The following is a 55,677-nucleotide window of genomic DNA, read 5'->3' as shown; positions in this document are numbered from 1 at the left end:
TTTAGATGAACTCAGCCACCTCATTCAGACCAGTGTGAAGTGAGAGGATGAGAAGAAAAGACAGAAAACCAGAGAAGTTGTTCTTTGTGGCCTTAGTGAATGTCTCATTCATGTGTGTAGCAGAGGTCACGACCCCTGAGCTCCTGTTCTGGTGTGAGTTACGAACATTACAGCCAAACCACTCACCTGAGAGAGAAATACAGACAGAGACACACAAAACAGCAGTTTACTTTAACACTCCGTCCTGAGGAAAATGCTGTTGCCAGGGTGTTGCTATGCAGTTGTGGTGGTTTCTTGCCCAGAAGAGTCCACATTCAAGTCTCAATGATATTGTGCTCAGATGTTATATATGGATCAAGTCTTCAATGTAAATCTGTGGGATTTGTTGCCCGTTTGTCGGGTTGACCACAGTGAAGTAACAGCACTCCTCTCTTCAATAAGACACATGATTTGAGGAATCATTCATGTCTGGAACACAAACACTGCAGTTTGAGTTCAAACTTTGAGGTTTATATTTAGTGTTATGACTAACCCCAAGCATGAGCAATAACAGTGATGCTGCCTTAGAAAGTTTCATTAAGATATACAGCATGGAAGAATTGACTCTCGTTTTGACATTAAAAAAGGATCCATTTCTAACATATGGGAGAAATGGACCGAGTAGCTAAACAATAATCGGTAACACTTTACAATAAGGTTCCTTTATTAAACATTAGTAAATGTATTAACTAACATGAACTAACAATTAGCAATACATTTACTACTGTTTTTGTTAATCTTTGTTAATGTTAGTTAATAAAATAAAGCTGTTCATTGTTTGTTCATGTTAGTTCACAGTGCATTAACTAATGTTAACAAGATTTTAATAAAGCATTAGTAAATGTTGAAATTAACATTAACAAAGATGAACAAATTCTGTATAAGTGCAGTTCATTATAATTAATTTTAACTAACGTAGTTAACTAATGAACCTTATTGTAAAGTGTTATCCAATAATCAATATCTGTATACCTCAAAAACAGAATTTATACCTCTTGTTCTGTTTATTTTCCCTTTTACTATACATATAACGTTTTCTTGAAAATTCAATAATAAAAAGTTAAAAATAAGTAACTAAACGTATAGTAAAAGAATAGTATACAAGTAAAAAGTAAAAAAAAAATGAAATTAATGTACAGTTCTCCTTACACATTTTGTTATAAATTTTCTGCTCGAGTGATAATTAAGTTAGTTACAAAATAAGAGTTAGAATAATAAATCAAGAAGATGGCAAAGTGCTGACATTTGATTTTTATTAAACTTGTATAAAAGCACACTAGAGTTTTAACAGTGTTACAAAAACAGAAATCATTAAAAGTGCAAATCTAATAAAAAAAAATAAAAAAAAACATAAAAACAAGCACATGATACAGTAAAAGCAAAGTTGCCCACTATCCCAGAGCTTGAAATAAATACAATTCCCTTTAATTCACTTTTCCAAATGCATATGATGTTCCTTCTTCTGTGAAACACAAAAGGAGTAGTTTAGAAGAGGCTGTCAAGCTCTGAAAATGACACAGAAAAGCATCATAAAATGAGTCCATATTCTGCCATAAACCCCTTATGTGTTCCACAGAAGAAAGCAAGTGAACATCATGATGTTGATGTTGAGTCAATCATGACTGAATTTACATTTCTGACAGCATTATTCCTTTAAGAACAGAACAGCAGATCATTTCATGAGTTTTCATTTCATTATGTTACTAAACATACTTATCTAACCTCTCAGAAGACATCATCATATTTTGTTCGCAAGCATAAGCCTTTTCATAATATTTTGGCGATAGGGAGCTGCAGGAATGAGTCCTAAAACCCAACACAAGTTGGCAATGTGTACTTCCGGTTCCATCGTCTATAGAAGCCAATGGGTTTTTAGAAAACAAGACAACATCTTTGTTGATCCTGGAACAACATTCCAATCAACCAATCAGATTTGAGGGACAAGTTTAGAGTTTGTCAAGTTTAGGCTTACAAGCAGGGTTAGGTGCTTCTACACCAGTGTTATTCACTATCATTCCCCTCTGATTTTAGGGAAAAGTTATGGGTAGGGTTAAGTTTAGGGCTAGGGATAGGGTTAGCACTAAATTTTCAGACAGGAATGTTGTTCCAAGAACATGTTTTACTTGGAAAAATCATGGTGACCGTAAACTCATCTACACACTAGTCGCTTTCATTCCCTCACTGTGTTTATAATCATGCTCTTGCAAACTATTCTCACTTTACAACTTGTAGATTTCAAATAAAGATTGAAAGAGTTGTTGGAAACTTATGGTGGTGACATTTAAGTAATTCGCCCTTGGTGTAGTTTGTTTAGCATTTGCTTCTGGATTTAGGTTTCAAAATTCATAAAATGTGTTCATTTTGGTCACAGAGCTTATTTTCTGCAATAATAAAATAAATTTAAAATTAAAAAAGAAAGCTGATAGAACAATACTGGCTTTTTGATGAAGGAGGCAAAAGTGATGCGAACTTCTGCGTTAGCCTACAGCCTATACAAAAATACATCATCACAGCAGCACAACATTAGATAAATTAATGTGCATTTACTCTCAAGTATGGTCTCATTCCAATTGTTTTGATCCTTACACTGTAAAAAACAACAAAAAAAAACAAACTTTCAACTAAAAAAAGAAGTGTTCATGCTTCCTTCAAATTTTAAGTTTAGTCAGTCAACTCAAATATCCAAGTTGTCATTTAGTACAACTTCACATTTTAAGTTGACTAAACAATTTTAAAGCAGCACGAACACTTACTTTTTTAAGTTTAAACAACCTTTTTAATGTACAGTGTATTTTATTTATTAATGCACACTTTTCTGTGAAGTGAGAAGATTAAAAGAGAGAGTAAAGAAAGAGAAAAGATAAAGAAAAAACTTCCTCTGATACTTTGATCTGATAAAATAAGAGTTTCAAACACCAGCTTCAAACAGATCATTCTTCATTTCAAACCTCATCAGAACTGCTTTTACTTTGAGTATGTGTCATTTATATTGTTGTAAATATGTTTTCTTTACATTTTTTGCTTTTTTGTTTTTATATTTTGAGAGTCTGAGCGTGTTTCTTGCAAAGCGGCTTGTTCTTTTTGGAGAAGAAGCTCTGGCCCTCCAGACTGACGCTGCAAACCTGAAGAGAACAACAGACACTCGTCACACAACACTCAATGAATACCCTAACACTCACAGACAAACCTGAACACACACGTACTGAGCACACGAAGCAGGTGTCGTGCCAGGTGCCGCCCAGGGCCTCTAGAAACTTGTCTCCTGCTTCTATTGGGAAATCACAGCCACGGCAACCCGTCCCAAACAGACTGTAGTAATCTGAAGACACAATTACAAAACAGTATCAACGACTTTATCTAAAGTGCTCAGAGACACTTTAAATATCAGCTCTGTCTCTGATGTTTCTTCTAAAATTCCTTAGGAGCAATTAAAATGGACATAAAAGAAACTGTTGTTGCCATAAAGTAAGAGAAATTAGCAAGGATGCATTTAAAGTGTCAGTAGAAACTTTTAGAATGTTACAAAAGATTTCTATTTCAAATAAATGCTGCTTTTTTGAGCTTTCTATTCATCAAAGAATCCTGAAAAACTGTATCATTGTTTCAACAAAAATATTAGGCGGCTCAACTGTTTTCAACATTGACGATTATAAGAAATGTTTCTTGATCAGCAAATCATCATATTAGAATGATTTCTGAAGGATCATGTGACACTGAAGACTGGAGGAATGATGCTGAAAATTCAGCTTTGATCACAGGAGTAAATTAAAGCAAGAATCTGACATGGAGTGCCTAAAACACAGGAGTAAATAACAGTTTTCTATTTGAATCTATTTTAAAATGTAATTTTAGGTTACAATAATATTTCGCATTATTACCATTTTTTAATCGAATAAATGCAGCCTTGGTGAGCATAAGAGACCTCTTTCAAAAACATAAAAGGCCCTATCTTACACCCGGCGCAATGCAGCGCCAAGCGGACGCAAGCTAGTTTCAGCCCGACGCAGTTATCATTTTCACGTCTGCGCCACGTTGTTTAAATAGCAAATGCATTTGCGCCCATTTGTGCGCCCATGGGCGTGCTGGTCTGAAAACGAGGTGTGTTCTGGCGCATTGTTGGCGTGTTGCTATTTTGAGGAAGCAGAAATAGACTGAGCCATTGATCAACTGAAACCTGGTCTAAAGTCAATGCCACAATATTTTTTTGTTATTAATAATATTTCAATATTTATAATAATATCGCAATATTTCAATATTGTTATTTAATGAGCACGTTAGTAATGTGCACCTATAGGCTTGTCCACAACGCGTGTACACTCTGCCTATTAAACACACAGGGATGCACAGCAGCACACAAACATGACAAATATTAAAATTTAAAGGATCACAATGTAAAAGATTATTATTGTGTACATAAAGATATGGTGGAATCTGGCTTGTCCCGTAGATGTTCTGCTTGCGCACTTTTACCTCGCGCATGCATGTCTGGAGACGCGTTTGGTCTTTCCACTATCAAATAGCGAATCTGTAATGGCACGAGCGCAACTGGCATTTAAAGGGAATGGGAGATGAGACTCTGATTGGTTTAACGCACATATATCCCAAAACACACCCATTACTCATTAAGAGAATAGGGACAACCCTTTTAGACCAGGCGCCGGGAGCACCGACCATTTTTCCCGTCGTTAAACTAGCAAAAGTGGATTCGGACACGCCCTAAGTGAACTTGCGCCCTGCGCTTTAGACCATGTGCTTAGATCGTTCAAATACGGCCCTAAAACATCTTATAGACTCCAAACTTTGATCGGTAAAGTAGCTCAGATCATTTGGTCTTGGCAGAAATGTTCCCACTGCAATCTCTGCAGACTATGAGATCTTTGCAAATGTGAGGACAATTCAAGACCTTTTTATTATTCTTTTGAAAGCACAAGTCATTACTGGAGTCTTTTTTAGGAGAAACATCTGAGAAGCTGGAGACTTCACAACTGTCTAAGAGAAATAATTGCGATATTAAAAACACATAATTGTGTAAGATCTTCTTATTTTGCTATTATTTTGTTGCTGAAATCTTCTACATTGTGAGGAGCTGTCAACATTCCCCATGAGGAAAAAGGTAAGAAATAAAATAAATAAAAACATACTAAATATTGTCTTAATGTAAATGTATGTCATGTAAACATAACATTAACCACATAACATGTACTAAATCAAAGCTGTATATTACTGCCATATAGACATTACTTTGATACACACATCTCTTACTTCCTAAGACTGAAACAAGCAAATCTGAAACAAATGTTGCTGCTTTGAAACCATACTGTATGTACTGTAAAAAGCGCTATACAAATAAACTTGACTTGAACTGAATTGAATGCAGAAAGGTTTGTATGGGAGTTAGGTGGTCTAAAATACCATTAGCTCAGTATTAAAAAGTAATAGAAGTCTATAGAAAGCAATAGACAAACAAACACCTCTCTCGCAGTATGGCTCTCCATCCTCGAGGTGAAAAGTATCGTTTCTTATCGGTTGCTGGCAGGACGCACAGAGGAAGCAATACACATGCCAGGTCTGCTTGAGTGCATTGATCACTTCCTGTTAAAACACATCAGCATCATCATAGTTACACAATACACATACAGTATACTACCATTCAAAAGTTTTGGGTCGGTACGATTATTTTATGTTATTTAAAAAAGTATCTTATCCTCACCAAGGCTGCATTTATTTGATTTAAAAATATAGAAAATAGAAATATTGTGAAAAATTACTACCATTTAAAATAACGGTTTACATTTTAAAATGCAATTAATTCAATTATTTTCAGCATCATTACTCCATACGTCTTCAGTGTCACATGATCTTTCAGAAATCATTCTAATATGCTGATTTGCTTCTCAACATTTCTTATTTTTATCAACGTTGAAGACAGTTGTGCTGCTTAATGATTCTTTAATGAATGGAAAGTCTGAAACAACAGCATTTATTTGAAATACAAATCTTTTGTCACTTCTGATAAATGTGAAATCAATCAAACATCTTACTGACCCTAAACTTTTGAACGGTAGTGTACATGCACATAAAATGAAGAAAAGAATGTTCAAACAGTCCTAAAAGACATATTAATGTCCCTCTGTGTGTGAATATATTTGTATAACCGAGCCAAAAGCTCAGGCGTTTGACAGGCAGTTGGAGATTGAGTATATTTCATGTTTATGAAACACACAGTCACGGACCCCCAGGATTTTGTGCTGGCAGCGTGAGCATGTCGGAGCGAAGAACTCTTCGTAGCAGTGTTGGCAGTAGACAGAGCCCTGTTCCTCCACAAACCCCAGCTCGCTCAGAGACACGCTGCAGTGAGCGCATGTGAACTCCTCCGGGTGCCAGGATTTACCCATCGCCATCAGGAACGGCCCCCTGGACCACACCGTAAAACACACACTCACATCAAACAGCAATACACATTTGTGCTATTGTACATTGGGTGAATATTATGTTGTGACATGTCCAAATTTTTGGTCCAATTTGCAATTATTCCAATTATTCTGGGAAAGGAAAGCCCACCTAGATGGTAAGAGACTAACAAGCCACCTACCACAGTCTGTTTTGCTTATACAATATTTAAAGACCCCCTGAAATCAAAATTTAAAGGCACACTATGCAAGATTTGTACCTTAATATAACAGCTTCGAAATCATTTCTATGGTAAACAAACTCGTAGTAGGCGCATCATCCCGATAGCAAAGCAGGGGGGGGGGGGGGCGCCACTGGCAAAACCAGCAATGCAGGTTTGAGAGGTGGCGCCCCGACAAATCTCGCGAGAATCACGACTTGCTTTACGGCACGACGTCACATACATCAACAACATATGAAGCAGCCTCTATGGAAGACACTAGCACGCATTTCAGACGTGAATCATGGCAGAGTCGACGAAGAAAGCGCGGTCGGAAGAGTGCAGAGACGGCTCTGCGTGAGTGGTATTTACCACAGTAATGTTAAATACAAGTACTCCACAGCGACTCTAGGGGGCGCTGTTTGAGAAAAACAGAAACTGCATAGTGTGCCTTTACGTTTTTTAGCTCTTAGAATGAATATGTTAGCCTTAATGTTATAATTATTTTTTTGGCCACTATAATATTTTTTGCCACGGAAATTACACACTTCACCTTCACCGATCACTAACAGCTTCAGCAAATATCTGAATATCAGAGGTAATTTAGTGTGCTAGTGAAACTGAGAATAGTGTGTGTGTGTGTGTGTGTGTGTGTGTGTGTGTGTGTGTGTGTGTGTGTGTGTGTGTGTGTGTGTGTGTGTGTGTGTGTGTGAGACAGTCTCGTGTAATGCTTACTCTCATGTAGAATAAATATTCAGGGTTTAATTTGCTAAATGAAGGCTCTGTGAGAAGAGACTGATCCTAATTACTAATAACCACACACACACACACACACACACACACACACAAACACACACACACACAGGTAACTAAGTCTACACTTTCCCATCTCTTTTCCCACCGTGAGTGTGTGGTATCTGGTGTGTGTTACACAGGTGTGTGTTTCTTGTTAGATAAGGTGGTCGCCGTTCGCTCTGTGAAAGTAAGAGGTGAGTTTAGAGTGACTATTGTTATTATATATCGCTCTTAAGCTAATCATCTCATTTTCAAAGTGAAAGAGAGAGACAGCAAGAGGAAAGATGGAGAAACAGAAGCTCCAGTTCAAAACCTAGAGAGTCATTAGCGATTAGAGAGTCAGTCAGTCACAAAAACAACTGATCTATGCAGGAAATGAATGGGATTTAAACTTCTGAAACCCGAGTTGCTCCATTGATTTAAGAGTTTCTTACAGTAGCTTGTCGCTGAGCTAACAACACAATACTTTATAAGCCCATAAAATAGTGGAAGAAATAGTCCATTTATATTTATAGGATTTTTATCTATAGTTTGTTAATGAATTAATTATATTACTATATTTTATTCATAATAATTATAGATATAGTAAGAATTAGTCTATGCCTAAATAAAAAAAATGTATATATACTTTGTTAAAGAATTAAATATAATAATTATAAGAATAATTAGACAGATATTGGAAGAAAATGTCTGTTTATGTTTATATGAATTATTTCTATAAATACTCTGTAACTAAATGTATTTTATTAATATATTACTAATAATAATTAATATACAAATATTAGAAGAAATAGTCAATTTATGTTTATATGAATTATTTTTATAAATACTCTGTAACTAAATGTATTTTATTAATATATTACTAATAATAATTCATATACAAATATTAGAAGAAATATTCCATTTAAGTTTATATTATTTTTTTTTTTTACTAAATTCATTTGATTAATTTATTAATGATAATTAATAAATTACATTACATAATAAATGTTAATAAAAAAGGATAGAAATGCAGCCATGATGCCTTATAATGCTGCCTGCATATGTTCACTATGTATTAGAAGAGAATCAGAAGAGCTGCAGATTTGAGGGTGAGAAGGGCAAGATCATATGGAGGAAAGCTAATCAGTATGAACATGTGTTAAGTGACATTTTCATGGCGAAACTCTATTAATGACATTGTGATTCTATGAATATGACATCCTGTAATACTGTGCTAAAGGTGCAGAGAAAACCAAATGTCAGTGTCAGTATGTGTTCAATTAAAACTGGAATGACGTTTCTGACTGAAAACAACAATGAAGCAATAGTGCCAGTTGTTGTTAAACATGTTTTTTTATATTGTATATTCATTCCAAAAGCTTGTGAGTTTCCTACCTAGACAGCACTGTAGGGAATCACAGGCATAATCCCAACACAAAGGCTGTTTCAAATGGTAAACAGCATTGTGTAGCCTCATAAGATACCTAATTTTGGACATTTTCTGACTCCCAAAAAATGGACTATTTCATTGAATACTTGTTTGCATACCTGATAACCATGTCGCAGTGAGCACACATAGGAGTGCGTGTGCCAGCAGGGATGTGTTCTGCCATCTGGACCAATGAGGCTTCGTCTTTTGGGTGTGGGCGGGGCATGGGGCGGTCTAAGGCGGGGCCTAAAGGTGTACTGTTGCTCACGACACCAAAAGTGGGAGTAATGAGACCTGCCAAAAGACACAAACCCAAACACTTGTTAGAGCTTTAGCTTGTCTTAAGGTGCGTCGGCTACCTAAGGCCTGCAGCTTAAATATATCTGAAGTATTACAATTAAGTAATATTACTTAATCCTAACCTTCAAACAGAAAAGATACGACAATTTGTCTTCTAGTGGAATAATGGCAGTTAAAGTCATCGTGAAATCAAAACTGACAACTCAGTATTTATCATCAATGATTTATTCGTGCACATAATTCTTTTTTTATTTCCTTTTACCCTGATTATTCTTAATCAAAATAACTTCCCCTCCCTATAGCAGCGGTATCTCTTCTCTTCTCTGATGATGTGTTTACTGGCGTGAGGGCGGGGCAACATGTCAATCACATGAGATCCACCAATAGCAAACCACAACCATCCAATCAATTCCCCATGACAATATATTTTTTGTTTGACAATATCAAAGAAAAAAGCCATTACACTCTGATATATATATATATATATATAAATGCCACAATAGGGAAGAAAAGACTATCACAATGTGTTAAATTTACTAGCAATTTCAAAGTAAATCTTATGCCAAATCTTTTTCAGTGTAGTGTGTCCAAACATTAGATTGGTAAAGTAGAGTATATTAGTGACACACGGATTGCGGTTATATCTGCGGACACCGTGGATAATCCATGGGTCGGGGGGTCAAGTAATAAAAAACAAATTTTCTGATAAATTGTGGGTTGATGAGATAAATCATAAATGATAGAAATATTAACAGCGTTCTCTAAAATGTGAACGTGTTTAAAACTTAATTTTGTTTCATTGAGTTTCATTAAGCTACGCAGTTGAGAGGTCAAGCAATGGAGGCAAAACAGATACGAGAGAAAATTAAAAAAGGACAATTAAAAACAAAACAAAAGGAAAGAAGGAAAAAAAGGTATCATGCGTTTTATTGAAATAGTTCACCAGGACGAATCAAGTGCTGGGTATGTGATATGTAACGTCTGGGAAGCGCTGGATGTATATGACAATAAACTAATAAATCATATCCAGCCTTTGCTCCAGCTGAAGGTATTTAATATGGCCAACACAGTGACATTCCAGTTTATATACCGAGTGCTTATTGGAAGACACTGTGGTCAGTATCTGGAAAGAGAGAGGTTGAACCTTTAGTCATGTGCGGATTACCTGCTGTGTTTCTGACAGGCGTTCCTGGGGCTTTGGTCATGGTCTTAACAGGACAGGTGACATGAGTGTTGGGCTGAGGATCATCCAGCTCCTCGCTGAGAGACAGAGAGAGAGAGAGAGAGAGAGAGAGAGAGAGAGAGAGAGAGAGAGAGAGAGATAGAGAGAGAGAGAGAGAGAGAGAGAGAGAGAGAGAGCATGAGAGAGAGAGAGAGAGAGAGAGAGAGAGAGCATGAGAAAGAGAGAGAGAGAGAGATAATAGAGAGCGAGAGAGAGCGAGAGAGTGAGAGAGAGAGAGAGAGCATGAGAAAGAGAGAGAGAGAGATAATAGAGAGCGAGAGAGAGCGAGAGAGTGAGAGAGAGAGAGAGAGAGAGAGAGAGAGAGAGAGAGAGAGAGAGCATGAGAGAGGGAGAGAGAGAGAGAGAGAGCGCATGAGAAAGAGAGAGAGAGAGAGATAATAGAGAGCGAGAGAGAGCGAGAGAGTGAGAGTGAGAGAGAGAGAGAGAGAGAGAGAGAGAGAGAGAGAGAGAGAGAGAGAGAGAGAGAGAGAGAGAGAGAGAGAGAGAGACATAATTATAAGAGCAAGAAAAGAGTGATAGAGAAAGTCAAATTCCAAACTACCTACTAACTGATTATGTACAGTACTTTATGAAACCAGTAGAAATCTGCCAGATTTTGCGTCAAAATGATTAGTGTAATTTTGATTTATTTTAAATTATGTATTAGTATATATGAAGAGTTCAGATGCAAAAGCCTCTAAGTGCCATCTGAAATTTTCTTCTAGAATGATATTTTTTATCAAGCTCGTATATTTAAGTTCAGTAATTTCACTTAAATGGCAATGAAAATGACCTATTAATTGTCATTTAAGTGAAATTACTGAACTTAAATATAAGAGCTTGATAAAAATGATCATTCTAGAAGAAAATTTCAGATGGCACTTAGAGGCTATCTCTTCATATGTTATAGTTTGGGGTTATTCAAGAGAAGTCTTCTGCTGCATTTTTTTAAAATCAAAAACAGTAAAAAACAGTAATATTGTGAAATATTATTACAATTTAAAATAAAAAATTCCTATTGTAATATATTTTAAAATGTAATTTATATAGCATCATTCAGTGTCACATGATCCTTCAGAAATCATTCTAATATGCTGATTTGCTGGTCAAGAAACAAAAAAACATGATCCGGTATTTTTTCAAAATTTCAAATTTCAAAAGAACAGCATTAATTTGAAATAGAAATCTATTGTAACATTATAAATGTCTTTACTGTCACTTTTGATCAATTTAATGCATGCTTGCTGAAAAAAGTATTTTAAAAAACCATACTGACCCCAAACTTTTGAACGGTAGTGAACTGAATGTAGATAAAAACTACTGAATGTCAGTATTTTTTCTACTGAAATCCTGTACCAAAGTAATACGAATCTATTTAAGGTTTGTTGAGAATAATAAGAACTACAAAAAAAAAGTAAAACGTCTTAATTAATTGTGAAGAAATTCACATGTTTTAGGATCTTAATCCTAACATTGGCTGTATTTTATATGCAGATTAATGTGTTTGTTTCTGAGAAATGAGAACTGGACCTGTTTTTATGAAACTCAGCATCTTGCATTTGCCAACATGTGCAGCATACTGTACAACCAGAGCACACTCGCCGGGGTAATAATGTATCCCACAATGCAATGCATTCATCAATGCATCCCACCATTTTCATTGCATTGTGGAAATAAACCAGAGCAAAGAGTAATAACAACAATTATTTTTCTCATTCTTGACTCAATATTTGATCAGACTGTGAATGTACATTATGTATATTTGTATATAAAAAAATATGATATGATATATAAATATATATGAAAATATGATATGAAAATATGCATTTTTTGACATATATATATATATATATATATATATATATGTCAAAAAATGCACAAATGTCAAAAAAAGACATTCGTACAGTTTTAAATTGTTTAAACTTTAACATTAAAGTTAAAGTTATAAAATAATAAAACAACAGATTTAGGGTTGAATAATTAAGTAAGATTACTGTGTTTGTTTGTGGTTAATGTGATTCTCTACACCTGTGTGAACTTGACAACTTCATACATCAAACAAATATTAAATATTTTTTTAATATAAAAATTAAAATTAATTGAGACTTCAGAAAAATGATAAGAAAAGTGAAGAGAAAAGATCCTGCAGCATTTGAGAAATGACTCTTTATTTGATACTATATATATATATATATATATATATATATATATATATATATATATATATATATATATATATGTAGTATGCAGTAAGCAATATGCTTGGACTCCACTGTAAACAGCTAAAGCCACACGCAGCTCACACACACACACACACACACACACACACACACACACACACACACACACACACACGCACTCACAGCAGATCCAGCTCATTTCTGTCCACACAGACATTCTCTCATTAAATCCTCAGCAGGTCTGGCTGTGTCGTCCAGCAGCTTAAATTTAGTGAGGCACGAAGTGAATGTTGATGGACAGGGAGACAGAAGTTTGGCTCTTGTGTGGCCAACACAAACACACACATTCATACCCACACGTACTGTACCACCCTGATTCTCTGCCACACAACTGCGCTCTGTCAATCTCTCCGGCCGAATTACAAGCCCCCGGAGACAGAGTGTTATGGCAACGGCGGCCATAGAAACCGAAAGGACCACCATTCAGTCCTGAACCTGGATCCTGATGAAATATTCCACACGCAGCTTCACAAACACACACACGGCCACACGCAAGTCAGAAAAGACGTTCGTACAGTTTTAAATAATAAAACAACAGATTTAGGGTTGAATAATTTAGTCAGATGACTTTGTGTTTGTTTGTGGTTAATGTGATTCTCTACACCTGTGTGAACTTGACAACTTCATACATCCAATAACTGTGCATTCAAATGCATTGAGACTTCAGAAAAAATGATTAAGAAAAGTGAAGAGAAACGATCCTGCAGCATTTGAGACAAACAGATACAGACTCTTTATTTGATATTTTGTTATATTATGAGGTGACATTCAGACTTTTTTTGGTGTCAGAATATGTTTGGGTCACTGCATTACCTAAAAACATTATACAGTAGGTATGAGGTCAAGGAATGACACTTTAAAAAAAGAAAGAGTAAAGAAACCTCAATATTTTAGGTGAACCAGTTAATCAAGCTACTGGCAAATGCCTTCTATAAAATGCTAAACATAGTATTTAATAATAATTTACATTTTTAATGAATTAATTAAAATGAATGAGTTATTTTATTGGTGTATTTAACTGCATTTAATTAAAATCAATCATTTAATCATGTAAAGTCCTCATGAAATCAAAATTGACAATTCTTATTATTTATGTAATATTATTTATGATTTATCCATATATATAATTTTTTTTTTGTAATTAATTTAGATTCTTAATCTTTAATCAAAATAACTTCCCCTCCCTCTCACAGCGGTATCTCTTCTCTTGTCTGATGATGTGTTCACTGGCGTGAGGGCGGGGCAACCTGTCACTCACATGAGATCCACCAATAGCAAACCACAACCATCCAATCAGTTCCCCATGGACAATATCAAGTCCCGCCCTACATTTTTTCTCGTTTAAGAAGCAGTTTTACTCAGATATTGATATACATCACAATAGTGAAGAAAAGATGATCACAACTTTAATTTGACTTTAGATGTCTATTCATATTTCAATTTGAAATTCAGTTTGACATTTACTTTAATTTTCTATTTAAAACACCAAACAAACATGTCCTGTTACAGTTCTCTGGTGGTTTCTAACATGTGCAAAGTACCATAAGGGTAGTACATCAGCACTTTTGGTACTTTATTGTTAATGAAATTGATAATCCTTCATATACAGTAAGGAATGAGAGACATCTGTAGACCAATCTTAGCACATTGGTCATTAGCAGAAAAAAGTGTTAGAGGAAGAAGGTGAGAGCAGGGTATAGTAGCGGAGGAGCACACAAACACATGGGAACGACAGAAAACAGACACATCTTCACATGTCCCGTCTCCCTAGTTATAAGACCGATCGTTACGGCTCTCAGCCAATCGGATTCATTACAAAGCAAATAATCCAATCAGACTGGAGCAGCACAGCAGGCTAATCGAATGAGAGAGGAGCGATAACAAAACACACAGGAAGTTTTCCATCACACACATCCATGAGCAAAGGACGGGATGAAATCTGTTTTACTGTAAACATGCACATCGTGATAATCTGAGCCCATTTATCACACATACAATACCGCTCAAAAGTTTGGGGTTGGTAAGATTTTTTATGTTTTTGAAAGAAGTCTCTTTTGCTCACCAAGGCTGCATTCATTGGATCAAAAATACAGAAATATTGTGAAATATTATTACAAATTTACAATGGATTTTAAAAAGGATAGTTCCGGTCCTTGATTCTGATTGGTTGAGCCACATTCAAAAGCCATTGTAAATGACTCTACGAACATACACCTGTGACCTCATTTTAATTATATCAAGTGCTGTGAGAAAAAGCTATAAATCTCCACCTCCAACATCCTCACACGCAATATAGCCTACGAGCCGAGACACCTTCTTTATGTGTACAGATGTGACGTAATGACGCAAAGACATGCTCGAATTTCCCGCGGAAATCCACCAGTACCGCTGGAATTAAAAATATTAATACAAGCTTACCGTTCTGAATCGAGCTACGGCAAGCAGAGAGTTTTGAACACTGACTGGTTATGTACTTGCTCAAACATTTACTTTGGATAATTTTTAACCCAAAAAAGTTACGGACTGCAGCTTTAATAAATGGAGTTTACTTTCTGCATGGTTTTAATATGCAACTATAAAATGTTTTTGCATTAAAACTTCTCTGAAATGTTTGATTATACACTCTCAGAAAAAAAAGGTACAAAAGCTGTCACTGTGGTGGTACCTTTTCAAAAGGTACACCTTTGTACCTAAAGAGTGCATTTAAGTCCCTCAAAGGTACATATTGGTACCAAACGTGTACATATTTGTACCAAACGTGTACATATTAGTACCTAAATGGTACATATTAGAACCCTTTTGAAGGGTACTGTCCCAGGGACAGCTTTTGTACCTTTTTTTCTGAGAGTGTATGCAAATGAGGCATTATCTAATTCAATATGCACTAATTTGCATACATTTCCAGAACAGATATAGCCAGGTTCAAAATTATTCTTTCAATTTGTTGACTTATTAGGTTTTTACACAGGGGATTTTGGAGATCTCTTTTATCACGTCATAGTCCATAAATCAGAACAGAGACAGACAGAAAAAATAAAAAAATATATTTTTTTAAATTATATAAATCATGTGAATGATATATGAACAAACCCTTCAGAATCTTCAGGATATAAAAAGGAGTAAAATAAGTGAACATTTCTGCCTCAGTGCAGGAGAAAAAACTTCTTTTTTTGGGGGGGTCCTGAGACTTCCACAGAAGATATATGTACATGTTTTAATATTTAGACAACCTCTATTTTTGATTTGCTGTCAGGATGTGAAGGTTTCAACCAGTCTAACAAAAAGTGTTTTTTTTTTTTAAATTGCCTCCCCTTTAATGAACAAACATGCAAAGAGAGTGCATTTGAACCGGTGTTCCCAGTGTCAGGGGTAATGTAACATAACACCATTAAAAGAGATGTTAAGACATCACATTGTGTAATAATCTCACCAGTGACGCCTGTGAAGATCCCACTGTCTGCAAACTCTCATATAATCTGCTGAGAAGAGCGAATCAGTGCTGTCCTCTAGTGGGAAAACATGACCACTGCTGAAACATATTCCTCTTACTGTGCACATTTAATCTTTCTCCGTCTCTTAAACCAAAGTCATGTGAATGGGGGAAATACAATAACCAATTATATCATATAATTTCTCATCAAATATGTTGCTTCACAACATTACAGAAGTTAAATGTATGAAGCTGTTGAAACTAACTTTATGACCCATTTGGACACAGAAGTCATAAGCATTACTGGATCTTTGTACTGTGTTCATTTAAAAGTCCCACTTACGTTTTCAATTAATGCCATAACTTATCTGACTAATCAGTTAAATATCATTAACAATATTAATAACATCTGTTGTGCTAAATAATCCAATGGCCTTTACTCATGGATCTTACAGTGAACAGACCTGACTGGGATTGAATTTCAGGATATGATGTATTTTAGTGACTCAACAGAGGGAAAAGCAGAAAGAAATAGATAGAAACACAGACACAAAGGAAATACAGGCCACTTTATTCTAATTTTGCTGTATAAGGAAAACTCATTGAGGAAGGAATTAAATGATTGTACATTTTCAAGCATGAAATAAAATTCAGCAGTGTTTAAAGTAATATTCTGGGTCTAAAACTTTGTTGAAAAGCATCTGTGACATGCTTAAAGCGTAACTGTCGCCAAAATGCAACATAGGGTCTTTTTGTTAATCTACCCGAGGCAAACTTTCGTGTAAAAGCATAATTAGGATGGAAACGCCACTTTTAAGTTTGACCGTATTTTCATTTTCGGACAAATTGTCGATCTCCGAATGCAAATGAACTGACTCTGAATTTTAGTATTGTTTCTTATATGAGGATCCATTTTCAAATACAAGGTCAATATTAATTTTCACTAACGAGAAAACAACAAATTATCCGTGAATTTATATTGAACTAAGCTTTAGGAGCTTTCCATCTTTACTCTCCTCCCTGTTACGTTGCATTCGGAGATCGACTATTTTTGACTGACAAAATGCTGGCGGACGGAAACAACAACAGCTACAGTGAGTTGTTCAAAACCTTTCTTTTTAGTAAACTCTGTGTACACAAACAATGCAAAAAAAAAAAAAAGCACAGTTTCATGTTGTATCGAGTCTTAGTGTTTTAAAAATAGCGATTTTGATGCTATCATAGTCGTGCCCCAAGCACTCCCATTCAAAAGGCAATTTGACCGAAAACGAAAACACGGTCAAACTTAAAAGTGGCGTTTCCATCCTAATTATGCTTTTAAACTAAAGATTCACAAAAAGACCCTAGGTTGCATTTTGGCGACAGTTATCCTTTAACAGAAAATTAAATTGTATTTTCTAAAAAAATTAATTATATCTACAGTAATGCACTTACAATAGAATTCAATAGGGCACCAAATAAATATTAAAATAAACAACATTTTGTAAATATAACAACATGCTAACATGAGAGTAGTGTCATAAAATTGCATTCAGAACTTGTGTCATGAGCATGCAATTAAGATACATTCTGTTAAGAATAATAATAATTCTAACCGAAATAATGAAGCAGTAATAAAGAACTAAAACTATTAGGCATTGTCACAAAAATATGAGCTGCACATTTCACCGTAGAACATCTTTCCTTATAGACGTCCATATTTGTTTTAGCTGACGGATGAGGTGAAATTATTTTCAGTGTTAATCAACAGATGTTGTACATGGAGTTTATCCAGTTTGGTGCCCAGAACGTTCCTTCATATATTCACCAAAAGCTGAAACATCACAGAAACTGATCCAAGCCACGCGTGTAATACAGTGCAGCTAATAAACTTCACTAAATCCACAAGAACTGAGTTGGAGATGCATGTTGAATCTTCACACGCTGCCTCAAATCTACACATACACACATTAAAGAGCTCATGTTTTAAAGGTTTTCTGATAAAGCTTCAGTCACAGTCTCTCTGCAGATTAGAAGCATCCCACACAGACCCACTCACACACACACACACACACACACACACACACACACACACACACACACACACACACACGCTCGCACGCACACGCTCGCACGCACACATTTACAACAGGCTGAGGACGTTGAGGGTTCGAGCAGACACTCCATGGTGCCAGTCTCTGAGTTTATGATATTTGGGTCCAATCTCAGCATTAATCTTCAAAACCCTGTTCACAGGGAATGAACAGGAGAGAGAGAAACAGAAACAGGAAGACAGTATGAGCTCTAGAAGTGGATGTCAGCGGCACTCAGATAAACCATACAGACAGAAAACGCCACTGCAAACACATTAAAGTCAACACTAAATCAAAATTGACAAGCACTAACAACCTGTCACTCACATGAGATCCACCAATAGCAAACCACAACCATCCAATCATCCAATCAAACTCCCCATGGACAAAATCAAGCCCCGCCCTCCTTCCATTTCATGCAGACTTCAAACTCACTTCTGTAACTCAGTCCCAAACCTATAATCAGCCTCAATGTCTTACTCTAACAAGCATACAAATACACAGCACACACTGTATTATAACTATAATACTCTCAATATTGCTTATATGTGGAAGTGCAAAATAATAATCTCATGCCAGTTTCTAAATTTTTACACAAATTGTAGGTTTGACTGCATTCAGAGCTCAACCATGAAACCCTGATTTGAATATTTTTAATTGATCTTTAATGAGAACAATTAAAGATCTCTTTAACCATGAGAATATGTTTATTAGTAACTTCAAAAAAAACTTTTTTTTAATTTTTATCTTTATTTATTTTATAAATTGTGTCTATTTAATCTGACACTATAATGCATACTGTATCATATTTGATACACAAATTTCTAAGGTCTCTAAATTATCAACATGATCAAAACTTTTCTGAAAAGCCTGTTGAACACCATGTGCCTTCTGTAGTTTGATTGATAGTTAATACTAAGTAATAGGCCTTTTAGTATAATTGTAAAAACATCTCCCTTCAGCTCGTGGTTCACGTGTCTTTTTACTGTGAAATATTTAAACAAGAATAACTTTTATATTATTATTCATATTTCAATTAATAATATTTCAACACTAACTGGACTAAAGCAACTTAGGTTTACTTGATTATCCATACATCATGTTTTAGAAAAAGCCTTTTAAAATGTGAATATCAAATATGATCCATCAGACTTTTGAGGAACGTTTATTTGTTCCGACCTCTCAATTATCATTGTATTGCATTATATGTTTAAAAACTACTGAGCTTTGGTCATAAAACTAAGCATTTAAAATATCATCTTACCAAGACATATTATTGGGAGATACATAGTGACAACTGATATTTATATTCATTTATGTAAGAAGTAAATATGTTTACTTATAGCATGTTGTATTTATTTTGTTCATATAAATATCAGCAACTGCACCAAATTATATATTTTTGCTCAGTTTGGGCCTCTGATGAAAATTATGGTGTCTTTGAGTATGAGCTCCATATTCTCACTATATCGTACTATATGAGCCATAAAAGCCTATATATCAAATATGGTACGCTACAAAAAATATAAACACATGCAAAAAAAATTTTTTGATTTGTTTCGAAATATAATTTATAAAGATTTAATAAACCGTTCCATTTAAAAAAAAAAAAATCTGACTATTATTTCATCTGTAAAGCTTTGCAGGGTTAAATATTTCATGTTTAATGGTTATTACAACAAAATTCCTAAATCACACAAATAGTCTAGTAAAGGTTGCAAAATTACAAACCGAAACAGGAGATCAATTAAAACAGCTCATGTAGAATTTAGTTTGACCTTCTGAGGTTGAAGATCAACACTTTCTAAAGGACTTTTCGGTGTCGAGAAATAAAGAAAAACAGTATTTTGTGCTCGATTTGTGATCTGCACATGCTGGTTAACTGGAGCCAGAGCTTTAACACAAACACCGGAAAATGGCAAAATCACACAGGTCAATAACAGCACACAAACGGCACAGCAACCCTAAACAAATCAACATCACAAACACGAGCAAACACACTCCTCAAAACAGCTGGCAGGAAGAGGAACTTACTTTGTCGTCTTCTTTGCTGATTCAGCCTCCTGTGAGGAATCTGATACAGATAAACATGACAGAAAACATTCATTTTGACACGCTTTCATGTGATAGATAGAGGTGTGACTAAAGTAAAGACATTCACATTCTCTTACTTCCTCCTGTTCACTGAACTTCTGCCTTATTATGAGGACCGCAATTTTATTTAGGACCAAAATTTATATAATGCATCAATATCAGTTCCAGAATATATAGGCCTATATACAGTGTATGTATATGTGTATATATATATATATATATATATATATATAGCATTTAAACTCTGAGGGCATATTTTTTCTAACATAAAAGTGTGTTGCTGTTTTATATTGGACAATTGAATCAATACATTACTAAATTTTACATCTAAATAATGAAATTAAATAAGTGGACTGGAACAGCATTTTTAAATAAATAAAATAGATGTTGCAAATAAACAACTACAAAAGGAGCAATAAAATAAAATGATATAAATGTCTTTCCACTCTCACCAAGTTCAGATTCAGTGCCGGTGATTTGGGCCAGGATTCGGAAGGATCGGGACTGTGAAGTTCCTGTCCGTGGGCGCCAGTCCTCAGTGTCCTCCATGATGCGTTTCCTGCTGGCATCACCGTGAGTTGGGACATGGTAAAACTCAATGTCTGTCTCTGTGATAGGCTTACGTCTACACACACACACAAAGAGAGATACTGACTGTCAGCCTTGTGTACATGACATCAAATGCACAAATTAAGCAACTGAGTATCTGAGTAACAAGAACACTGCAGCGTATCCCCCCTTTACCTGTAAACTGGAGGTTTTCTGAAGGAGGAAGGAGGCATAAGAAAAGGAATAAGAAAGTTAAAACCTTGTAATCATTCTCTATCAGAGGAGTTTTACACACATGACAGATGTACTCACTTAGACACAGCTGGAGGACCACTATGAAGAATAAAATAAAAAATTGTCATCACATAACGGACAGCTTTTGGAGGCATTTGATTCAAATAGTCAAAAATGTATGATAACCATAGCTTCTGCCAAAATACTGCGTTGTTACAAGTCTACTGTAAAATCACAATTAGTAGAGTCTTAAAAAAACTTTCAAAATGTTCCTGTAATTAATAATATCAAGTACATTTACACAGCTTTACTGTAGTGTAACTGTAGTAATGAACTCAAGTTGAGGATCAGTAGATGGCACTGCTGCACATGGAAAAAAACATGTGCAACAGGCTCATGATTAATATTAAAATGAGTATTAAAATTAAACTTTTAAAATTAATATCGCATATTAATATTAATATCAAGTACAACTATGGTATTTTGGCCAAATGTGTGGTTACCAAAGGTAATCTTTGTAATGTTACTTGAATTTAAAAAGCACTCGTTTAGTTAAAAACTTATTTTAAGACTGAATCAGGTTTAGATCATTTTAAACGGAAATATTAGTTTTTTAGTTTCAAAATCTTCCAAGAAAATGAAACAACTCGACCAGTAGATGCACATGGAAATAAACACATGCAACAGGCTCATAATTAAGTCTTAAAAAGAAACTTTTGCAATAATTCTCCTGTATTTTTTTATATCAAGATCATTTCTACAGTTTTACTGTAGTGTAACTGTTGTAACTATGGTATTTTGACCTGTGTAGTTGCCATAGTAAAACCTGTAAGGTAACTTGAATTCAAAAAGCACTAATTTAGTTCTGGAAAAACTGAAATCAAGTGAACATCATCTTAAACAGAAACATGAGCTTTTGAATTCTAAAATCCTCAAAGAAAATGAAAACTTTGTAGTTGAGGAAATGAAAGTTTAAAAATGCATGAGACCAGAAGATGGCGCTGCTGCACGTGGAATAAATGACATGCAACAGGTTTATGAAGCCTGAGCTTTCAGTGAGACGTCCGAAATCTACAAGCTACGTCAATCCAATCTCTCAAAATACATTTTTACATCAAGTACATACTGATCGTGCCAAAGCCCGTCTGTACTGACACGTACAGCATTCATAAGCTGTCAATAAATCAACGCTGTCAGGCTGTGGACCGTGTGTGTGTGTGACGAAAGAGTGTTGGCAGGTTTCATTGCTCACTCAGTGTGTTTGACAAACTGATATGCGTGTAAAAAAAGCTGACTACCTGAAGACCACCACTGCGATAAAACACATCTCAGCTGGAACATGACATGCATATCATCAAACTCACGTCAACAAGCTCATGCAATGAGAACAGAAACACAATGAAACACAAACCCAGCTTTGCTTTGCTTGAGTGCGCTCTGCATTAAAGGGATAGTTCACCCCAAAATTAAAATTATTAATTAAAAACATTAATTACTCCCCCTCATGTCGTTCTAAACCCATTAGACTTTCGCTCATCTTCTGAACACATAAGAAGATATTTTTAAATGAAATCAGGGATAATTCTGTCCTTCATTGACAGCCTATGCAACTACCACTTTTAACTCTGACCCAGGTTTGAGCTTCAGCAAGAACCAATGAGGTTTATTCTCATGTTACACAGCACGTTTGAACTTCAGCAAGAACCAATGAGGTTCATTCTCGTGTTTTGCAGCATTTGAGCTTCAGCAAGAACCAATGAGGTTTATTCTCATGTTACACAGCACTTTTGAGCTTCAGAAAGAACCAATGAGGTTTATTCTCATGTTACACAGCACGTTTGAACTTCTGCAAGAACCAATGAGGTTCATTCTCGTGTTACGCAGCACGTTTGAGCTTCTGCAAGAACCAATGAGGTTCATTCTCGTGTTTCGCAGCACGTTTGAGCCTCAGCAAGAACCAATGAGGTTCATTCTCGTGTTATGCAGCACGTTTGAACTTCAGCAAGAACCAATGAGGCTCATTCTCGTGTTACGCAGCACTTTTGAGCTTCAGAAAGAACCAATGAGGTTTATTCTCATGTTACACAGCACGTTTGAACTTCTGCAAGAACCAATGAGGTTCATTCTCGTGTTTTGCAGCATTTGAGCTTCAGCAAGAACCAATGAGGTTCAACCAAGTTCAGTTGAGCTTCCTTTTATGTTCCCTGATCAATGTTTATATGTGAAGAAAAGTCTTAATCAAATCTGTTCAGTCTGTTCTGTTCAAATCTGTTCTGTTGGACTAAACTGCTCAATTCATATGGATTAGTTTTACGATCTCTTAATGAACTTTTTGAAGCGTCAAATTGGTAGTTGTGTAGCTGCCAATGGAGGCACAGAATTATCTTTCGGGTTTGGAAAGACAGGAGGCTAAATAATGACAGAATTTTCATTTTTGGGTAAACTATACCTTTAAAGTCATTATTACATAATCAGCGATACTACATTAATAATAAAAAAGTACTAATACTACTATGTTTTTTTTGTAAATACCATGGTACATGAATATGGTGGCCATTAATTTCCATGGTAATACTATCTTTTTATTTTTGGACATGGTACAATCATGATTCTGCAATGGTATTCTTTACCAAATACCATGAATATGGTAATCATTTAGTGCTACAAAATACCATGGTATTACCATCTGATACATCACTTTGTCAACATACTGTATGCCACAGTAAGATTTTGTAAGGGATTGTGTAAAACTTTAATGATTTGCTTAGTGACTGATTTATTTTTTGTTTATTCGTCTGTCATGTGAAAATCATAAGTCTTAGTGTTTCATCACTTTAAATAAAAGCAAAGTGCTGCCATTAAAAAAACAAATAGATTTGGGGATTTGCCTGGAAAAAAACTAAATGCAAAACAAAACTGTCATATTAGGCAACACACACACACACAAACACACACACACACACACACACACAATGAAAGGAGCATCTATATGGTACTGACTTTATGGCTGGAGTCATCTGCTGAAAAGCACATAGAGGAGAAAATAACCATTAAACACACAATCATCACTAACTCAATATACACAACAAACACTGATTCCTAAACCCCTCTGAAACAGACCAACAGCTGAAGACACACACAAACTAGATATATAATTTAAAACAATCAAACTGTCAAATGTGGATGACTGAGGCACAAATACAAATGAATGAAATCAGGAATTATTAAACAACAACAAGCTAATTTAACTGTGCATTTACTGTACATCTAGTAATTATATAGTGACCAGAAAGATTTCCAGAACAATATAGAATATTTAGGTAAATAATAATATTTACATATAAAATATGAATATTTGAATAAAATAATATTTTAAAATTACTTTTTAAACTTTTGATATTTTTATTGCAATTTGACTACATTTTTTATTATTATTTTAATCGCAAATTTAAGTCAAAATGACATTTTCAGTTTTTTATATATATAAATGTTTGGTAGACAAACGTAAAAATGTGGTAGATCGATATATTGGCCAGACCAGTTCTCAAAATCTACACCTTTGTCAATGGATTGTGCATATTTTGTGTTCTCAAATGAATTCTGTGAGTTATATTGTGTAAATAAAGCAATTGTAAATTACATTACATCCCAGATATATATGCCACCCTGCTCTTAAGATATTGATATCAGCATCAGCCATTAAAAACACCATATCGGTCGACAAAAAGCAAGACAAACTCAATCCAGAAGAATTATTTCCATTCAAACTAAGTACAGTATCCAGAACCAGGTACACACAGGGTTGCATTAAGGAGGAATATGTTTTCTCAACAGTTGCCTATAAAAATCACAGACACAGGCTTGGCACTGATTTGACTCTTTAATGTACAGCTGTATGAGGATAATGAGGAGGATTTATCAGAGTTTACAAGAGAGGGAGGAGAAACCATTAGAGGAGTGCACACTATGACGAGAAGCATTTGGTTTTCATCAGTTTTCTCTCCCACGTCTCTAATATTTTACTCTTTCTCTCCTTTTTATCTAGTGAATATAATGCTCTCAAATGGTCAGAATGAAATACAAGCATACTATACAGTATATACTGCATATTTTGGCACTTGTAATAGGTCAGCCTATTACAATGTCCCATGCATATTATGTACACATACTGCATATTGCAAAAAATAGTATGCCATTCTAAGCACTTAACGAGAAGCAGAATAAGTTTATTGGGTGATTAAACTATAATCTGCGCTGGTAAAAGGCTGATATTATACTATTAAACATATTAGTACACAGAAACAAACAAAATGCATCACAACAAACACACTGATCTGATGAGACGTGCGTGTGTGTGTGTATCTCAGAATATGTGTGTGCATCAGCACGTGTAATTAGACACGTAGTTCATCTGCGTAATAATGTCAATCAGACACTTTAAAATCATCATTAAAATGTGAAACCCAGAAGGGAGGTTTGCGCACACTCAAAATACATCTGAGCTTCCCCTGTGACATTATCCAAGGGAGAGCCCTGATTCACGGATACCATTACGTAGATCTAAATATACACACGTACATCAGAGCCACTGACAACCACTCATAAACGAACAAAATCTCACATACGTCACTGAACGAAAAGAGATACAGAGAGATGCTGCCAGAGTCTTCAGGCCATGAAACAACATTCTGGAATATCATTTAGTGATCCAAAGACCCCCCAAAAATATATTAAACAAATAAGAAAAATTACAAAAATGAGGAAGCATGGAAATATTTCTACTTTTGGTTGGGTTTAAATGTTGGCTTGACTTCTGATAAATGAATATGATGTGGCATGTAGTTCATCCAAGTATTCAAACCTCAGCTGTCGTGTACTGGTGGTCTAATCCAACCAAGCTAAACCACATTACAAAAAATGCGGAGAGGTACATCATGGAAACCAACTAAACACACTTTCATATTAAATTTTTGAATATATTTTTGGCATCATTTTGGCATCTGGAAATCAACAGCGACGATGGAGCTCAAAAGTGAGTTACGGAAGCAGAAATGGCTTTCGAAATCTCTGCAGTGAAACTGATTTTTAACGCCAATATATGAACCTTTCAGATAGACCAACCATGAGTTCCAAAGTTGTTAAAAATGTAACTTTAGATTAGGGTCCAATTCTCACTATTAACTGTTAAATACGACTTTTGCTTCAAAAAACTCCTAATTACTGCTTATATTAACAGTCAGTAAGGTAGTTGTTAAGTTTAGGAATTGGGTATACCCAATAATATAATAATATAATCCTATAGGATTAAGGGATGTAGAATATGGTTTAAATAATTTAAAAACATTCTGATTCCAAACATTCCATTTAATTGCTAGGTAATGTGTACATTTTGTTGCATTACAGCAGGGTTTTCCCAAACGAGGATTTGTGAGTTTATGAAAAAGCTAAATTGAACGTATCATTAAAATGAGCAAATGGTGCTGCACAATTAATCAAATAAAACTGATCTAATCTAATCAAATATCAAAACATGATTACCAAATAAAAAGCTGTGATTTCATAAATGAAATGCATAGTCTGATGCGCTGTGTGTTTCAGAATGAAGAGTGCTGCTGTGTTTATTTACACGCTCACAGCTTATAATCGCTTGTTTTCAGAGCAGTCTAGTTCACAGTAAATGCTGCTTCTCACAAACTCGACTTTAATGTGCGTTTGGGAGTGTAATGTGCTCTTTACTTTATTTACATTCACATTAGCATATTTTCCAACATTTTTGTGTACAGAAGTTAAAGTAATATTACACCAAAATAAAACGTGGAGGAGTTAAAATGTAAAAAGCTTGAGGGTTTGAACATTTGAAAGTGAAGAATTTAAGATATAAATATTTGTATTGTAACTTGTAATGTTATAATTATAGTTTTTTTTTATTTTCTGTTTTCATTTTAATTTTAAAGCTTTTTTTAAAATAAATTTTCATTTCATTTCAGTTTTAGTTATTTTAGTACATCAAGTAATGAAAATGAGAAATGTTTCTTTGCCAACTCGCTGAAATAAAATATGTTTATTTTATTTAACTTATTTTATGGTTTTAGTTAACTATAACAACCCTGGTACTCAGCTAGTTTAGAAAGACGAACCAGGTGGTCTCCCAGTCTGACCGGCTTAAAAATGCCCAAATCCTCCCTAAAACCAGCCAACAGACCAGCCTGAGAGACCCAGCAAACCTGCAAGTACGCAGTCTTGCCCCTTTGTCTTCTATATAACAATTAGTTTTTCCTTCAAATCGAATGCTGTAATGTTGTGATTCATCTCTGAGCTGGTAGGTTGTGTATTTTCTGAAATGTCTATGGAGAAAATTAATTGGAAATTAGAAAAACTTTCAGAACCCAGACCTCTGAAAAGTCGGTTACTTCTGAGCTCTATTGCTGCCTTCACATGCTTTCGGAATTATCGTAAATATGAGTTTCCTATAGTTAAAAAGTGGACATGAATGCCCTCTCAAGTCATGTTTACCACTGGGAAGTTCGGGGATAGTTTTGATGCCCAAGTTCCAGAGTTGGCGGAGGGAAGAACGCTTGTGTTGTGACTGGTATTTTTTATTATTTTTCCACAACAGCTACATTGCTTTGTCTTGTTAAAGTAGTGCATATTTACATGAAGCGTATTGTATGTTTTATACAGCGAAAATCCCTGTTTTTGAATGAAATTCCAGAATCATCAACAAGCTGACTATCTAGATAGCACGGTGACTGTTTATTTGGTTGTCAATGAATACCGCTAAATATCACTTTGATTTTAATATGATTTTCCCAATAAATAGGCAGGAATAAACCTGGTGTCCTTCATGATTCATGTTCAATCCAACAACAAAGCACTTTAATGCGACAAGCTCGTAATTTCAACTTCAATAGTGGAAAGTAGGACATTTCCGATAGCACATGAAGGCAGCATAAGTTGATAGGGTGGGTGGGGCATCAAACTGTCAATCAAACTCTTACCCATTCAGCTGAGAGCTCTCACCCTGGCTTTCCAGCAGGCCCCGCCTCTGGCCCATGGCAACTTCACAGGCATTCTCATTGGAGTAGAGATAGATGGGTGTGTTATACACCGAAGGGCGGGGCACCGACGGTATATGATTTGGTGAGCCATCAGTAGGTGTAGGCGGAGCCAGTGGATTAGGGCTTTGAGCTGAGGAGGCGAGTGCAAAAGCAGATGCGGCGGAGGGAATGGAGGCTACGTGTGGTGACCCCGCCCCTCCAAACGGACGAGCGCCCCTATTGGAGGATGAAGTGATGTGGGTGGAGTTTGTGATGTCAGAGGAAGATGGAATGCAGGTTGTCATGGGAACGGGTTTGATGATTTCCACAGAAACATCCTAAACGTAAGCACATGCAGGACTCAAACATAACGACAACAGTAATGCAACAAATCAACAGATAGCACACAACAACGAATGGGTTATTCGAACAGATGCTATCACACCGCTGAAAACCTAGTGTGTAGCAAGATGTTCAGAATGGAATACTAGCTGACTACTTACTGAATACTGCACAGTATATACTGTTTAAAAAATAGTATGTGAAACAGAAGGTACATGTATTATGCAATGATATTGCTGTCACATGATTGCAGTGAAAAAGCACCAGAAATTAATTTATTTTCAGACATTTATAGCTGACATGAACCAACAGTAAGGATTACTGAGGTGATTTGGCCAAGAAAACTAAAAATGCATATTTTTATAGTATACACACTTTATAATGAAGAAATAAAATAAGTAGCATGGTACTATAGCATGCCATTCTGATGTGATTTCTTAAAGCGGTATGCAGTGTGTACTGTATATTGAAATAAATTAGACTTGACTATTTACAATAAGCATCATTAACCATTCAAATTTTTAACATCTCCATCTTGAATCATTATTTTGATGAGCCAATAGTTAAGGCATTTTAACCTAAAACTGGATTAAAAATGACAAATAATGCATTCCTGTACTTCACACAGTAGAGCATAGTGCTTACAACACCAAATGACATGGGTTTGATTCCCAGGAAATGCATGAACTGATACAAATGTACAGCTTGATTGCAATGCATGTCAGTTTAGATAAAAGCATCTGACGAATGCATACATATTAATGCAATGCATAAATGCAAATAACCTTATCTGTCAGAGATTATAAATAGACAGCAACTTTCCAAATGAAACATGCAGTGTAATGAGAAGCATGCATCATGTGACACCAGTATAGCACACTGCAAGTTGCATATAATTACTGTTTCATATAATATTTGAAAAATATCCTAGAAAAATAGGTAGTATGCATTTTTAAATGTCCAGTATGCAGTGTACTAGTTTTCTATTCTGAACACAACCGATACAAGACTACGCACTCTTGCTATAAACATGCAAAACTAAAACTCATGCATATATATATATAGAGCTGTGTGTCTGTCTTAGAGGGGTATAATGACATACACACAAACAATCCATTCACAATACTCCAGTTGTGCGCTCTCGCTGGCTTTATGTGTGTGTAAATCTCATACCTTTGGTGCCACATCTGGTTTTGGAAGACTGGAAGCTCTGTTGGAATACAAACAACGGACAAAAACATTAATGACTCTGCTGTGACCACATCTAGTGCTGGCAGTGGCATTACATAAGGAACGTCGAATTGTGGTTTGCAATAAAATCATAGGCCTGTATTTATATTTTGCCTGCAGGGGAGAACAGAATTAGTTTTGCGTCAATTAAAAGAAACCAGGTCAGGTTTGGTTTGAAACTTGCATTATGTGGTGTGTTATTAAACTAAAACTATAGTTTGACAGCAAGCGATACTGCTGTGTGTGTCTGTGTGTGAGGCTGGCGGAGCGATTGAGTATCAGTTACCATCTCTGAGAATATGAACTCGAGACCTTCTAGAACAATCTCACACATCTCTTAAGTTTTTTTCTTTTAATTTATTTCTGAATCATTTTAACCTTTAAGGATGCTCCCAAAGGGAGGTTTCATCAGATTTAGCTTCTAGATACAATTTTGTCCATAAAATATAACCACACACATCTTGAAGAGTGTATTATATAACAGGAGATGCAAGCACTTGCTCCTATATGTGGACTCTTTGCATCTTTGTTTCTATGTAAACACACACACACACACACACACACACGCACACGTGACTTCATCGCTCCACAGAGGTCTTTAAAGTGAGATCCAGCGGGTCGGGTCAGGTTTAGCACTGTTGATCCGGTCAGATGAACATGAGTGGTCACACTGCTGCAGTTATGAGCTAACAATCTGTTCTCAGTACACTCATTATAGATCCACAGGACACAGAAGACTGCCAGAACACCGTCAGAGAGAGAAAGAGACAAACTACTCTGGTTTAATCCATGTTACTTAACTGAATCCTTTGTTTTAAATGCATTAATTGGAACTTATGAAGTAGTTATTTTAACAAACTTAGTAGTAGTCAACTAATCAAATTTGAAGACAGACAGTCTCTTAATGTCCTTCCCAGCAAAGGTACAAATATTTATAAAATAGACTATTTTAAGGTGCCAATATCTTTAAATAAGCAAATTCAAATAGCCTTTTTTTTAGAACATAATGAGATATACTACCATTCAAAAGTTTGGGTCAGTAAGATTTATACTTGACAGTGAAGACATTAATAATGTTACAGCTGATACAACAAATGCTGTCCTTCTGAACTTTCTATTCATCAACTGCAGTTCAACTGTTTTCAACATTGATAATAATAGAAGTTGAGCAGCAAATCAGCATATCAGAATGATTTCTGAAGGATCATGTGACACTGAAGACTGGAGTAATGATGCTGAAAATTCAGCTTTGATCACAGGAGTAAATTGCATTTTACAATATATTCAAATAGAAAAGAGTTATTTAAAACTGTAATAATAATACACAATTTGGTGAGACTTCTTTCATAAACATTGAAACATTTTTGAAAGTTGGTCTAACTGCCAGAAGTTACTTAAATATGTAAGCCGGGGGCTTCTAGTGTTGAAAGCCCAGTTGATTATAAAGAGAGTGATCAAAGTATGTCTCATTAAGACACAGCAATCATTTCCAGAGTAGATACAGGCACTTCTGAGTCTTTGCTTCTTTGTTTGAAAAATTCCCTCAGAGCTTCCTGATACCGAGCCTAAATGATGTGGTATGAAGCGAAGTTATTAAATAAATTATCTCACATGTTCATTTATACAGTAAAACATTCTGTTAGAACATATTTTGTTAGCTGGAATACAAGTACACAAGTGCACATCTTAACAACCATTTCTAAAAATATGTCCTGAGAAGTTCATAAAATCAGAAAAACACTCATTTCTTCTGTATTTTCTATTCACTATGGTGTTCTGGATGGTTGCTCACTGGTGGGATTTTTTCACCTACTTGATCATCCACTAAGTGTATTTCTTTTTTCTGATCACTTACTGTACATTCCCATACATTTATGTCTGTAGCACAAATCATCATCTCACACTCTCTCAGAGCATCTGTTTGACATCTCATTTATATCTCACACCCTGAGGCTGCAGTCTGACGCATGACTCACTGATTTTCCTTCATTAATAACTAAAACTCTTGCATTCTGCTACAGTGTGTGAATGTGTGTGTCTGCTTGAGAAAGACTTGTTAAAAACAACCCACAGGAACAAAACATCACAAATCAGATCTGTATTATCTCAACTGGTTCTCCTAGACAACGAGATTAAACAGGGAGAAAAATAAAAAGGCTTGTATTTTTAGACCAAACGTATTTTTAGATTTTTTTTTAGATTTAGTCTAAAGTTTCAATAAAATGTTCCATTTGAAAAAATTTGATTATTTATTTATTTTTTGCTATTATTTGACATGACAGACTTTACAGGGTTAAATAACCCAATACACCAATACACTGATCTAAAGAACATATAAATTTCTCCATATAGCTCAACTCAAGAGCCGTATTTACTAAAAAATGGACCAATGGCAGAGTGTTCGGGACACCTGTGTGAGATTGCAATACCATGTGATGACACTAGAAGTGCAGAAATCACTCACATCAGCTTTAATGGGAACGTTAATCCAAAATTAATATTGTGTACTCTTTTTTTTTCCAACCTTTTTGTCATTTTGTCACTTGGAAAAGAGCAACTTGGGCATTATACATCCTACTTAAGTTGTGTTCCACAGAAAAAAGCCATACAGGTTTGGAACGACATGAGGCTAAAAATGACAGAATATTAATTTCTGGGTGATCTAATCCTTTAAGATGCAATGTTTAAATCGGAAATGAATATATCAGTTTTCAATCAAGAGAGCAAGAGGACATGAAGGAGGGTAATTATTAAATTCTTTTCAAAAGTACAAAACCATGCAATATTACAAAATGTTGGTGGGAATTTAATTATGCTTTGAACTCTCTTCCAAATGTTGATTTTTATCCTGCTGTATCTCGCTAATGGAAAATGGGATTTTATCCAGCTGTGATATCCTGTGAACGCCAACACACACATTCAGGGATGTGCTCAGTGCAGGACAGTGTGTGAGACGAGCTGCAGCTTACGCTTTTCAGTCCTCAGACAGTTGAGTGCTCAGAATACACTCACAGAGAGAGTTCAGAGATAAGTGCAAAAGACCAATGAGTTACAGACATTAAGAGCAAAAATTAAGTCAAAAAAGGAAAGACATTAATATAATAAAGACTGTTAGCAGACCAGATTAGCTATTTTTCCTCTATCTCTCGGGATATGAACCCATGTCAGGGTTTGTTATGTCCTGAGGTTATTCAAAAGTGGATTGGGATGGAGTTTAAATGGTTTAATTAAATCAAGCTCCAATCGGTCAGCAAAACACCTCCCACATACCCATGTAATCAAGTAACCTGCATTCAACCCTGCGGTAAATGGTTGAATCTGACAGCATGTTTGACGTATTCTGTGCCTAAGAAGTTGTGTGGTCAGTTTAATCCGAGCTCTGATTAGGATCTGGCACTCATGTGTGTGTTTAAGCATTCAGAACCAGTGAGGATCATTTGTGTGTTGTGGATGTGGCCTAACAAAACGTCAAACCTGGACCAAAACACAAAAACAGACAGATGCATAAACAACACACGCACAGAATCAAGAACACATGCATATAAGAGAATGAAGAATTATAGGTTTTCATGAAGCTGACAAGATTGGTTGTTTAGCTTAGTTTACATGATTCAAGCTGTTGAGAGAGGGCGTTCAAGGGCAAAAAACAAGACAATTACTTTTCCCCAAGTGCCTTCTTTGTTATTTCAGTGTATATAAACTCATTTTAGTTCATTAATTTCGAAACAGAAGCCTGCAGTGTCTCAGAAAGGCCAACATAAACATCCTCTAAACACAACACACGTCAGCGAGGAAAAGTCAGTCCACTTGTTGTCATCTTGGTTACAAGTCCAGCAAAAACTGGTTGTAAAAAATTACATTTCAAAAACATCAAACCAACAATAGCATTATATATTATGCATGGACTATAATAAATAAAACCACAATGAGTTCTCCCATTTTTTTTAACTAGAGGCCCATCTCTCCTCAAATACTGTATCTAATATTATAGTGCATACATTACACCTGAGCTCATATGCATATCATGCTAAATGTATTTCATATTTATACACAATAAAACAATAAGTGAAAGCATCATTAAAACAAAATAACAGTTTAAGCTTATAAGAATATATTTGCAATGGGGCTCTAATAATCTTTATATTAAGATACAAATTCAGTTTAAACAATTTAATTTAATTCTATGGGTCAGAAAGAAGGTGGAAACTGTCATCTAAAACTAGACCACAACTGTTTTGGTGTAAGAAACCTTAAGAAATTAAAACTGTAAATGGACTAAAGGGGAAAATAAATAAATAACCGTAGGAAATTAACAATGGTCTTCAGGGGATAATAAACATAAAATGGACTTTATGGTGAATAAATAAATATGAATAAATAAATGGACTTCGTGTTGAATGAATGAATGAATGAATGAATGAATGAATGAATGAATGAATGAATGAATGAATGAATGAATGAATGAATGAATGAATGAATGAATGAATGAATGAATGAATGAATGAATGAATGAATGAATGAATGAATGAATGAATGAAATTAACATTAATATAAATATAAATATAAATATAAATGGACAAGATATGACCATCTGTGTGAGTTGATCTGATGGTAAGTGAGATGAAGTACAGCAGTGACACTGGGAACACAAACCAAAAGAAATCAATAAAATAATTCACTGCATGTGCTTTTAATTAACATGGAGCCTCTCGTTCTCTCTGTGTAATCTACTGTCATATATGAGAATCAACAGAAAGCCTGTAAAACTCAAAATCTCTACCCAATAACTGCAGCTAAAGCCGAGTTTGGCATCTCCACATAACTCTCCAATAAAACTCAAGTGTCCTCCATTAGCACTAAAAACAAGGCTCACAGACACACACACACACACAACCGTACAAATGTCTGGTTTTTGAGTGTCTTGCTCAAAAATGTTTAATTCTCTGCAGTTTCCGATTTACACAGAAGCAATTTAATGAATAAAATCACTCATTACCTGCAGTCTGCTGTAATTACGAATAATAAGAGGTAAAACTAAACCTTAAACTGCAACATAACCTGGTAACCCAGGCTAAAGTGCATTACCGATGTGCAGAAAACTGAAAATATATTAGTCTATTTCATGCAAAACATTTTCAATATTTGCAATTTATGGTGCTTCAAAAGAATATACGGTCAGAAAGAATACACAACTGTTGTTGAACAGCTGGACTCTTTGCAAACACTTCAATCTATGTAAGCTAGATTTTGAGCATGACTGTATTCTCGAATATTTCAGAGTGCAACAAAAGTGTTTCTTGAATTTTCAGTGTTGTTGCAAGAGGCTTCTAATGAAAGTCTTCTTCTACAGTCAGTTTCCTCTTTCAGCTCGACTATACTGTCATGACAGAGAAACAGTTTGAAGAGACATTATGCCAACAACTTCATAGCAGCGACCTGATCTGGACATCTGATGGAAACTCTATCGCCCCCTTGATTAATGAGGTTTGGTACTTCCAGAAACATACTCAATGCAAGTACACAAAGTTCTTGTGTAAACTAATAAACCTGGCATTGTATATTATGAATATTGTTGGCTCTTTGACAAATAGCTTTTGCTCTTCGATTTTTGTAAGTATCCTTTTGTAGTGGATAAAAGCGCCTGTTAATTGCATAATTGTAAATGTACTGCAATTAGTTAAGTGGGCAATGTCGTTGGTAGCTGCTATAAACATGTTTATAAGATCCAAATTGCTCGGCACGGTCCTTCTCAAATGAAAACGGTTGACCTGAAAGCAAAAACTGACTAGAAGAAGACTGAGATTGCAACATTATTGAATTGACACATTTCAGAAAGTCACAATGCATGAAGCTCATGATAGAAGTGTTTGCTTTCACATACTTGCATAGAGATGTGTGTACAGCAGATAAACCATGAAGGTCTGCATATCACACTTCAATAAGTATGTACACACACACACACACACACACACACACTGCTGGTTTCAGATGGTGCTGATGCTGGTATAGTTCTATTAATACTAAGCCCCAGTAAAACTAAGAGAATGTGATTACCATCGCTATCTAAACAACACTGTATTTGAATATGGGTGAGATGAAGTCAATTGTCTTACATATTTAGGCCAACATTTATTTTAATTGTAAAAAAAAATATCTGGATTACACAGTTTTAACATTATAAACCTAATGCATATTTGTCAGTCATACATAAATTAAACAGGTACGATTTTCTGCACTAATTAAAGCATAGCATATTTGTTATGAATTATTTGCATCTATTTTCTTTTATGTAAAGAGGACGAATTATGCTGTTTTACATGTTTGAACGTTAAAAAGGTTTTCAAAGTTACAAAGTCATTCCAGTGGCAGTACTTATATCAGTGTCACTGTTTCTGAACTCCCTGAAGCGCCTCTGTTGTAGTCTCGAGTTTTCTTCCAGGAATGAACATGTAACAATATTCCTCATTTAAATAATTCCCACCCAAGGCATATGCAAATTAAAGGGGCAGGACCTGACTGAGTTGTGTTAGTAGTGTTTGCGTTTATGGTGAGGGGCGGGACATTTCCCAAATATGCTCAAAGCGGTTGACCAATCACAACACACTGGTCCAGCTGACCAATCAGAGCACACTTTTCAGAAGGAGGGGCTTCATAAAGACAGGAACTAAACAGAGAGTTTCTGACAGACTGGGAAGAGAGGAGCTGCAACAATGGCAGATATGGGGAAAAGAATATGTTTTTTGAACATTCAAGCATAAAAACCTATTCAAGTAGAGCTAAAAACAATATAAAGACTTAGTAAAAGGGCATAATATGACCTCTTTAAATAATCATAGTTTTAAAATCCGTTTATTCAAATTGCTTAGAATCAGCATAAATCTGTTCCTTGTGAAAAATGGCTAGCTGTGGAACAAGTAATATTCAGTTAGTTAAAATGTATGAGACTGAAATCAATTGTATTTATTTATGATAATACATATCTAAACTTGGTTATTGTGCATTTAAAACGCATTCAGTTTATTAGTACTATTATGGAAATCTTATTCGTTTCTTGCCGGTTAAATTATGTTTGACTGCCAAATATGCATCACATTAAGTTTATTAGTTTGTTTATGTTAAAACTGTGTAATCCAAATGAATGGAAATATTATAAGCAATTCAAATCTTACATTTAGGCCTGTATCTGGCCTTTTTTTCTCCCATATTCATTTGACACAGCTCATTTATCTGTCCATCACTGCCAGTCTCTCTCTCTCTCTGTTTTCACTTCCACTAGACCAATCCATGAGCGTTTTTCTGTCACCACTGGGCACACTGAGTCTGTCTGTTATGTGTCCGCATGTGCGTGTGTGTTTCCCATGGCTTGACAGTGAGACAAAATTTTCCATTAGTGGACAAAACAGGGAAACAGGAAGCTGGCACAGACACATGCAAACAAAACACACACTTATTCTGGTCCCAAAACACATACCATTCAAAAGTTTGGACAACTGTGCTCCACTAGTTCTCTGCATTTACGATAGATTGTGAGTGTTTGCGATTCTGCAACGTGACAACACTGGGTCTGAGAGCTGAGTTAGCATACGCTTCCAACCCGACACGGCTCAAATACACTGTTGTGATGCAAGTCTGAATGTTTTATCTTTCATTAGGGCTTAGCCTTCACTTATTTATCAAGTCATGACGAATACATGTAAAACTAAAACAAAGTATTGTATATATATATATATATATATATATATATATATATATATATATATATATATATATATATATAGATGGTTTCATTTTTTACTTTTTTTTTTTCTTTAAATTTGTGTGAAGGTAAGATTTTCAGTGGCCTCACACAAAGCTATCAAATGTCTTGGAATATTATAGGGATCATATTTATGGTCGTTTTTGTCATGTTTGCAGCTTGACAGGTAATAAAAAAATTTTTTTAAAAAAGTATATTAAAAAATAGAAAGTGGAACAGAAGGCATTATTCCAAAATAAACATTCCAAACAGTAGAATGCTCTAATTTGTCACAAGATATGTTAATTTATTATAAATGCATAAAATATATAATAAATAAAACCTAGTTAATCGAAAATAAATAAATATTAAAGATTTCAAAAAGTAGAATGCTCTATTTTTGTCACATGATCTCATTTTAAATTCAGTGAGTGGAATTCAATTAATAATAAATAACAATTACTTCTCTGTAGTCATAATGGAAGTTCAAGGCAAGCACACTGCATTGTGGGATACATTATTCCAGGCATTGTTATACAGTGTACTGCACATTTTGGCAAAGGTAGTAGTTTGTGTGTGTATTCTGTGCATACATATAATTTGTATCTGTGCCAATATACGTACTGCAGAATAAGAGTGAGTGTATCCTTGTATATTATTCAGAATATAGACTTCTATACAAATTTTTATTATTTTGAACAAGTACTATTTCCTATATCTTTGTGTTCAAAATGCATGTCATTTTTAGCATAATATTTATTATTTTATATTTTATATTATTATTATTTATTTATTTATTTATTTATTTATTTATTTAGCCAATTACCAAAGCAGTGCATGCATATTCTTACTTCTGTAAAGAGAGGATGAGCTTGTCTGTGCTGGCTTTAATCTTATTCTGAGCCTCAAGGTGGTTCATGCCTTCAGTGCTGATGCCATCAATGGACAGGACCAGATCTCGCACAGCGACTCCCGCTTTCGCAGCCTTTCCTCCATCCGTCAGCTGAAAAGACACACAGCTAATGGTCAAAACAACATAGTGACACATAGAGAAGCTTTCAAGTGCAAGATGGAGACTTCTGACTACACGGTTGTTATTCCTGCCGCAGTTGAGATGCTCAGACAAACAGACTGCTATTCTGTGCTGCTAGTAAAACTACACACCTTCAAATCATCTTATTAACATCATCTGCGTTATGCATAGTCATATTATTCAATAAATTGATTGATTTGGAGTTGCCCTTTCAAATGCACTACCAGTCAAAAGTGTCTAAAAAATTAAGATTTGTTTTAAGTTTTTGAAAGAAGTCTCTTATGCTATTATAACATTTTTTTATTTTTTTATTTAAAATAACTGCTTTCTATTTCAATGACTTTGACTTAGAATGTCATCTTACTTAGTAATTAAAGAAACTTCAGGCCAACATACACTTCTGTTCAACAGTTTGGGGTTTAATATTTTTGAAATGTCCCTCATGCAGTGAAACAGTAATTTTGTGAATTTGAAATACAATTTTTTATTTTAATATATTTTAAAATGTAATTTATTCCTGTGATGCAAAGCTGATTACTCCAGTCTTCAGTGTCACATGATCCTTCAGAAATCATTCTGATATGCTGATTTCATGCTCAAGAAACATTTCTTAATATCAATGTTAGAAACAGTTCATAATATTTCTGAGGAAACGGTGATACATTTTTCAGGAATCTTTGATGAACATACTGTTCAAAAGAACAGCATTCATCTAAAATGAATGAAACAGACATTATACATGTCTTTACTGTCACTTTTGATCTATTAAATGCATCCTTGCTGAATAAAAATATTCAATTCTTTTCAAATCTAACACCAAACCTTTGAATGGCAGTGTATGTGCAAATCAGAATTCAAATAAAAGTGACTGAAACAGACATAAGCTGCACTTTTGAACTTGGTAAAGTTTCACTGTGGAAGCTTTAGGAAACAAAGAGAGTATCTGACAGTAAAAGAAGTCATGAAGAGATTTACTTCAAAGACAGCTGAGCTTTCAACAGTAAACAACTCAGCTCTGAAATGGGACAAAAGTTCATGTTTAGTGCAACAAATCCAGTTTAAGTGGTGAATGCGTAAATCACAACGGACGCCCTGCGAACCTGAGGCCGGTGCGGTCGGGCCAATTCAAACAGAATTAAAGAAAAGATAACTCTGAAATCCCAGCCTGATGTGCAAGTCAAGCGTGACATTACAGCAGGGTTGCAAACTCGTGCAACTGTAGACCGCAGTCCGCTTTCAATCTCAATCCACTCAAGTGGTCTTCAATCATCACATGACCAGCTCTTTAATAAGATAATCTTATATAAACAGAAACCCTGCAGATGGCAGACACATGCTTTCGTGCTCAGCTGCCTTTTATACGAGACACTCTGAGACTACATTTATCCATCATTGTTTTGCCACAACCCTGCATGAAAGCGGCGCTCTTTCTAGTGCACATCGTTGAAATGCACCCGAGAAAAACATTTATGTGGCGAAAAGACAAGAACCTGGTCAAAAACATGTGTTATAAATATGCAGCATCGCTGGTTTGAGGCCGCAATAGCACAAAAGCCCGCCACGTTCTTTGATTCCTGTCATAACTTCTGTTTCCACTGGAGAGTAAACAGAAATAAAACACAAGGAGCATCTGAGAGCAATTACAGCACAACAGCACCCAAAAAACGGCTAAAGACAACATGGATGCCGTTATCCACGAAAACCACAATCTCGGATAAGTAAAGCAAAAGCCAGTTTGGAGGTGGAAACAAATAATTAACTCGCAAACACGTGTTTTTAGTGTTGTTTTTTAGCCGTCGTGTGCGATTGTAAAAGCTTCTTGGGTTTTCTCATTAATGCACTTGAGAAAATGTGGTGTGTAAGTCTTTGATTTAGATCAGTTACAGAACAGATGTACGCCGTGCCCTCGAGTACAACAGCGGACACTTACATCAACACACACACAATAAACACATCTGAAATCAAGAAGTGTAAGGAAGAAATTTCAAAGGAAAGGAAATGGGAGCAATATGAGGTCTGATGAAGAACAAGTGAGTGTGTGTGTGAATATGTGTACAAATGTATGTAAGTTTAGTAATGGGCTTAGGACTTTCATGGTTTCCGGCTCGTCTGTAGGGCAGAAAAACTGGTTTGAGTCTAACTGCAGCTTTAAAGAGAAAATAATGAATGAAAATTCATGCATTTTTCCACTCACTTGCAGAATTTCAGGACAGTTGCAGAAATAAAAGTTATCACAATATGAACAAGAGCATCTGCTTCCTCAAACCAATGATAATTGATTGTAAATGCAATTGTTGTTTGAATGAATTTGTAATAAATAAAAAAATTGACTTGAAATGAACGACAATGACTTTACAGGACTGGTCAACATATCACACACATTACCATTCAAAAGTTTGCAAAAGTGTTTGCAGTCATTTTTGATAAATTTAATGCATCCTTGCTGAACAAAATTTAAATAATGAGTCATGCATCATCAATCCTTTTGTCGTACCCTGATTCACTATGGCAAGCCTGTTATTATTGTTCATATTTTAGACCTGTCGGGATGGTCTTCGTGAGAAATTGGACAAAAGTCTCGTCATATCCGTAAATGGAGTAAAGTTGCTCCGGCTACTTTGACGTGTGTCTGGTGTGAGAGTGGCAGAGGATAGATGTCAGAATGTTTTTACATGGAGCTGCTAAATCTCCAACCTCAGGTGTATCTACCGTTTTAAACAAACGCCGAACAGAGGAGAGTCTGTTGGAAAAAAAGAGTAATAAAACGAGAATAAACATTGGCTTGGCTTTTCGGAGATGAGAACTGAAGGATTTGTAATGTTGTAAAAACAACACAGAGATGGTGTTTTTATTACTCAACAGGAGAGTAAGGTTTTATTGAACAGATAAATTGACACATATAACTCTCTAACAGAGTTCACTGTAAAGCATTATCTATTGTGAAGGCTCATTTCATTATGGTTTATTTATTTTCAAGGAAGTAGCTTGTCTATTAACTGGTAAAGATACAGTAAAGTGTTCAGCTAGTCAGCTTGAGATCCTTTCCATTTAAATTGGTTATATCTCTTAAGCCTAGTAAATGTTTTATGAGCAGTATGATAATCTTTCTCTCTTTCAGCTAAAAGCCACTGAAATTCACACAGCGCTGTCATACACAGGCCTCATTACACTTGGAATATTTCGCACAGGTCGCACTAAGGCCCTTTTTGACCATTTCCAGACCTTGGTCACTGTATGTTTCCATTGCATGTTCTCAGTGGAAAAAAGTAAGTCATAGATGTTTGGAACAACAGGTTACTCAGACAAGCCTGTAAGCAAACACACATTTCGGTGCGCGTCTTATGTTTTAGCTCAGCCTAACTCTGGTGTTAAATATTTTCACGACTTGTTTACTCATGTGGTGTGACGGTGGTTTAGAAAGTCAAGTCGTCAGACCAGTAATTAAAGGGCTGCTGGTTTCAGTGTTGCACCAGAGCCAAATGTTTTCTGCTGTGGAAGTGGATTCAATCTTTCATTGTAAAGAAGAAAGCACAGATCTGTGTATATGTAACGGCATAGAAAATTGAATGATTCTTTATAGGAATCATTCATACGCATGGACCACAAAGCAGATGTTTAGTTAAAAACTTCAAAACAATGAAAGCATGCAAGTATCAGGATGCTAAGCACCCAAAAGGACATAAAAGTATTATAAAAGAAACACATACATACTGTATAGGGCCCTATCTTGCACCCAGCACAATTGACTTTGTACACCGACGCATGTATCATTCCTATTTTGCACCCGACGCACAGCGGACTTTTCCCTCCACAGACTCTGTAAATTAGGGAATGAACTTGCGCTCCCGGGGGCGGTTCAGCGAAAAGAGGAGGCGTGTTCCAGCGCAAACGTTCCCTGGTGCTATTTTGCAGTTTCAGAAAACAATTCCGATACACACCAGGAGAAACCTAGTCTAAAGTCAGTGGCGCGTTGCGCATGTTTTTCATATGCTATTTTGAGGGCGCATGCGTGGCCATAATGTAGCGTGTGCACAACGCGCATACACTTGGATTCTCTCATCTACACAGAAGCAACAGTTTTCATTTTTGCAAATCATAGGCTACATTATTACAAGGAAAAATATTTACACACGAGGGAAATCACTGTTGTATCCATGAAGATGTGAAAAAATAGGCATAAATCTAGCTTACACATTTACCCAAATTATTATACGCCTGTTTAACCAAAGCTAATTTGGGTGGGTTTCTCCATCCCCATACAATGTCACTTCTCTGTGTTTTACGGCCGTGACGAGAACGTCGGTCTCCACGGCTGTGAACCGCTGTTATAATAGCAATCCGCCATGGATCAAGCGCGCCTGCTCTTAAAGGGAATGTGAGATGACACTCTGATTGGTTTATTTCACGTTACACCCAAACCACACCTATGAGTAATGTAGCTACTTCAGACCAACACATTTTAGATCCTCCCACAAAGTTACTTGCGTTTCGCGTTTGATACTTGCGTTTCAGATCATTAAAATAGGGCCCATAGTGTCATTCATGTTTTCTTTATGAATCTGTTCAATTTCCCAATCACACAATTGCACATAAAAACCTGAAAAATAACAGGTGGTGATTTTACGCAGCGTAACCGTGACGTCATCCAACATCCAGATGGTCCGCCACTTCAGCATCAGTGGTTTTACTGTTTCTGAAGGTGTTGCACGGCTGCTAGGTGAACAGTGAACAGAAGGTCTATTCAACTTCATAAACGTCCCTCAGAGACACACTGCCCCATGCAGTTAAACTGGGTGCGTTCATTAACTTCAATCTAAACACACATAAACTAGCTGTGAATACTCATAAAACGCCTTGTGTGTGTGTGTGTGTGTCTCTGAGGTACGGTGCGAGTGCTGTCGCAATCAATACTCTGAGCAGAACGCAGTCTGTATATAGAGACCGGCCAAAACTGTCAAGAAACGTCATTGTTGAGAAAATGTGTGCAGTAATATTCAGATGAAGTGCTAGAGACAGATACCATGTGCTTCATCACGATATACCGAACAGATCTACGCAAATAATTCAGTCATGTGTTTGAAAAGTCAGACAGAGAGGCATTTCATTCGGTTCTGGATTGGTCATTAAGAATGGTTGTGTTTGATTCTGGCACTAAAAAAAAGATATAAAAATGTTAGTGCCAGAAATTATTCAATTAAGGGCACTTTTTCTGTGATTTTTTTTAAAGAACAAAATAAACACCAAATCACTTATTCAAATTTTAATGTAAATTCTTGTTAAAATATATCTAAAGATATAATAATTATATTTTTTATTTCCAAAAAAATGACCACTTTTATTCAGTAATGATGCATTAAATTGATCAAAAGTGACAGTCAAGACACGTATAATTTAAATAAATGCTTTGTATTTTAAATAAATGCTGTTATTGCTGTTTCCACAAAAATATGAAGCAGCAGCACAACTGTTTTCAACATTGATAATAATAAGAAATGTTTCTTGAGTATCAAATCAGCATAACTTCTGAAGGATCATGTGACACTGAAGACTGGAGTAATGATGCTGAAAATTCAGCTTTGCATCACAGGAATAAAATACATTTTAAAATATATTCACATAGAAAACAGTAAATTGTAATAATATTTTACAATAATACAGTTTTTTTCTGTATTTTTGATTAAATAAATTCAGCCTTTGTGACCAGAAGAGACAAAAGCATTTCAAAATCTTAGCGAGCGTTTTGATCACAGAATGACCGATCAGAATCATGCACTCCAAAGCGCTGCGTAATCAAATATCATAAATGTCTGAATGAATGGTTGAGTTTGTTTCCTGCCCGTCTCGCGTTCACATGTGGAATCTTACAGGAGGTTTCAAGCAGATTTATTGGTGAGACTGGAAGCACAATCTGCTAACTTGATCAGGAGAAGCGGTACAGCTTGTACTTTTCAACAAAAACTCAGTGAAATGATGTCTGACATTATATCAGGTTTCAAAGAAAGCAAAGACATCTTCATTAAACTTTAATGTTTTCCCATATGGGCTATTTAAACGGATCCAACAGATACATGTTCTTTACTGTGTGTTTCTACGAACTTGACTCGTGTATTAATAAAGTGATAGTGTGACTATACTGTTTCTATACAGAACAAACCTGCTGCCAAAATACACCTACACACCACATGGAAAAATCTAAATAATGAAACAAACAGGAAAAGAGAGATGCAGAATCAAAAAAGTGAATTACAACAATCAAATTTCATTTAAGAGAAAGAAAGACAAGCACAGTACAGAAAACTGGTGGCACCATTCCACAATGTTAGTGTCAGATGGTACAGAAGTACAGAAAGAGAGAAACTGACACAGAACACACACCCATCTGTGATCCGGTGTACTGACACTAACCAGCAAGTATCGTCAGCTCCAAACCACAGTCTTATAAAGCCTAGTTTAGACCAGATCCCTGTATTAAATCCCACCATAAACCAGAACTTATGAGTATTAAATCTCTGTAAAGCTGGCTGGGGGTTCGGCGAGGTCCAAACCAACCCAATCTCGCTGCCAAACTTCCCACAACCAAAAATCACACTCCCACAACCTCAGACCTGTCCGCATCCAAACCCAACACACTCCCCCCACAAACGTTTATTTACAGTCTAAAGCTGTCACAGCGCCCGTCCCGTCTGAAATCAGCAGACGAGCGAAAACACTTGAAGAAATACTGCAGTTCTCGCCAGAAACGCTCGACTGTCTGCAGAGAACCTCTGAGAGAGCAGCTTATTTTATCATCGCATGAACTGGAACATTCTCATTTTATCTTATCATCGACGAAAAGTTTATCACCCACACATGTACACTCCTCTGGAGATGAAGTCATGAGATCTGGAAGGCAAAGCTTGAAGCAGAAGGTCTGTTTTAAGAACCACACCAGTTGCTGACAGAAATGTGGGTCTCTAGAAATTAGCATACTTGATTCTGATTGGTCAATCTTCTCAAATATAATTGCATAATTATTGCTAAATTGTGTAACATTTGAGCTGAGCTGATTGTATATCTCTAGTATCAGCCTTGCTTTCTTTATTACTAGGGCTGCACGATATTAAAGAAAAGTTCGATATGCGATAACTCATTAAATAATGCGATATTCGATATGCAATACAAAAATGCTTAATAATAAACTTAAATTATCTTTAAAATATATTTAAAATTATATAACCTTGCATACGTGTTTCACATTCTTTTTGTGACAAGAAAACACCCCTACAACTTCTGAAAGTGAACATCAGTGTTTTACTGTAGCATAAGAAGTGTTATGTTAACATCAGTGTAAACCACTGGGTTTAGGGTTTCAGGAAGGCCTACATTAGGTTTATTTAACAACAGAAACTGAATAATCAAATGTAAAAATAAAACACTGCTTAAATTTGACTGTATGAATTATATATACTGATTCTTATTAAAGCTACAAAAGTTATTCAGCCAAGAGCAGTGAGTGATTTTCTCAGTGTCTTTTGTTCATGAACCGTTATTGCAAGCTGTTGCGATATGCATATCGCGATATATACATATGTGATATTTCAATAATTTCGATATATTGTGCATTACTTAAATTCAATACTTTCCCTCCATCTATTTATTTGGCAACAGTCACGTTATAAGCAGGATAATATGGGAACCTGATCACATTGTTGAAAATGACTGCTAACTAGACATTATTACTTACTTGGGGCCAGATTTACTAAACAGGGCAAATCAGTGTGAGAGCGCAATCCCATAAAAGCGGAGATGAGAGTGGAAAGTTCTGCGCGTGATCTACTGACGACACACAAATTAAAGAACACAGACGCAGCCGGATCATTTCCATAATGACCAACGCAATCTGTTTTAAGACATGCTTTTTTTTTTTAGGCAGTAAATACCAATAAATTGACTATCGTAAACCTTAGTAAATAACCTTGAATGATTCATTTAAATACTCTCCTCCCATAAATTTTGCATCTGAAAGGGAAACTCCTACAAATGCATTTGCAATAAGATCAGCCGCAAAAATAACCCTGTCCACAACTTTTCAGCGCTAAATTTTCACTGCGTGTCTTTAGTAAATCCTGACAGTAGTTTTTTAACAGCAAAAGGAGGTTTGCGCTGGAGCAAGCCCTTAGTATTAATCCAAGATTTTTTTTTATAAGAATTATAAATTTGATCATTTATATATATATATATATATATATATAGTATATAAGAGTATATAAGAGTATATATATATATGAGTTCAGATGCAAAAGCCTCTAAGTGCCAAATCGCCTCTAAGACGAAAATTTCAGATGGCACTTAGAGGCTTTTGCATCTGAACTCTTTATACATTATATATATCAGAGAGAGAGAGAGAGAGAGAGAGAGAGAGAGAGAGAGAGAGAGAGAGAGAGAGAGAGAGAGAGAGAGAGAAAATAATAAGTAAATAAATAAACCAAAAAAAATTCAAGACACAAAATGCCGCAGAGAGATTTCATGGATTTTGACTGATTTGAATTCAGGGACACTATTGATCCAAATAAATCAATAATAAAAAATTTTTTTTACCTGCTCATTGAAATACGCTAAATGAAACTTCTAAACTCTATTTAAGAAAGAGACATTTTAAGAGCATGTTTTTTTTTATTGACTGTTATATAATGTAAAATAAAAAAGTTATTAAAGCTACACTGTGTAATTTTTTAAGTTGATTCTTAGCAAAAAACACTTTGTTCTTTCAAAATTATATGTGTTTATTAATGTGTAATTACTTCTACCAACTAATCAAGTATTCTCGTAAGTGTAAAATCTGCCATTTATAATACATATGAGCGAGTCGCTCGAACGGCAGCAGCCATGTTGCGCCTCCATCTTGAAAATACATTAGCCTAAGAGGGACATACCTGGAAATTCAAGCTTCGCCTTTCGCGTTTTACACTCAGTGGCGCCGTGACGAATGCGAGGAGGAGATTACTCGCGACTGCCGGCAGATTTTAAATAATAAAAAATAATAATACGGCCACCGTAGAAGTTAAAACGCCCTCGGAATGGGAGGGGCTAGAAAGTAATATTCAGTTGGTAGTCATAAACAATTTCACCGCTAGATGGGAGAAAATCCTACACAGTGTAGCTTTAAGATATAAGGGTCAAACACCTGTGAAAATTCCTTCATATTAACAGTACAATGAGTTAAATTTTTATGGAATTTTTTTCTAATATACACCTAATCACACTGGCTGTTGGAAAAACAGTGCTAGCTGTTAGAAAGCCTGTACACAGATGAGCTACTGTCACACTGCAGTTTCACTAATTGGTACTCCCCCAACGATGCTGAATAGAGATGAGAGGAATGTAAATCCCACATTAATGATGTGTCCGGCACACTAGCACAGCACTGAACCCTGGCTATAGCTGACGGCAGCGCTCCCAGATTTTACTGAGGATCAGAAGTTGAAATAACATCTTTTATTGAGTGTGAGTAACGTCTGTAGCGGGATCCGAGAGAGCTCTCGCACAATTGATCAAATATTTTCACTGGCTTCCTGTATAAAGCGCTCTAAGCCACAAACCAAACCAACCAGCAGCGAGACGAACCACAACATCACAAACTGTGAAGTGACGAATCACTGTCTGACTGTCGCAACCATTAGCAGAAAACATTTATATGAAATTGCCCAATAGTCCAAAGTCAGATCACATTGCTATGAGCTTTTAAGCAACTCATAAGAATGAAACACTTAGAGACAGCGAGGCAGACAGGGGAAGGCAAAGGGAAAGAAGGAAGAGCTTGGAGACAGGGAGGGAAAGAAATAGAGAGAGGCAAGGAAAATCAATCAGAAGGTCATTTACATCACTCCTCTGCCAGATGGCATTGTGGGAATAGCTGTCATACATTGGCAGTTCAAACGGGCGTGTGACATAAGTGGATCTTTGTGAGTGTGTGCGTGTGTGTGTGTGTGTGTGTAAAAGAGCGAGAGGGAGAAAGATACTGTAGATAGAGGGAGTGTGGAAGACTCATTAGGAAATTAAAAGTATGAACAGGTGGAAAGGAAAGGTTACATAGATCATTTATCAGATATAGATAAATAAGTTAGCCCTGTGGTCAAGAGGAAATTAGATGAGGGTAAACTAAGAGTGTGTATTATATTTTAAAATAAACATTTTAACTGCTATCAAGTGACATTAGAAGAAAGCGCCTATAAATATAGAGGCACTGAAATATGACTCCTCAAAAAGAAGTGGTCCACATTAGAAGTATGCATTAAATTGTTTAAAAGTGACAGTAAAGATATGTACAGTGTTACAAAACAAAAATGTTACAAATGCTGTTCTTTTTACCTTTAGATATTCATTAAAGAATGCTGTAAAAATTATAATGTATCACAGTTATTAAGCAGCACGGTTTTCAACATTGCTAATGTTTCTTGAGCATCAAATCAGCATATTATAATGATTTCTGAATGATCATGTGACACTAAAGACTGGAGTAATGATGCTGAAAATTCAGCTTTGATCAAAGGAATGCATTACATTTAATAAATAAATGTATTAAAATGTATAAATTATAATTTAATGATTAAAACAATACATTCAAATGTGTTAAAACAGTTATTTTAAATTTAAATTGAGTTTTTTTAATCAAATGCATCCTTTGTGTAAGTGTAAGAGAGTGTAATAGACGTCTTTGAAAAACATTTTAAAAATCTTCCCAAACTTGGTGTAGATTTTACAGCAGTAGTGTGTATTTAACACCATATGCATCTCTCAATCACAGGCAGCTGTAAATGACTGGCCTTTTTTAAACATCTGGTCACATGATAAACATTGGGCACCGTTTTAAAACACAGCTTACCACACTCGTATACATAATGGTGAGTTCAAAAGCAACAGAGAAAATAGACAAAAAGAGAAGAGCGAGGGGTGTGAGAGATCATTAAAGGGGTGCAGATGGTGTCGGGGGTCAGAAGGGGTGTATCATGTTTGAATGAATGTGTGTGTTCGTACTCACCCGTGAAATGGAGAGAGGCATGTTGAAGTCTTTCCCCCCCTGCAGTCTGAAGCCCCAGGGAGCCGGACCCTGTAACACCACACTGTATTTACCACTCATACTGTAGCTGTCTGATATTAAACACACCCTCAGAGGCTGCCAAACACACACTTAGAAGATCCTCACAGAACGCCCTGGGAAGAGAGAGAGAGAGAGAAGGAGAGAGAGAGAGAGAGAGAGAGAGAGAGAGAGAGAGAGAGAGAGAGAGAGAGAGAGAGAGAGAGAGAGAGAGAGGGGCAAAAATGTTCAGTCGGACATTGTTGAAAAAGTGCATGATTTAGAACTTTTTACAATTTCTAAATAAAATGTAAGTGGCGTGTCTGTGCAGAACACAAGGGTTGCTATTGCTGTGCAGTTGTTAAGGTGTTCAGGATGGATGCTTACTAGCAAAAACCTGTTTTACTTGAAGGAAAGTTTTAATATGATGGGTTAGTGGCTTACAGTATGAGCAATAGAAATAGTGATGCTTGCCTTATGAAACACCACTAATGAAGTTGATTAGTAGCAGAAAGCTGTATTAAAGGCATAGATATTTTTAAGAACATACTGTTCTTAAAAAAAGTCTGGGGTCTCTAAGATTTTTATTACAGTAATGTTAGTTATTACAGTAATACAACCTATTTTGTAATTCAATAAACAATATACTGTAGTTGTATGTATCAGTTTTGGCTTCTTATATCATTTTATTCCTCAACTATATACAAAAGGAACCTGAGGATGGTATATTTGACTCCAGAAGTACTCTATGGGTTTTTTATTTTTTATTTAAACTAGTACTTCTTTTATTCCTTATTTCTTTCGTAACCCTACTTCTCAATAATTCTCAAGATTTCCCTACTATTCTTAATTATCCTCATTTTTATACTAGGTCTGGTCTTAGTGGGAGAATGTAATCTATCCATTTTCCCCATAATTTGACAAATTTCTCAGACTGTAACCGAAGATTCATGGTTATCATGTAGATTTTGTAAACTATTCCCAGCCAATCATTAATTTCCAGTATTTCAGGTTGTAACCATTTTCTGGTTATAGCTTTTTTTGCAAGCTATCAACAGGATCCTCATCAAATATTTATCAGTCTTCTAATTTAGGATTTGAGTTAATTTAGTATAGAGTTAAAAAACTAAATTGGACCTTGAATATACACTTTAAACTCTTCAATATTTCTGAACTTCAGAGCATTCCCAGAGCATTCCCAGAGCATTCCCTATGATTGGCTGATCCGAGCCGCAGATTGCACGTTTGCTTTGTTATCTCTTCTGCTCAGAGGTGAGGAAAAATCTAGTAATATTTTTCCAACCAAATTATCTCCAGGTTGAGGAATGTGTTGTCTTCCACTCTTTGATTTAAGAATACTTTTCCAATCTTCCTCTAGGATTTCAACATTTCCTTCCATTTCACTTTTATTTTTTATACATTGGGTATTTTCTAATTTACTGTCTTGTAGACTTTTATATAATTTTGTAATTATTTTAGTCATGTCACCCGCTTTATATATTGAAATAAACATTGCAAGAATACTATTGTTTTCCTTGTCATTACAGTCCCTTGTAATATTAATAACTGTATGTCTTATTTGTAAGTAACTATTAAAATCTTGATTACATAACAAGTATTCACATTTGAGTGTCTCAAAACCCAACACTTTTCCTTTATGTTAAAAAGTACGGTATGCTGTGAGGGCTCGTTTAGTCCAAGCTACCATATAGTATTTGGATCAAATGTTGAATCGTAAGCGGGCCATCTCAATATTGATACCAAGTCTATCAAAATATCTTTAATAAGATACTGGTCCACGTCGATAAGATTTTTTAAAAGAAGTCTTTCATGCTCACCAAGGCTGCATTTATTTGATCAAAAATACAGTAAAAACAGTAATATTGTGAAATACTATTACATTTTTAAAAAACTGTTTTCTATTTTAATTTATTTTTAAATGTAATTAATTCCTGTGACGTAAAGCTGTATTTTCAGCAGCCATTACTCCAGTTTTCAGCTGTATTTACCTTTATATATTTATTTATTTATATTTTTCCACGATTATGTGATGAATAGAAAGTTTAAAAGAACAGCATTTAAATCTTTTGTAACATTATAAATGTCTTTGCTGGCAGTTTTGATCAACTATTAATTTCTTTAAAAGAAATCAAACGTACTGACCCCAAATGTTTTTGAAAGATTTGTCAAATTCAAACTGTCAAATAACAAAATATCAGTAGCAAATAAAAAAAGTTGTCATGAAGTAAACATCAGAACACCTGGCAACAACAGCACAATTAATCCAGACACATTTACCTTCAGAAAGCAACACTCTTGAGTCTTGACTAAACGAAAACTCCTCTGCAACACGGCGAATAATAATGGTCTAAAGGTCCGACACAAAATGATCCACCCAGATGGCAGATTGTCATTTTATACCCATCTATCAGGAGGGGGGTGTGTATTTTGGGGGTTGGGATGGGGGTGCTTGGGCTTACACGCTGATATTTTGGGAATGGACCCTAGACGTGCTGCCAAACATTAAGAAGGAAACGTCATAAAGCCAACTAGAACCCAGAACAAAGGTTCTGAGATTAGACGGTCAGGATCAGACGCTGGAATGTTCCACGGGTAGGATTGGCGTCCTGTACTCAGCACATTTTAAGAGGGAACGCTTTAGCCTGCCAGTATCTCTATCTACTGCTCATATTGTCCAATAATTCACCAGTGGAAAAGAGTAAGACTGCTGTAAACACTGGAATGGAGATGAGATCCACATGTGATCCGTACTGTCATCATTATTCAGATGACTCTTCATCAGCTATCAGACAAATGTCACATTAAACAAATACAAATAATGGACAATTATAGTAATGCTTAACATATGCTGTTTAAACCATATACAATTATACTAAATGTATCTTTCATCATTCTATTCTGTTAGTCAGTCTGACTAGATAGATAGATAGATAGATAGATAGATAGATAGATAGATAGATAGATAGATAGATAGATAGATAGATAGATAGATAGATAGATAGATAGATAGATAGATAGATAGATAGATAGATAGATAGATAGATAGATAGACAGACGGATGGATGGATGGATGGAATGAACTGCCATTAAATGACAGACTACACATCCACACACACATATCATATCCACTCATGTGTGTGTTGAGTGAGGGGTTTGTCCGGTATCTGACCCAGATCTAATATCAATAATAGTTTAACGCTCATCACAGTCCATGTGTTCCCTGCTACACACACACACACACACACACACACACACACACACACGATGGGATTCCATGTTTTATGGGGACTTTCCATAGACAATGATATTTATACTGTACAAACTGTGTGTATATATATATATACCCTTACATTAGCCCTAATCCTACACATCACAGAAAACTTTCTAAATTTTTACATTTTCAATCAAAACACATCACTTTGTATGATTTATAAGCTGTTTTCCTCATGGGGACCAAAAAATGTGCCAATGATGATAAGGATTTCAGATATTGCCATCTTTGTGGGGACATTTTGTCCCCATAATGTAGGGTTTACCTGAACCATACACACACACACACACACACACACACACACACACACACACACTCATCTCTATTGCCACAGAAGTGCATCCATACATAAGGAAATCACATAGTGACATATGATAAATGATATATGCAAAGACACACAATAGAGCATTTGGATGCACACTGAGTGGCGGCAGTAAGTAGCTTAAGTGAGAACAGCTGAGACCAAAACGAGAACAATACGTGTGTGTGTGTGTGTGTGTGTGTGTGTGTGTGTGTGTGTGTGTGTGTGTGTGTGTGTGTGTGTGTGTGTGTGTGTGTGTGTGTGTGTGGCAAATAATAGCTATCGGATTAAGTGCCTCTCTGGTTTACTGTTTTTTTCCACCAACGTGCCATTATAGATCCAGTGACTTGGGAGACACAAGTGTTTCATCAGGCCACAGTTTTAGATGATATGATTAATTAGCATTACAAAGTGATTTAACTACATTAACTTACCATTATAGTGTGCGTGAGACATTTCTAAATAAAAATATCATGCACATGAACACAAACAAACTGTCTGGCTATATGTGACTCAACACTAATCTAATTTAATCCCAATCTGTCTGCACTGAATCAATGCAATTACACCAGACTAGCAACTAATTCAGTCGTCTGATTCCTGCTGACAACTCACACAACTTTCCAAACCTGCATAGGAAAGCAACAGCATTATTTAAGGCATAATTCTTGTCTGAAGCACACACACTGTATGACAGATTAAACACTTACGTTTAATACTCAGGGTTTGAAGTTTGCTCAAATCTCTAAATACGAGCAACTGTAATAGTAATGCTTGACTAATTAAACATTACTAATAACTAAACCCCCAAAAGGCAGTCGTTCCTGGAAGAGTAAGTGAGCAGATCTTCACAAGGACCAATCAATGTTCTACATGCTAAAAATAAATAATGAAATAGTGTCTGTGCATTTGAGCATCTGTTTGCTGTGTGTGCGTGTGTGTGTGTTTGTGTGTGTGCGTGTGCGTGTGTGTGGGAAAGAATCAGAATGATCACAATGATGCATGCCTGCAATTTCATTCAAAAGATTAAAAGTCCATGCTAAACTGGCACAACATTGCAAAGAAGCTAGAAACAGTTTATCCAAAAAGGCAAGATATATTTTTTATTTTTAACATATTATACTGATAAAAAAGTTTAAAAAGCTAAATTAAAATAAATGTAATGTATGTAATGTATTTAAATATTAATTTAAATGTAGTTAATATTAATGTAGTCAGTCTTAAATAAATTATATTTACATTCCTAATATAATACCTACATTTTTAGGTTAACTTAACCATTCAAAAAGATAAGATAACATCTATTTGAAAATATCTGCATGAAACCAAGCACTGTACAGAAAAGATTCTCCAAAGCATCTTCATTTTATATATACTGAATTGATGAATTGTTTTGAATAATAGTTCTCATGTGCTGCATGTGTAATGTGCTCATCCAGAGGGGGTGAAGACAGACACGGCCCCCAGCTTGCATAACATATGACATCCAGCCCATCCATATGGGGCCCCCAGAGACATCAATGAGACATTACGGCTCCTCGACACAACCTAATGTTAATCGCTTTCACCGTTGATTTCAGTTTACTCAATTCACTCCATTTGTGGTGGTTACTAATATTGACCAACTTTTATTCATGCGAAATCAATTACACACAAAAAAAATCCATGCATTCATTCATTTCTTCAGTGAATATCATATAGGAGCCAAAGAAAATTAAAGCTGTCATGAATTAGTATATTTACTATAACTAAACATCCAGTGCCATCCTAGCTTTGCTATAGGTGTTGGGTAAACACAAAAACCCACTGGCATTTAAACCAAAAGGTTAAAAGAGAACATGGTTTCTTATGACCCATGTATATTTCGTTTGGGGCAAGTTGTCACATTTATATAGGGACATGTTGTTTATGTGTTCTTAAACAATATGGTCTTTTGAACAAAACAGTGGTACATTTTAGAATGTTTCTACATATATTTGTTTCACAAATTACTTTTCAGAATTGTCCAACTGTTTACATTTGAGTCAAAAGCCTTTAAATAGCCTGTTTTAAACGCAGACATGTTTAGTTAAAATTAGCTTATTTACACTTTTCAAACAACCGTATTCTTCTCAAATCAGTGTCGGTGAACAGCAAGTGCTGCTGTGACAACATGCCCCGGTCAGAGAAAAGTATCAGATAAAAAGTAGCCTGTTTAACTGAAAACTATATAAAACACTTTGACATTGCCTATGACAGTTTAACACGTTCCCCTCTCTCGTGTGATGTGATGAACCTGCACTTACCTGTGTCTGTGTGTAAAGGTCTGTGATGTGAGGCGTCTGTTGTTCAGTTGCGGAGCTGCTTCATGTTCCCTCCGCAAGTGACGTCACTAAACATGGGCTGGACCAGAGACACGCCCCCTACCTTTCGCCACGCCCATTACTCCAACCTGCAGATACACACACTTGGAGAAGTATACGAGACATTACATTCATGCAAAAGATTACAAAGACAGACTTTCCTGCATCTCCCCTAAAACCCCCTTTTTTTATGGACACTAATACATTTTGTACTACTATTAAGTTGCCAATATATTATCCATGCTGTAATAGGTTAAATATCTGTAAAAAAAATTAATAAATAAAAATCATGAAACAAAAAACAATTCAGTGTGTG

At 35.6% G+C, this 55,677-nt stretch overlaps 1 protein-coding gene across 4 annotated transcripts; it reads right to left on the bottom strand.

Moving 5' to 3' along the window:
* Positions 1-1,276: 1,276 nt before the first annotated feature.
* pdlim5a (PDZ and LIM domain 5a) lies at positions 1,277-55,383 on the bottom strand. Of its 4 annotated transcripts, none has more exons than XM_079871154.1 (15): positions 55,305-55,383; positions 49,391-49,563; positions 38,192-38,343; positions 29,549-29,585; positions 23,997-24,016; positions 21,075-21,095; positions 20,958-20,975; positions 20,666-20,838; positions 20,154-20,193; positions 10,321-10,415; positions 8,975-9,149; positions 6,273-6,453; positions 5,511-5,631; positions 3,243-3,358; positions 1,277-3,161 (listed from the first exon to the last, which is right to left on the bottom strand). In XM_079871154.1, exons 2-15 carry the CDS (start codon positions 49,487-49,489, stop codon positions 3,072-3,074), a joined length of 1,338 nt encoding a protein of 445 aa, XP_079727280.1. In that variant the 5' UTR covers positions 49,490-49,563; positions 55,305-55,383; the 3' UTR covers positions 1,277-3,071. The 4 variants fall into 4 exon arrangements, with proteins under 4 accessions (XP_079727280.1, XP_079727281.1, XP_079727278.1 ...); XM_079871155.1 differs by having other exon boundaries at positions 23,997-24,013; XM_079871152.1 differs by lacking the exons at positions 20,958-20,975; positions 21,075-21,095; positions 23,997-24,016 and adding an exon at positions 27,995-28,371.
* Positions 55,384-55,677: the final 294 nt, after the last annotated feature.

The sequence above is a fragment of the Squalius cephalus genome (assembly GCF_949319135.1).
Source record: "Squalius cephalus genome assembly, chromosome: 5".
NCBI lineage: Eukaryota > Metazoa > Chordata > Actinopteri > Cypriniformes > Leuciscidae > Squalius > Squalius cephalus.
This window is presented reverse-complemented; position numbering and strand designations above follow the sequence as displayed.

Bases quoted from the DNA above. Each gene is read 5' to 3' on its own strand.
- pdlim5a (XM_079871152.1), bottom strand. From the start codon at position 49,489: ATGAGTGGTAAATACAGTGTGGTGTTACAGGGTCCGGCTCCCTGGGGC. The intron at 10,416-20,153 runs GTAAGTTCCTCT...TCTGTCTCTCAG, and splicing joins TCAGCAAAGAAGACGACAAA to CGAGGAGCTGGATGATCCTC. The intron at 6,454-8,974 runs GTATGCAAACAA...GGTGTGGTCCAG, and splicing joins CACTGCGACATGGTTATCAG to GGGGCCGTTCCTGATGGCGA.